Below are 72,089 nucleotides of genomic sequence, written 5' to 3' on the forward strand. Positions count from 1 at the left end.
TGCGTTCCTTACGCGGTTGGGTAATAATGGGAACCCTTGACAAATCGCCTTGAATAAAACTCTTCCAGCAATGCCCAACCTTGGTTTTACCATTTGCCACCTAGCCTCTTTTTCCCTTGGGTTTCCGGAGCCCGAGGGTCATCTTATTTTAAACCCCCCCGGGCCAGTGCTCCTCTGAGTGTTGGTCCAAACTAGAGCCCTGTGCAGCGCCCCCTCGGGGAAACTCGAGGTTTGGTTTTAGTTGTACGGATTGCTCATCTGAGTGTGCCCTGAGAACAAGATATGTGCAGCTCCTATCGGGATTTGTCGGCACATTCGGGCGGTGTTGCTGGATTTGTTTTAGCTTGTTGAAATTGTATTGTAGAACCAGGATACCGAGTCTGATTGGAATGTCTCGGGAGAAGGTATATCCTTCGTTGACTGTGAGAGCTTGTCATGGGCTAAGTTGGGACTCTCCTGCAGGGATTTGAACTTTCGAAAGTCGTGCCTGCGGTTATGGGCAGATGGGAATTTGTTAATGTCCGGTTATAGATAACTTGAACCTTAACTTAATTAAAATGAATCAACTTTGTGTGTAACCGTGATGGTCTCTTCTCGGCGGAGTCCGGCAAGTGAACACGGTGTTGTAGTAATGTTTGTCGCAGGATGTTCTATAGTTCTTCATTCGTGCTTTGCCTTCTCTTCTCGCTCTCTTTTGCGAATAGGTTAGCCACCATATATGCTAGTCGCTTGCTGCAGCTCCACTTATTTACCTTACCTTGCCTATAAGCTTAAATAGTCTTGATCGCGAGGGTGTGAGATTGCTGAGTCCCTGTGGCTCACAGATTACCTCCACACCAGATGCAGGGCCTGATGACTCTGTTCCAGATGATGCGCTTGAGCTCAAGTGGGAGTTCGACGAAGACTCACGCCGTTACTATGTGTCTTTCCCTGATGATCAGTAGTGGTGCCCAGTTGGGGCGATCGGGACCGTGTCGCATGTTGGGTTGATCTTTTATTTTGGTACCTTAGTCGGACCATGAGTGATTGGATGATGTAATGCTATTTATGTACTTTGTTTGACGTGGCGAGTGTAAGCCAACTATGTACCTTTCCCCTTATTATCTATTTACATGGGTTGTTGTGAAGACTACCTTACTTGCGACATTGCTTTTAATGCGGTTATGCCTCTAAGTCGTGCTCCGACACGTAGGAGATATAGCCGCATCAAGGGCGTTACACATCACTTGAGGGCAAGGCTTGGGCGGGCGCAAATGGAGATTGGGTTGTTTACATTGGGTCCAACTGCAAGTGGGAACTTGTGAATGTGTACACTCGTCACCGGGTTCCACTTCCAAAAATCTCAGCACACTGCCCAGAGGTTGAGCACACCGGTAATGTACGCATGTTCAAATATGATCATGGTGATTGTCGTCTACAGAAGATAGCAATTTTTCGAGTTCCCAACCGCTCTTGGAGTTACAAAAACTATAATGTTGTTGCTATCTTCGACAAGCTTGTTGCCGTCCTTGATGGTTTCACTCGATGGATATTGCCCAAAAATCAGTTTCTGTACACGGATGAGTACTGTGATGCAATTGAATACGAGGGCCTTGTGTTTGCTGCCACCACTCGTGGCACTGTTTTTGCATGGCATCCTCGTTGTTTCAGTACGTTTGTCTTCCACCATAATTATAATTGTTTCATCCACATGCATGCGGGTTAGCAAGTTTCCCTTTACTAATTAACCTTCTTGTGTTTCCAAGGTCCTATGAACATCCCACCACCTATACTTGAAGATTTTTATAACCAAGGGGGAGATGATGATGGTGATGATCACGAGCATGAGGACGAGCAGCGCCGATATACTCTGTGGTGCCTGGCAACTAATTCCGATGGATCACCTCTTCTTGTGTGTATACAGCCCACTGACGATGTTACTACTAAGGAAGCAGGTGTAGTCTCCCATGGTCGCACTCTCCGGACCTATTCCAACACCCGTTGCATGGTATTCGGGATGGATACTAGTGTGCTAGCACCAAATCCTTCTCACTGGCATAGAATTGATAGTCTTGGAGAAAACTCGCTCTTCCTTAGACAAAACTATCCGATGATGGTGAAAGGCGATCCACCTGCTGTTGACACATTTATGAGAAGCAACTGTGTCTATACCTCGGACATTTGGGTGGTTCCCTACCCTGGTACTAATATAGTAGGCCGCTTCAGCCTGGATGATCAGTCCTGCGTTGGTCTCTAGATCGGCAATGGATGGCCCGTCCCAGAGAATCACTTGTGGTTCAAAGCAAGCATTTCCAACGCCGCGGAATGGTTGAGTTGAAGTTCATTTCATGGCTTGTTATTTGTTGTGTGGTGAAAACTTTAGTATTTATAATGTATCCTCGTTGTCGATGTGGGTTGATGACCTGTTGTACTATGTAATAAAATGATATGCATGTGATAAACTTACTAAATTTATGAATGGATTTCGAGTCGCTTCTTTGAGTGACTGGTGCGACGCGGCAAAAAAAAAATTCCAAATACATAATTGTACGTGCATTGCAATAGGTTATCGGATGAGGCCAATCAACAATAGTAGTACACTATTTGTACTAGCTTCACATGCTTCGCGCGTCGGGCGGGTGTTTTTACTGTAGCCATATGTTAATGTGTTTGTTGTACGTAACCAGCACCTCGAATCCTCGATATACTAGTAGTATAGTATATAGTAGGAGTAGTAGGGTGGCATGGGCCAGAACAAGCATTCACGTCCAGGAGTACGGCACACGCCACCACCACGACATCCATCTAACACCATATTATTTCTTGGAGTCCATGCGAGAGCAATCTCTTCAACCTCGTCATTTCTCTAACTTCAGCCATCGCGCGGCGGGCTAGGTGGGGGTTTTCCGATAGTCGGTTTCTTAACTGCGGTCCCACTTGTAAGGCCAACTCCAACGCACGACCCCAAACGGACCTCCGTTTTGCATGAACTCCAACGATAATTTTGACTACTCTTGTAGTAAGTTGGATTAGTGCCTTCTCGATGCATTGATTGTTGATCAGCGGAGGCTCGATCTTGCGTGCTTCTTTCTTCTTCGAGTGTAAAGAAGTAGACGTTGCTTCCTCGCACTAGTCTCATGTCTAGCCTCTATTCTATACTAGATAAAAGTGATAGAACATCTACTAAATTGCGCTCTATCAATATATGGATGTACTCTTCTTCCCAATACAAAAACTTGCATCCATTCTACTCCCTTCGTTGCACAATACTACATGCCTTCTATTTGTCAAAATATATATGTATGTAGACATGTCTTCGTATATAGGCACATCCATTTTTGGACAAATGGAAGTCAAGTATTTTGGAACGGAGGGAGTACACAATAAAATTTTTAAGTTAGCACAACTAGTCCAATCCAAGAGCAGAACCGAAGATTTGGTCGGGTTCTTCCTCCTTTTGCCGACACGTGGGACATCCAGCATCCAGGTCGTGTCATGAAAGAAAATAGAGTGGTAGTTGAAGCCACGAGATGTGCATCTTGGGTTAAACTGTAAATAGAATCTTACTACTCTTGAGTAACTCCAAAAGCGGCCACCGAAGATCTTTATTGGATTTGTTTTTCATCACCAGCACGTCGAGGTGAAAGATGTGCAGGTTCAGTGGGTCCTCTTGCGTTTTCACTGACATGTGGGGCCGCATGTGAGCAAACAGACGATGGGCTCCGCGCGTCCGCTGGCTGGCTGAAAAGAGAGATAGAGGAGGGCTGAGCACGGACTGCAGGAAATTTGTTCTACGTACCTCGATATAGGCTCGATATAGTGGGGTGGCATGGGCCATAACTAGCATTCACGTCTAGCAGTACGGCACACGCCACCCACACGAGTCCCATCCGACACCAATTTTCTTAGAGTCCGTGCTACAGCCATCTCTTCTCCCTCCTGTCCTCTTTTCTCAGCCATCGCGCGGTGGGCGGGGTGGGGGTTTGCTGATAGTCGGTTTGCTCAACTGCGGTCCCACTTGTAAGTGAAAATGCAACACTGCACGCATTCCCGCTTGAGCGGCATACCGGACCAACCGTGTGGGGGTGCGACACGAACACGGCAGGCTTTTCCTTTTGAACTCGTAACTTATAAATTTTGGTTCTGCTCCATGGCGCGACCGATAGATAGAAAATAATGATTTTGCCTAGAGTAATGAGAAGTTTGCTTCTGGCGCCGTTCATGCATGGAGTACGTACGAAAATTATGAAGTTGATGCAAAAGGTAAGATAATTACTGTAGTATCATATACTACTACATGGATTTGACGGAAGGATAAAAATACATACGGATCCATCAACGTTCAACGACATCCTCACGCCCTAGTGCGCCGGGTCACCAACCGACGTGTGAGGAGCAGCGGTGTTGGCGGCGAGCTCAACGTGCTTCTGAACAGTGCCATCCAAGGTTTCCCTGCGCTCCAAGAAGGCCAGCGTCCTATCGTCCTCCTCTTGCATGTACTAGTCCTTGTGGACGATTTGCACGTAGACATGGGTGATTATGTCGATGGTGTCTTGTTGCGCCAGGCGCTGCGCAGCGAGCGCGACCTCAAGGTGGACATTCTCCGGCGCGACGGCGGGCAGTCGCAGGGCCACCAGTGCGTCGAAAAGGTTGTTACCATAGTGGCCGTTGAGGGTGGCGGGCATCGCAGAGCCTGGGCGCGTTGGCTGGAGGCTTACGTCAAAGTCGTCCGCAAGCTTCTTGACGACGGTGAACTTGTCGAGGAAACCGACGAGGACCTCGTCGAACAAGGATGCGAAGCTGTCGTCCAAGCGGCCCCTCGGCCTGGTGGCCTCAAGCTATACTACCTGCCGGGCTGCAGGCCGGCGCCGTGGACCATCTGGCATAGCCGGATGATGCTCGTGCTCATCGCCTCCATCGGTCTAGCGTAGCTTCTAGTCAACTGATCTTGCGATTCGAGTGATCACTCAGCCCTTGGTTAGCGTGCGTAGGTGCGTAGGATTTCGTACTACTCCTCGGCCCTCTACTGCACCTGCCTTTGGTTGTATGATAGGTGGGCCAGCCACCCCCTGAGGCCACGTGTCATTCACCTCCTGACCTGTCTCTCACACGCACCCTGCTAGTGTATATACTCCCTCCTTTCCGGTTTATAGGGCTTATCTCAAAAATTTAGTTTTTCCATTTCATAAGGCCTAATTTGGTTGTTTTCCATCACATGTTCAGATTCCAAGGTGCATTAAATCATTGCATGCAAGTACTAAGAGAAAATTGACCAATTCATGTAATTTATGCATGCATGCATTGCAATTAATGCATTGGTAAACATACTTTTTTGAGGAAAACAAGAGCATTAATTGGGTGCTTTTGCAAACTACAAAAAGTATTCAACCACTCACCATCTACCTTGGTTGGTGAGAATTTTGAATTGAGCCTTATAAAGCGGAAAGGAGGGAGTATAGTGGTTTTCTTTTTCTCTCCATATCAACCATTTTATATTGTGTACGTGTCATTCAAGAGTGAAATGATGGTTGCTTCTTCCGACTAACTTACTGTGTGATTTGACTGCTCCTTAGTGGCCCCTACACGTACTCCCCTACGTGTATGCAACAGTCACACGTACACATGGATGCAAAAACGCGTGCGACGCCCTAATGCATGCATGTCCGAGCACACGACGGAACACACACGGTGACGCTCAAGTGCTCAACCTACACGTGCATGCACACACATACTCAGTCAGGGTGAGCTAGTGACCGTATGAACATCAGAAAATATATATATTGAGCGCAATGAGCGTATTATGAAGTCCACTGACCGTATTTTTACAAATATACAGTGACAGACAGTGTATTTATCTCATTTGAAATTAAGTCATGTTAACCGGAGAGGAGGCAGCATGGACTAGCATTACTTTGTTGTGTCCCGTCAACTTGCCGAACAAGGAGAAGGTTGCAGGACGAGAGAAGCTTGCACGCGGTGGCTCGCAGGACAAGGAGAAACTTTTGACTAATGCAAGCTCTCCCTCACTCAGGCGGTGGACGTGCAATAGTTAATTCGGTGTCAGATTGCCAGAAGCATACTACACTATACTACTAGGAACCGGATGGAGGAGCGTCTGCACTCTTATTATAATTTTAAAATGTGATAAAGCAATCTTCAACACATTTGGTTCTCTTCGAGGGTTCTCGCATGTGATAATGGAAGTTGATTGCATGGAACACTCGCCACAATTATCGCTTAATTCTGGCTCATATCCTGTTACAAATAGTAGCGCTCGGTAATATTTCCTCTTTTTTTGTTATTCAGCATGTAAACAGGTCAGCAAACCTTGCGGCGCATCTTTGTGCGAACCGTGCTTGCTGCACTTTGAATGTGGCCGAGAGCTCGCTTGATGAAACACCTTGCTTCCTACTTCTTTTTTTGGCTTCCTAGTGACCAGTGTCTTGGCTGATCGTCCTAAGAATGCTTATATATGAATAAAGCTCTCTCATTTACCTGCAAAAAGATTAAGCCATATTAACTGGAAAGGAGGGAGTATGGATTAGCACTACTTTTTGGTGTGTCCCATCAACTCGCAGAATGAGGAGAAGCTTGCAGGACAAGGTGAAGCTCGCTTACGCCTTTTGACTAATGCAACCTACCCTCGCTGGACATGCATCAGTCCATTCGGTGTCAGATTGTCAGAGGCATACACTGTAGTACCCAACATGCAGAGTACCATCATTGTTCGACTTCACGAAGGGGCGAAGAGCCAAGCGCGGTACTAGTACGCGTACTTGGTTTTGCACCTTCATACTACTCCACCCTCCGTCACAGTTTACAGGGCGCGTTTTATTATGATGCATTTCTCTCAATGCATTTCCACCACCAGAGAGACTTTAGACGCGTTTGGTTTAATTCTCAATTAATTAGGGTGTGGTAACCGCAATCAAGTCCACAATTTTCTCTCCATGTACTGTACTACTACGGAGTGCATGCATGTGTGTACCCGGGGTGGAAGCACTGCATGCATGTGTGTACACATTATTCCCTCTAGTAATAGACGCTGTGCTATAACTACCAATGCTATTTTTCAGGCCGATCGCTAGTCGCCTTGCTCCCACAGATTTTTTTCTTTTTTTTCTGAAACGCGATGTATAAACAATGACGGATGGAGTAGTATGAGCGGATTCAAAGAAGAGCGTATTGATGGTTGCTTCTTCAGAGCAACTTATAGTGGGAAAGGTGGGGCTTATGATTTGATTGCTCATTACTCACTATTAATGCGGCGCAACGACCGGGCTGAGTCTCCCATGCAGTTGTGTACTACCCCCTCGGTTCTTAAATGTACTCCGGAGTATTTGTCTTTCTAAAATATGTTGAAATCTCTGTTAAGACGAATAGAATATTTAGGAACGGAGGGAGTCCGCATACGAAGCAAAATGAGTGAATCTACACTCTAAAATATGCATGTTTGAAATTTGTAAAAAGACAAATATTTAGGAACGAAGGAGTATAATTTCGTGCATGGCACATGGACCCGGATGATGAAGAGGCTTCTGGCAATGCTATCAAGCTTCCATCATTTGTTTACATAATTGACGTACTATACAAATAATTTTCCAGTGACATGAAATTGTACAATGGTGTGAGCTTTTAGCTTTTGTTTCGCGTCCATCGATGCTCTTTCGGAAACAATAAAAAACTAACTTCCTTGCTAATGCATGTCAATTATTAGCAGATCAAAGCTAATAATTACATCACAACTGAAGACAAAGTTGTGAGAAGGTGTTAAATTAAAATTCATCCATGCTTTCATTGGCAGCAGCGTCCCCCCAGCTCTGTCTAAATCAACAAGGCATGTTGGGAAAAAAGTAGCTATCTGGAGCATGCAACATTCCGGTCATTTTGTGCAGTAACACTAAAATAGAGCTGAGCGTCCCTGTTCCAAAGATATCAAGTGTGATTACAATAATAGAAGACTGCTGATGAAACAATAAACACACACATAGAAGCCGGTCACCTTTGCGGTCTCTCTTAAGACTAACTAGTTGGAGAAGATTAGGCTCGGAGTTGGATGAGGAGGATAGAGCAAAACCAATCTCCCTTTGTGCAGTCACATTGAAATGTAGAGACGTTACCCGTGTGACATTTTAGTACAACTGCACAAAACAGTCTTAAGAAAAAAGTGATTTGTGCAGTTCACCAAAAGGTCGCAATAGCAACGAGGTGAAATGGATAGCCCTGTTTGCAAAAAAGAGGTAGAAAGGAAACAATTACTGGCCAATAACAGTTGATGACACATGCGACGACAAAAAAGAAGCGTATTCCTTGTCCTAAGGGAAGATAAGAACACGGTTGTGTTTGTCTAAAACGGTGTGAGGACGAGAATGCAATATGGAAAGTACGCCGGACGAGCTACGTTTTGGGCAAAGAACTATGGAAGATCCACATGCAGCGACGTGGGAAAACGGGCAGTGGAGCAAGGCCGGAGGGGATACCTGGAGGTCGTCGGGATGTAACTAGGTGAGCGGCGGCGGGCGGAATCTGCGAGCAGGTGGCGTAGGCCCTGCCGCGCCGGAGCTTGGTCAGAGAGAACGACGTGTACCGCAGATCGGGACGTGCTGCCTCGACACCGTCGAACGGAGAAACGATGCACTTCCTTCCTTTCCCCCGGCGGACGGGATGCCGCCGAATCAGTGACCAACGGTGAGAGAGAGAGAGAGGCCACCGCACTCCCTTTCCCCTGGCGGACGGGATGCGGCCGGATCAGTGACCAACGGTGAGAGAGAGAGGCCACCGCACTCCCTTTCCCCGGCGGACGGGATGCGGCCGGATCAGTGACCAATGGTGAGAGAGAGAGAGGCCACCGGAGCCTTGTGTGAGATACTCTGAAGAGCGGACTACCTTTTCCTCCATAAAAATCATTTTATATTCTATGTATGTGCCATTGAGCACTATAACTTTATTTAAAAATAACGCGGCAACACGTCAAGTCAAACTTTGTTTCGTGCACGCGTGGTACACGACCTCCCTAGGTAAACAACCGCTACAGGCGTTCAAATTAGCACGTGGGCTGCCATTTCGTAAAGAAATGAGCTCCACCGTGTACCCGCGCGGGTGTGGCTGGGCACGAAGCGTGAGTACGTGCACGGTGCACCTATTCTCTTCTTGTATACGTACACCACCTACGTGGGGTTGTGTGAGAGAGATACAAACCTAGAGAGATATAGTGTGTGGGTTCTTGAGAGTTTTTTTGGGGGGGGGGGGTCAATCAAAAAATTTAACATATGCAATGTGTGTGAAATAGAGTCCTGGATATAACATATATATAGAGGGGGCGATCCACGAGAAGAGAGTGGAGGTATCATCGGCTTGAGGTGTCTATAGAATCGAAGAGAGGGATGATGTGTGTGTGTGCGCGCGCGCGATCGATAAAGAGTGCCATCGAATTTGTGTGTGCCCACGTCAAAGATATAGAGTGGCTGGCCTACTGGAATGTGAGATGGGACATGTGCAGTTTGTCTCTGTGGCATGGATACCTACCTGCAGCGCTCGACTATCGGTGTGTGGTGGGGGAAGAGGGAGGCCCAATTAACTATAGAGGTACAATGGCTGGTATATGTGTGGAGGAGGAGAGAGGCCTACCTCATGTATTAAGGAGATCGATCTGCCTCATGTATTAAGGGAGATCGATCGGCATCCATGCATATGTGCAGGAGATGAATAAGGTTGGGAGAGAGACAGAGCTAGAGTGTTGGAGGGGGTGGTAGTGGAGTTGCTTCTAACAAATGGTGGGATAGGCTTGCTAGACAAACGGAGGGCACGCCCGCAATATCAATAAGAGAGGAGATGGCTGCTTGTTGTCTGTGCACGTGCGTGTGAGAGACGGGTCAGGAGGCATGCACGAATGATGAGGGGGACGATGTGGCTGTGGTAAGCAGACGTAACTACATAGGAAGATCAATCGCCCTTTGTAAGAGAAAGGAGAGACATAACTTGTGAGGTACGTCGATCGATGGGGGGGTAGTTAAAGTCGATCTAGGTATATGTTGGGAGATCGATCGATATACATGCATGTGTGTGTTAGAAGCAAATGAGGCACGAGGAGAAGGATAGAGAGAGAGGGATGCATGTAGGAGGTGGTACGAGAGGCATACTATATCGAGGGGGAGGAGTGTGCGAGTACGAGAACGATGAAAAGAGTGGTGGGAGTGAGGCATGGACGGTGACAAGAGAAGAGGGGAAGCTTGTGTTTGTGCTAGGCACACCTGGCTAGAGAGGCATATCAATCGATGTGTGCCGTAAAGAAGGAGTTGGGGGCCTACACACACCGTGGGTGAACGACCTAAAGTGAAAACACGAATTTGCGCGATGGAGCTAGAGAATGCTGAGGGAGGGTGAGAGGGATGCGGGCGTGTGCATGCACAAGAGAAAGTTAGCGCTAGCTACAAAGATAAGAGGGTTGTGTGGGTGTAAAAGATGAATAGAGATCATATATACTTCATTATAAAAAGCGAATTCGGATATTTGAAGAATTTATCATAGTGTTTAAAACCGACGGATGTGTGAATATATATATAATGGTGATAAACATGGTGTGGTTATGAACATGGTATACTACATTTAATATATTTTATCTCTACTCTTATAAAAAAATGGAGTTGTTGATGATGGTGTGCCTGCCATCCTGCATTATAGGCCGTCTGATTTATATCTGGCGGATAGCAAGGAAACTTTGATGGTTGAAGTTGGCAACAATCATGATTGTAGATTCTTATTGAAATAGAGAAACAAATTCAAATTTAGTTCGAATTGCAGCGGTAGTATAGACATTTGGAATGCACTAAAATGTTGGTATGAGTAGGTTACATGCATTATATAGCAAGCGAAAAAATTTAATCGGACATAACATGGATTCATACTCCCTCCATCCATCTACATAGGGCGTAATGAGATTTTTAAGACCGCCTTTGACTATTGACAAGATTAATAGTACATGACATGCACAATGTGAAAATTATATCATTGAAAGAACCTTTCACAGACGAATTTAACGGTGTGCTTTGTGTAAGTTGCATGTCATATATCATTGCTCTAATATTTGGTCAAAGTTAGCATCGAAAAACGCATTAGGCCCTATATAGATGGAAGGAGGGGGTAGCTTTGAATAGCATTTGTATAGTAAAGCGGGGCAAGACTCTCTCTTTGTGTGGTGTGAATAGTTTTATTTTTTTGTTTTGTTTTTGGTTGAGGGAAGTGCGCATTGATTTGGTACGTACAAGTACAACATTACGACACGTTAGGCATGTCCCTGAAATTCAACCCGCGTCTTGTTATATCCCTAAAATTCAGATATCGTGCTCCCAAAACTGGCGCCTTCACAACCCGCGCCTTGCTATCCCGAAATTACAACGCGCGCGAAAACTCCCTCTAGCTGCCAAATCCCGACACGCGAAATCCCCCTTCTAACCCTGAGCCGAAAGCGCCGCTAGTTCAAATCGGTGGGGGGTACTTTTGTAACACACCCTACATTTTGGACAAGCGTGTTCCTAAGTCATGCTTCACCTCCTCCCATCACCCCCTTCTCGCCATTCGAAATCCCAGGCCGCCATAACCTCTCCACTCCAGCCGCGAAACCCCACCCTCCTCCGTCCGCCACGTCACCACTGCCCAGCCGGAGCCTCTTCCCCGATGAAGTTGTCCACCGCAACAGCTCGACGTCCCTCGTCCACCTCCCCGGATGAGGATCCGTCGTCCATCTCGTCGTCCCGCCGGTTCAGCCTCCCCGTCCTCCACCTCCAAGGAGCTGCTCCGACGATCGCCTCGTCTATCGCGGCTGCTCCATCCCCACAGCGCCGCCTTAACCTGCTCCACCGAAACCGCAGCATCCTCACCGACTCCTTAGACGAAGTCGAGGCCTACTCGGCGCCACCAAAGAGGTTGTACACTCATCGCATCGCACCTTCTCCTTAACTCGACCTCCCAGCGCCGACGATGCTCCATCCCGCACCCCCATGGAGCGGCTACCTTCAAGCCGGTGCCACGGGCGACATCTCCACGGCGGCTCTCCCCCAGTGCGAGGCCCCTTTGGTGGCGGCGTCCATACCAGGCGGATCTGCTGTTGCTGCTCCGGCTCTCGCTCGATCGCTCGCTCGCGCAGCTGCTGCTGCTGCTCTCCCCCTCGCTCGTGCTGCTGCTCTGCTCTGATTAAGCCACACTTCAGTCGACTGAATCGACTTTTGGGTCTGTCGATTTTCAGGGGTTGGGGGCTCGCCGGAGTTAAGGAAGAACCACCTGCAGCGGGGACGGGGGCTCACCGGAGAGGTACCCCACTATCTATCTTAGGGTTCAGGGTGGGGGTGGGGGCCTAGAGGGCTGGCCGGGGCGGCAATGGCGAGTTGTTTCGGGGCGGCGAGGCGGCACTGGGGCCGGCGGTTTGGCCAGTGGTGGCTGGTGGCTCAGGGGGTGCAGGTTGAAGATGAACTGCAGGCCCTCCCTAAACTACATGTCAAGTGCCTCTCTGCTACCATTGCGTTCAGTTTCGACAGTAGCATTCAGATTTCACAGTAAATTTCAGTTTTGACAGTTAAGTTCAGAGTCAACAGTTTTTACCTCATCTGTTGTAGTCAGGTGGTTTTTGGTGATGTTAATTTTACATCCATTTTACATCATCTATTGGAAATGCTATTAGAATCCCACTTGAGATTGACGATGTCTGGCTTATGCTGCTTCAGCCTTGACGTCTTATGGCTCACCGGAGCTGCTCCAACGACAGAACGATCCATCACAACAGAGCAGTGCCCTGGATGCCGTCTACAGATTCCTCAGATCTTCCTCCACACCTTCGACAGCCACCTCTGCCTCAACTGCTTCAGTGGCCAACCCAATGATGCTGAGGTCGACACGGCTACGGCAAAGAGGTTGTACACTTGTTGCATCACTTATTACTATACATTCACGTCGATCCATTAGGGCTATTTTGGTTCAACAAAAAAACATCGATCCACTAGTTGTTACCATCACTCTAAATTTCTGCATGCTCTCCTTACATAATATCACCATATTTTTTTCGTATGCATGTCAGATATTGTACACAGTCATGCTGAACATGTAGAGAAAAAGAGAAGAGTTTTGCGCGGCAATACAATGTCATGCAGACATCGCTCCATGGTGGGTTCAATGGAAAACCCTCCCCACCCCTCTCCAGATTGTAATCCAGAGGAAGATATCTGTTCTGAGGCGGATTCGGATGCCGTTGACCACTCCTATTTACCCCCCAAGGTGTTTGCTCTACCTTGGCATGATGATGTTAGTCATATCATGCATATGTTGCCTTGCAGTGCCTACTTTTGACATCATATATGTCATCTGCTTAGTTTAGACATGTTCTGTAATGCCACCTATTTAGTTTCTATATCATATATGGGAATTATGCAGTCTCATGTCTTTTAGCCAGCCATAATATATGTGAAATGTGCAATGCCATCCTGTTTAACCAGGCATCATATATTTGAATGATATATTGCCCATCCTTTTCTTCATTACATTTCCATTTGTCAACAATGTTTGTACATTAAACTACTCTTCCTATGAATCAGCCATTTGTGTGGGAGATGGAAAAATCTGGAGTGAAAACAGGGCCTCTAGAGCAGACAGTGCTACCTGTCGAAGCAGATCTCTTGTTGGGTCCCGATAGCTCCTCAGAGATGGATTCAAAGACAGATGACCAGTCCTATTCCCCCACTGAGGTGTATGCTCTAACTTGGCACGGTTATACTGCTCATATCATCCATACGGTGTCTTGCATCGCATAGTTTCGACATCATATACACAATATTCAACACCATGTTCTTAGTTCAGACATCATATCGAATGCCCTCTGTTTAGCATATAAATCATATATGTGAATTAAATGATGCGATCATGATTACTTAGATAACATGTAGGTCAATTATGTCAGGCGATCCTGTTTAGTTATTCATCATATCTTTGAATTATGTTATGCTATGTTATCCAGTTTAGATAGACATCATATATGTGAAATTATGTCATGCTATCTGTTTTAGTTAAACAATATATATGTCAACTATTTCATGCCCTCTTTTTTCCACACTATCTATTGCACCTGTCTCTCATACAATGTCTGTACATTCAACTATGTTTCCTATTTATCAGCCATTTGAATTGGAGCGGGTGATGCCAGTATCTAGCGGACTAAAAACACGGTCTTCAAATAAAACAGTGCTACCCCTTGGTGGAGATAGCACCCCGGTTGTACATGCACAAGAACCAGCCCTACCACACATAACCCAAACTCTCGCAGATTGTACCCCTACTACGATGGACAGAGAACCAGCTTCACCCAATCTAACCCCAACCCCAGCCGATAGTAACCCAGTTCCTGTTGACACAACACCATCTCCACCACAGAGCTTCCCAAACAAGAGCAGTTAGTAAGGCAGCTCTAGTGCCCAAAGGGCCAGTACTATCACGGCGAACCCCAACTCCACCAGTTAGTACGCCTATTCCTGTGGTGGAAGCACAACTAGCTAGTCGTAGTTTAGCATCTATCGCATTTGATGTTGTTAAATCGTATGTGCGTATCTTCCCATCTTGGAAATATTATACCGAAGATGAAGGAAAATGCCAGTTGCAGGTGTTTGTCTAGGAGTTATGTGTAAGTAATGTTATTCATGGCAATTACTTTGCTTTGTCCCATACATCCTACCTCCATGATGGTTATAATACAGCAAATTTTCCCATTTTTCTCTATAGAGAAGGACCGATTTGGAAACTCGGGATGAGGTAACCTGTGCTAATACCTCTGCTATCTTCAAGAATGCTTGGTGGCAGTATCGGAATTACCTGAAGAAAATGTACTTCACCGGCAAAGAAACTCATCAAATTCCCTTATGTTCTCCTGAGACACATTTACTGGACGATGACTGGGAACACCTTGTTCTGTACTGGTCCCGGACCAAGAATGTGGTAAGGTCTATGAGCTCATTTTCTATTTTTAAGTATTATATTCTTGCGTCTTACTGTACTCTGTTCATGTAGAACAAGTGCCTAAACCTGAAGAACAACTGTTCTAATTTAAGATTCCATTGCTACCATAGGACATAGATATATGTTTGTGTGATGCTTTTATTATGTACTAGTACTTGGCAATAGAAGACTTGGTAGTTTAATCCTGTCCACCTTACTAATGAACTGGTTCACCGAAATGAGTTTCATATACTAGTACATGCTAAACTTGTTATGTGTCTGCTTGTTTCTTCTTTTAGAATGCTGACAGAATATTGGGGAAGAGTGCCTTATTAAGCAATGGTAAAGGAAGTAATGCAGATAAGGTTCAGGATAGTGACACATCCTGTCTTGGTTTAGTGTAGGAGTTACTAGCCACTACCGCTTGCACAAGCTATTCAAACTCACTGTCTAAATCAGTTCGGTTTGTTGAGTCTCAACTACAAGCTGAAAGACATCGATCAGCTGTGCTACGACAAGAAGCGGAAGGACTGCGGAAGTCCATGGAGAATTCAGATGCATACTTTCTAGTGCTACAGCAAGCGTTGGAGGATTTTAGCGCCAAAAAGGACAAAGCTAATCAGCTTGTAAGCTTATTGCCAGCATGGTGGATACCCAGGATAATGTTTCTTGAGCTCTTCTGAAGTTGTTTCAGTTATGCTCTTGTTTTGCTGCCGCGTTTATTTGCACTGGTGGCCAATTTTGACGGCCAGTGTATATGATATGCTGCTTTGTTCCCTATATTTGCACTGGTGGCGAACTTTGATGCCCAGTGGATGTAATATGTGTAATAGCCGTGATAGCCTAGCATTAGTTGCTTGCTTATTTATTTCCTTGTTGTCTTGTTTATTTGTTTGCTTGTCGTCATTGCAGTTCTTTTTCCGCGGTTAACTAGTGGCTGCAATAACCTATTTTTTAAAACTAGGCCACAATAACCATGGGCTAATATTTACTGTAGTGACACTGGGCCTCCTACGGGCCGTAGAAATAGTGGGCCTTTTACGGGCCGTAGAAACGGTAGGCCTTCTACGGGCCGTAGAAACAATGGGCCTTCTACGGGCCATATCATCAATGGGCCTTATACGGGCCGTATGATCGGTTGGCCAAACATGGGCCAATAACAGGCCGCATTATGGCCGTAAACGGTCTAGAGTTGGAATCGTCCGTTCATGGGCTGACCGTAACGGGCCATCGTTAATAGGCCGTATTTGATGATGCTATGAAAACGGCCCAACGATTAACGGACCACAAACGGGCCGACTATAACCACGGGCTGAATTTGACCCACAAGCAGAAAATGACAGTAACGGGCCGTAAGTAAACGAATGCTGGAAATGAGCCCAAGAATAAATGGGCTCTGAGAAGGCCGAAAGATAACATGGGCTGGAAACGGCCCAACGGAATAACAAGCCGTTAATGGGTATAAAATGATACACTGTTCATTACAGGACAGTTTCACCACGGGCTGTTAATGGGTGTAAAGTGATACACTGTTCATTACGGGCCAGTTTCACCACGGGCCGTTAATAGGCCAAGAGTTACATAGGGCCTCATATGGGCCGAAAGACGTAATGGGCCATACATGGGCTAGAAGTGAAAACGGGCTGGAATCATATTGGATGGCCTAGATGACGCTACTGGGCCTAATTCGGATAGGGCGTAACGGGCCTTGGGTTAGCGGGTTGTAAATGGTCTATATGCGAACAGGCCGTTAACAGGCTTTCCATGGGCCGGCCCGCCAGCTTTTGACCAAGTCAAACGGGCCGGCCTTTTCACAGGAATGGGCCTCTGTTGGGCCGTGCCACGTGTCGACGTATCATAGGTGCCTATCTGACCAACTGACGAGCTGACACGTGTTTCGTCCGGCCAATAAGAATTTTACACGTGGAAATTTCCCATTGGTCGGGGCTGTTAACGGGTTATCGGATCCAAAACCCGACCCGATAGCTTAACGATGTTCCGTTATGGTGGATGCCACATGTCAGTCACCCTTGACGAAAGCACTTCTGTGACGCGCGATTTATCGTCATGGAAGTGGACACTTCCGTGATGATAATTTTGGTAATGTCATGGAACACTTCTATGACAGCACAGGTATGACTATCTTGGTTCTGTCATAAATTTTTCATGGATGTACATGCATGACAAAAAAAGCGACCTACTGTGACAAACACGTATCATCATGGAAGTGTATTTTTTTGTAGTGGTAGGAGGTCCATTTTGTCCGTTTTGCGGTACGCCACACCCCTCCCGATCAACAGGACCCCCATTTCGACCGTAGGAGGTCCGTTTCCTCCGTTCTGCGGTACGCCAGACCCCTCCCGACCAACAGGACCCCGTTCCGAACATAGGAGGTCCGTTTCCTCCATTGTGTGGTACGCCAAGCCTCGTTTCCATCGCCTATTCTGTCCAAGCCCTCCCGATGAACATGACCACGCATTCCGTTCCGACCCAGCCGGTTGGCTCCCACGCGTTCCATTGCCTCCCGATGAACACGACGCATTCCGTTGCCTCCCCATGAACACGACGCATTCTGTTGCCTCCCCATGAACACGACGACGACGTTGTTTCTCCGTTCCGACCCAGCCATGTACACGAGCCCTGGCCGTACGTATGCGCAAGTAGGCATTCGAGACCCCGCCCGTATGTACACATACGTGGCCGTATTTTTCTTTCTTGCACCCTGGCCGCTGTACGTACGTGTACATGCTACATGTGCGCCTCTACTACGACCCGTACGCACCTCTACTACGACACGTGCGCACCTCTACATCCACCAGTATATATGTACGTACACGTTCGCGACCAGAATGACAACGCTACGTACGCTTCGACTAGGTGGGTCCCGACTGTCAGGCACTTCCTTGCCTGCTAAGATGTAGCTGGTGGGTCCCAGAAGTCAGGGGTGCGAATCGTTTTTTTTTTCCCGGACGCACTTCCTTGCGTGCGAAGATGTAGCTGGTGGGTCCCAGCAGTCAGGGGCAAACGTTTTTTTTGTGAAATACGGTGGCCCGTCCGATGGGTCCCCGCTGTCAGGTGGAGGAATAATTATTTTTCACGTAATAAGGAGGCACTTCCTTGCCGCGGTTGTGGACCCAGCTGTCAGCCTCTCCACATACAGTCCACGTCCGATCGAAGTCGTTCCTTGACCACGTTGACCACGCCGCGCCGAGAGCACCAGGGCGGTGGACGATGGCGAGGGCTAGGAAGGGGACAACGTGGAGCCAGGGAAGACGCGGCAATGGATGCCCACGCGTAGAGGAGTACGAGGGTTCACTGGTTCGCTGCGGTGTGAGGCTGTCGTCGCCGCAGAATAGCACGGGGTGTTGGTCGTTGACCATGTTGACCAGGACGCGCCGAGAGCACCAGGGCGGTGGACGACGGCGAGGCCTAGGAAGGGAATGACACGGAGGCAAGGAAGACTCGGTAGTTGTTTCCCATGCGGAGGGGAGTACGATTGTACAAGGGTTTACTGGTTCATCTGCCGTCGCCGGAGAATAACAGTAGGTGTGGGTGAGTAGAGGGATGGCTAGGCCAGCGATGGGAGTACAGTGGGGCGGTGAGGCCTGCGCGGCAGCACAGCCGGTCGCGGGGAGGAGGGAGCAGGAAGTCCCGCCGGTGCTTGTTTGAGCGGCTGGAGCAGGAAGAGTAGAGATTAAAGAAGCATGACGTCCGTTCGATGGACATCCAACAGTCACTGCTTGTGCGTCAACCTTTTTTAGGAAAGCCTCAAATCTATGGAAAACAGCATACAACCCATCTGCCATTATTTCTAATAATTTACAGCCCATTTGCTAATTCTTAAGGTTTTTTTGGAGCCCATATTCTTTTTGTTAGCATTACAGCCCATATTGTGGCCACGGTTAAAAAATTATACGAAATTTTGCATATTTTGGTGCAGTCCGAACTGTTTTTAATCCCGAAATTTCGACTCGCATTCAAACTGATTTTAAAAATAAATGTATATCAATATAAAATCCAACAAATTCTCCACGCATAAAAATTAATGTAATTTAAAATCTCGAAATGAAAAAAAGATATTTTAAACTAATTGCCGGTTTGATGTGTTTTAAAAATGTACAACCCATTTCTCATTACTGATGGGCCATTTTCTCGGCCAGCCGAATGAAAGCTCTCCTTGTCTTGAAAGATTTGCAGCCCAACAGGCCTGACAAAGCGACTCACTTGGCAAATCACAAAAAAATTGGGCTGTGGCCATGGACCCAGCTGTCAGCCTCTCCACGTACAGTACTCTTCCGATGGAAGTCGTTCCTTGACCACATTGACCACGCCGCGCGGAGAGCACCATGGCGGTGGACGACGGCGAGGCCTAGGAAGGGGACGACGCGGAGCCGGGGAAGACGCGGCAGTGGAAGCCCGCGCGGAGAGGAGTACGAGGGTTCACTAGTTCGGCTGCGGTGTGAGGCTGTCGTCGCCGCAGGGCCTGGCCAGCGGTGGGAATAGTAGGGGGCGGTGAGGCCTCCGCGGCAGCATAGCCAGCCACGAGAGGCAGGAGCATGCGGCACGACCAGCGCTGCTTTGGGCGGCTGGAGCAAGAAGACCAGAGACTGAAGAAGCACTACGACCGTTGGATGGACATCGTACGGTCACTGGAGCTAGAATCGTTCATATTGACTAAGTTGACAAAGCCCTTCATCCCCGTCAACTTAATAGGCCCACAAGTCAGCCTCCCACCAAGGTGGGTCCCAGCTAGCCGGGGGAGTATTCATTTTTTTGTGCGTAATAAGGAGGCACTTCTGGTGGGTCCGAGCTGACAGCTAGGGGAACGTTTTTTCGCGAAATACGGTGGCCCGTCAGGTGGGTCCCAGCAGTCAGGGGGCAAATGTTTTTTCGCAAAATACGGTGGCCCGTCCAGTGGGTCCCTGCTGTTAGTTGGAGGAATCATTATTTTCCGCGTAATAAGGAGGCACTTACTTGCTACGGCCGTGGACCCAGCTGAGACTCTCCACCTATAGTATACTTCCAATGGAAGTCGTTCCTTGACCATGTTCACCTCGCCGCGTTCCGTTGCATGCATGCGTCCATGGGCATGGTGTGTCCCCACTGTAAACCTCTCACGTACAGTCATCTTCCGATGACTCTCGGTGTTGACCACGTTGACCACACCGTGCCGAGCGCACCCAGACTGGAACGACCCGGAGATGGGGAAGACGGGGCAGTGGAGCCGCAGATGGAGAGGAGTGGGAAACTTCATTGGTTCGGGTACACGGCAGCACAGCCGCGGCGCCGCCCACGAGAGACAGGAGCAAGAACAGAGGTTGAAGAAGGAGCACGGCTGTTGGATTGACATCCAACGGTCCAGCTGCTAGAATCATTTGTTGATGAAGTTGAAAAAGCCATGCGTACACGTCCTCTTAGTAGGCCCACAAGTCAGTCACCAAATCTGACGGGTCCCAGCTGTCAACGGGATGAATAATTTTTTTCGTAAAACAAGGAGGCACTTCCTTCCGTGCGAAGATACAGCCGGTGGGTCCCAGCTGTCAGGTGGAGGAAACATTTTTTCAGCTTAATAAGGAGGAACTTTCCATGTGTGCGACCATGGACCTCGTGGGTCCCAGCCGTCAGGCTCTCCAGGTACAGTCCTCTTCTGATGACTCTCGTTTGTTGACCACGCCGCACCGAACGTAGCGAGGCGGTGGACGACGGCGAGGCCCCGGACGGGAACGACTAGGAGATGGGAAAACGCGATGGTGGAGTCGTAGATTGAGAGGAGTAGAAGGGTTATAACTGGTTCTGTTGCGGCATGGGGCTGTAGTCTGTGGAGAATAACAGGAGGTGTTGAGGGGTGGAGGGATAGCCTGGCCGGCGGTGGGGTAGCGCTTCGCAGCGATGCGTGCTAAGCAGAGCCGCTAGCCACCAGAGGCCAGACTAGGAGGTCCCGGCGACGCTGGAGGAAGAAGACGAGAGATTGAAGGTGCATGCCGGCCATTGGATATGAATCCAATGGCTATGGATGACATAATCATTTGTTGACCAAGTTGACAACGCCTGGCGTAGGCTTCGACCTATTGGCCCACATGTCAGCCTGCAAAAATGTGGCATATATTTAACCCGTGTTTTCTAGAATGAACAGTCCATTTGCTGGGCTGGGTGAACAAATAATTTCGCATCAATCAGGCCCATTTATATTTTCTAAGAAATCCCAGCCCATTTGCACTTCCTTAAAATACACGTATTAGGTGGGCTCGTTATATATATAATGTTATGTTAGAAGGAGCAATTAATATCAAAGAATAAAGCGAAGAGGCACATTATATATATATATAATTAAGAAATTAGCGAGTTATTGCTCAAAATAAAAATGAGCGCGTTATTATTAAATTGGTCCTTCAAATCTTCGCAAGCTTTTGTACGCAATCACCAGGATTTTCCTTGCCTGTGAGTCAAAAACAACCAGGATTGTCCTTGCCAGCTTCCGTTAAACATTTACTTTTATAAGTTAATAACACGTGGGATGTTTTTATAATGTATATATAAGTCTCTATAAAATATACGATAATAGTAATAATATAAATCTTTCCCTAATAATAAAGCACGGATTGACTCTTTGGATTCACCGTCACAATACGCTTCTTTCCGTGAATTTACGCTTTCAGTTTTTTCTGTTAGTTTTGATTGACAGTCCGTCCAATTGCTGCGAGGCGGTACTAAAAACTTTGTCCATCCAATTGGTCCATGTCCACATTCTCTTATTGGGCCTGCACACATGTTTCGGCATGCATGCACGCTTCTGTATCTGTACCTTACCTGATTTTCACACATGTACTCGGAGTAATCCCACCTCGATTGCTTACATGAAAGTCTACCAGTTTATATACCTAGGAAAATTGCATATCAACAACAAGCCTCTTGAATCAACAAACACATAATGAGAACGAAGGGAAATTGTACAACAAAACGGCAGTCCAGCGCGAAGCTATTCAATCCGGTGCTCGCCAGGGTGAGGAAGCGGAGGTGCAGCGCGCAGATGCCTGCGACGCAGCCTGTTCCACACGCTGGCCACCTCTACACCATGCACGACATGGACACGAGCGCAGCGGCAGGGTGGCTTGAGGCTCGTGGTGGACCGGATCCAGCGAGGGGAAGGTCGGATCCGTCGGCTTGGAGAGGGAGGTGTGGAGGAGCACGCGGGACAGAGAGCGGAGGAGGATGGAGGCGGAATGCCGAGGTCGGGCTGTGGACTCGAAGTGGAGGAGCCACGGAGAGGCCCGGGAGCCACCACGGCAGCCACGAGAGCGAGATGGGTCTGGCCCTGCTCGGCGGTCGTCAGCCGACTTCGTGTTTCTCTGTTGATGATCCCTGACCACCTACTGCCCGGGGTCGGCTACATGCTATTATCTCAGTTTGCTTGGTAGTTTCATTCTTGCTTAAGATTAGACCTACCTGTGTAGATGCATATGGACATTGGAGGTGCAGTGTTGGCACTGACGACTTGGATAAAAATATTTTTGTATGCACTCTGAGTGGGTCAGTCTATATACACTTAAATTTTCACATTCAGTTTCCTTCAGTTAGACGATAGCAAGGAGATAATGCACTCCTTTTTTCTGAAAAAATATCATAAGGGACATCTTTTTGAAGAATGATGAGCCATGTTGGCCGTAGTTGGAGTGAAAGAATTACAACTTTTTTGTGCCAAATAATCAAATATAGCATTGGTTCAGAAAAAAACAGAAACCATGAGAAATGTTGTTGTTGGATGTCAGTGCGCATCATATATCCTCTTGGCCATGCCGGTCATAACAGCAACAACTTTCTTCAGGCTGGTGATGCTCATATTGTCAATCATTCTCACTATGGTGCCTGAGACAAAAACTCCTAAGGCAGTTTGGTAATTTATGATGTTATTACACCAGAGCACATGTAATGACAGACCCGGTAAAGAAGAATAGAACGTAAGTGTGTGCCATATTTTTTTCCCGTTGCAACGCACAGGCCCTTTTACTAGTATATATAATGTGGTTAGAAGGGAAAACATAAATTGGACACAGCATTACTTTTATAAGAGACCTGCGTTTTATACACCATAGTAGGCATACTAACAAGTTCACACACAAATACAACAGAACAGGTAAACATTCATATCAAACTTAGGTTCACAGGACACATTCATATTCATAGCCAACATTCACTATCAACAACTCAAAAGATTCATATATACAAAAGCTCAGCATATCTATGCATCCAAATGATTGATAGATCACACGACAATATTCATACATAATTCACAAAAGGATTCAGATATACACATGTTCAGTACATTTATGCATCCAAATGATTGAGATCACAACCAATATGATCCATGAACGAACTTTAATTACCTAGGGTACAGACTGGTAAATGGTGTTCAGTCGGAGGTACTTCTTGCTAAAATTAGTTCTTGTACGAGTAAACTTTCGAGTACATAAGAGGCAGCACAGACAATCTGAACTTTGCTTGTAGGTTTATCATCAAATAGTGGCCTCGTGCCGAGGGAGGTTTGAGCCACTTGGCCACTACTTTCATCCAACTAGTTTACTGGCTCATCTTGGTCCTGTATCTCGCCAAAATTCTACATTGCAGACGAGAAAGGAGGTGGTTGAGAAATTGAACCACCCAAATTTTTTGTGCAGTTCAACTGAAATGGAGCATCTTTGGCGTGCAGACTGATTAAGTGCCAAATGAATATACGTGTCAACCAACTTGTCTAGAATCTTTAGACTCCATGCCATATAGTTCGCTACCATATGTGCCGATAAACCAAAAGGCACAAGTTGGGACCAAAGACTGGACTGCGTTTTTCTGGGCTATGCACCAAGCAATATTTTTGGCGTTCACTCTCCTAATACTTGGAGTTTGACAATTGGTTGACGTCGGTTGATACTCGAATGAATATAGGCACTTCTTGTCAACATTGATGCTTGTTTGAGTGAACTTTGGAGTACATAGCAGCAGCATAAGTACATGTCCATCTGATCATTTTGTGCAGTTCTACTGAAATCACCCGATGTAATGATTTGCCTGCGAGTTCAGGATCCAAATTACTCCTTTATGAAATTCGCAAACAGTAGCACAATACCAAATTACCAATACATATGACAGGCACAATAATCAGGATAAAGACCAGTACCAACCTGTGTGAGGTAGCATATCAATTACTATTTCCTTTGACTGGAATCCGAGATAAGCCAAGTGACTGACAGCAAAGGAAGAAAGCAAGCAGAGATTAGCAACTGACAGGAAAGGATGGAAGCTGTCAAGGCAATGAAGCACCCAAAGTTTTTGTGCAGTTCCACCAAAATCGAGCGTCCCTGTTGGCACATATATTGAGAGAGTGAGATTACTGTAATAGTGGGACTAGTTGATGAAACATACACTAACAAATAGAAGCACCCTCATTATCTTAATGGGTAAAGTTAGCAACATAGTAGTCTTGCTTAAAGAGAGGTATTAGTTTATTTAATCAGTGCCAATTAGCTCAACTCAACACTCAAAGCATTGCCATTTATCATAGGTTGCAAAACTTTAACGTGCAAAGATAGAGGAGTTTCTCATGGCAGTAGCACGATACAAATAGAGATGACATCAAACTAATATGGATGAAGGCCTTAGGCCCGTACCAACCTGAGAAAAAAAGCTTATTCATGTAGTCCCATAAGAGATGATAAAGCACTTGTCGGATTTCGGGTTCCGGTAGACCCTTGAGGTTCGAACACTGGGGTGCACGCGGAGATTTCGCCTCCTACCTACCTGCACCCCTCCGCCTCGCTAAGATCTAAGCTATGGAAAGAACAACACAAGAGACACAGGGTTTAAACTGGTTCGGGCCACCGTTGTGGTGTAATACCCTACTCCAGTGTGTGGTGTGGTGGATTGCCTCTTGGGCTGATGATGATGAACAATACAAGGGAGAACAGCCTCGCGAGGGTCTATTCTTGGCTGGGGGGATGAACTGCTGGGAGGAGTTCAGTCACCCTTCTCTCTCTCTCTCTCTCGGATCTTGATCCCCTTCTCTAAACCCTTCGCTAAAAAACCTCTCTTCAAAACCTCCTTCCCCCTCTGTGGGTGGCTGGTCCTATTTATAGAGGCCCTAGTCCTCTTCCCAAATATCGAGCAGGAAGGGAGCCAACAATGGCGGGCTAATTTGAAAGGGGACAGCTAGTACCAGCTATCCTGACAAAAGTAGTCTTCGCCTGCACAAAGCTCTGGTGGTGACGCCATCTTGGGCTCCACGATGACCTCCTTCTTGCAGTCCTCCTAGTCTTGGTCTTGTTGCACCGAAATGGCAACCTTTGCCTAATGCCTCGGTACTCCGTGGCTGCGCTTGCCCCCCTTTGCACCAAAGAGGAAAGGAGGACACTGCGCGGGCTGGCACCCGCCTGGCGCCCTGAGTCGTCATGGCTTGCGTCACGGGCACCTCGTGAGGTACCCCGCCTTGATCTCTCCGCCTCCTCGCGAGCCAGCCTGATGAGGCCGTGCCTGAGGAAGCTCCACGTCGTCCGCCCCGCGAGGCTTGGCCCCTCACGAGGGTCTTGGGTCTGCGTTGGTAAAGATGGGCCGTGCTGGGCCCCCCTTTGAGCCACGCCGCAGGCCGCAGGCAGGCAAGTCTAGGGACCCCCGTTCCCAGAACGCCGACAGTAGCCCCCGGGCCCAAGGCGCGCCTGGGCTTGGCCCTGCAGGGAGGCGGAAGGGCAAGAGCGAAGCGCCGCAGGCCCTAACAGCCTGCGGCCTTGGGCGCCGCGTGGCGGTTGATTGGACGTGGGCGCCTCCACTTCCCCATGGCACCTCGGCAACTGCGCGGACTGGACAAGTCCCTGCATGCAAAGTGGGTCATGATTACCTGTGATCGTGGAGGTCGGCGGTTGGCCTTCGTCGGCTATAAGTACGGAACAGCGTGCGCCCTTCCAGTTCATCCCTCCTTGTTTCTCCTTCTTCCTGATCCTTGCTCCGTCTTGCTGCGATGGCTCCGATCCGCCGGTTCTCGACGGCGGAGAAGGGAAAGGCTCCCCATGAGGAACCAGACCCGCTCCCACCAAAGAAACGGCTCATCCTCCATGGCCCGGACGAGGGGGCCCATCAGGTGGTGTCGAGGCCTTGGTGCGAGCAGGCACCACCAGGGTTCCCGCTTCCCTTCTACGCCCAGATCGAGGGCCCTGAAGGAGCTGATGCTGATCGCCACGGGCGGCGCCGCCGTCGACGCCGACGAGTCACGAAGGTGTGGGTCGTCCCCCCTGGTGTCCACACCGAGGGCTCCTCCCGAGAGTTCGTGCTCCATGTCGCCACACCTCCTCAGTCTTGGATTCGCCTTCCTCCCTTCTTCACCTCCGTCATCCCGCAGGGAGAACTCCTGGAGCTTTGGCTGCAGCACGCCGGCTGCCGCACCCTCGCGACCGAGGCAGAGATCGCGGTCATTGCCCCGGGTGAGGTCTTCATGACTCGGGGCTGCAGCGAAATCGCCCGGGTTTGCAGGACAAGAGGCGCCCTCGCGATCCACTTGGAGTACGATGGTGCTTCGGTGATGTTCTTCAAGGTCTTCGATGCGAACGGGCGCCGGCTGGAGTGCTGCCCCGGGAGAGGTGGCCAGGACCCTGCTGCGGCGACGACTGGGCCCGCCAACTGCTCCCTTGACGGCTCCTCAGGCGGCGGAGGTTGCAGCGACTCCGGCGAGCTCTTCACGACTCCGGAGACGAGCAACGACAGCTACGAGCCCCCGAGCCGGCGCCGCTCCTGGAGCAGGGCGGGCTCGTCAGGCCGCCGTCGACTCTGATCTGGATGGGGTTGGCGCTGGTGCTTGACGGCCCACTATTGATGATGGCTTCTTTTGCAGGGGCGTGCGTAGTTAGTGTCCCCTTAGGATCTGTTCCCTGCGAGGAATCAAAGATGCATCCCGTGGGGGCTTGTAAGGTGCCTGTGATCCTGTTTTGTTAATATAACCCTTGTCGTAGAATTGTGCGAGTTGCTCATTCTGTCTTAGCTCAGTCCTCCCTTTTGAACCTCACGAGGGCTTGGTGCTCTGTGCCGATAGGTCCCAGTCCCAAGGCAGCTTCAGCCGTAGCTGGTATGCCAGGTCGCGATGCCGTGGTCAAGGCCAGGAGGTGAGCGACCCGGAGTCCGGTAAGAGCCCCTGAGTCGCGATGCTCAGGAGGTCCCCTTTGGCGCTCAAGCAGCCGTCGTTCGGTGAGAAAGGAGAGCAGCGTCGCTAACACGGGATTGCATTAGGTGCGGGGATGATGCCACGGTAACTGGCGCTTCCAGGTGGTGACTTATCTCGAGAATCAGGGGCCGCTCTCTGGTGTGTCGCTGGGTCCGTGCATCGGCAGGCGCGAGGTTGCTCGGCGAGGTCCTCGTGTGCCCCTCCCCTCTCGCCCTTGCTCCCCTTTCTGCTCTACGTTCTCGGGTCCTGGCCCTCGAGCGAGTCTGAGCCGTCGCTGGTATGCCAGGTCGCGATGCCGTGGACAAGGCCAGAGGGTGAGGGCTGGAGAGCCAGTAGGAGCCCTGAGTCGCGATGCTCAGGCGCCCCCCTTTAACGTGCAAGCGGTTCGCGCGGACGAGAGTGAAGGGAACACCGCAAGGGCCTCGCCTAACGCAGCTCCTTCAGGAGGTCCTGTAGATCCATCATAGAGAAAACGAGGGGATTGCCATGACCATTGACAGTCAGCCGTTGGTTGCTTCCGAGGGGTAACGAGGCACTGAAGGCTTGACGAGGTGGCGCTATGCAGGGCTGCCGCGGCCAGAGCTCAGCCATTCAGGTTTGGCAGCGTTGCAGGGATGGACCCATGCGCAAGCGTCGTGCTGTTTGGGAGCAGTTCCGTCAGTTGAGCAGGCAACTAGGTCAAGCACATTAGCCGCGGAGGAGTGGATTCATTTAAATAGATGCTGGGAAGGCGGACATCACTGGGTCTGGCCCGAGCGACTTGGGGATGATGCAGCCCGAGGGGCGCCCCCAACAAGGTAAGCTAACAGCATGAAATGACATGGATACATGCCGCAGGGACGGACCCACGCGGCCTGGGAATAATGCAGCCCTGGGGTGCTCCCAGCTGGAAGTGAAACTTGAAAGATGTCACCTGATGACGTCGAGGACAAAGGGGTGTTGGTGTAGCAAACTCGGTGGGCTGCGGAAGCCGATCCTCACGAGCCCCCAGGCCCAGGGGCCTCGGGAGGCTCCGGAGGCGCTGGCGGCTCCTCGCGGACCATCTCCATCTCCGCCAGGGCTGCGGAACGCCTGGCCTCTTGTGCCTCCATGGTGCCCCTCATGAGGTGCTGGTGCGTGGCAACCGCGTTCGGCAAGCCGTAAGGCATGCAAACGTAGCTGTGGGGTGGACCTCCGCAGCGCCCCACTCACGAGGGCCAGAGGCGCTCCACAGAGGCGACTCGGTTGAGCCCTGGTATGTCGATGCAGACGCGCAGCTCACCATCCTCGCCTGGATGGGGAGCCAATGCTGGTAGGCGGCGGCCGCCTTTCATGACTCTTGACTCCTGTAGCTCCTGAATGGCCTTGCTAACGAACTCCTGAGGGTCTGGCTTTCCTTGCCTTGCTCCTTCTTGAGGGAAACGTGCTTTGAAACACGCCTCCATGTGGTGCCCAAGCGCCTCCCTCGTGACCCTAGCTAGGTCGGTGGCCCTCCAGGGGAGAGCCCCCGAGCCCTGCCTGAGGAGGGCGCCAGGCACACTTTCCTATGCGATGGAAGGAGGTTCCCCCTGGACAGGCACGGGCCCAGAGGGGCTGGGCCGGACGATGTCTTCTTCTTCTTGGGGGCGGTCTCGGGAAGCCTCCTGCTTCCGCGATCCGGGTCTTCCAGTGATGCGGCCTGAAAGGCTCGTTCCAGGGAACACACCGCGTCCTTCTCTTCACAGGGCACCGTGATGACTCCGCCACTTCCTGGCATCTTGAGGACGTTGTAGCCGTGGTGAGTTACGACCATGAACTTGGCCAGCACTGGGTACCCAAGGATGGCGTTGTACGGTAGGCGAATGTGAGCGACATCGAAGTCGATGAGCTCGGTGCGGTAGTTGTCGCATGCCCCGAAGGTGACAGGGAGGCGGACCTGCCCAATCGGGACCGTGGAGCCGTCGGTGATTCTGGAGAATGGCTTGGTTGGCTGAAGTTGGCTGTAGGGCACTTGGAGATTGTTGAATGTTTCCACGGACAGGACGTTGAGCCCTGCCCTGCCATCGATGAGGGTCTTGGTGACCACCACGTTGCTGATGATTGGGGAACAAAGCATCGGGAGGACTCCGGCCATAGCCGCACACTTGAGCTGATCTGCTGAGCTGAACGTGATGGCGCACGCCGACCACCTGAGAGGGCGCGTGGCTTCGAGCCTGGGGAGGACTGCATTCACTTCGCGGGTGAACTGCTTGAAGATGCATTGAGAGGCTGGGGCTTGAGCCCCGCCCAGGATGTAGGCGATCGCGCGCGGCTCCTGGAAGCCCCTAGCCCCCTCGTCCTGGTGGCGGTCCTCGTTTCTCCTTGGCTGCGGCGGCAGCGGAGGGAGGCCTGCGTTGCCTCGCGGGCGATCCTCGCGAGGCTGATCCCTCCAGTCTCCCTCGCGAGGCGGGTCTTGCCGGTGATCCTCACGAGGTTGATCGCGCCACCCCTGGCGCGGGCCACGGTCTTCCCAGTGTCCTGCGTTCCTTCCTCCTCCTCGTCCGTAGCCCCGGTCACTGCGGTCGGGGCGACGACCGATCCTTCCTTCTCGCACGGCTCGGAGTTCTTGACATTCGTTGGTGTTGTGGGTGTGGAGGTCGTGGTACACACAGTACCGGCTGCCCTTGGAAGGTTCGGGCTGATCTCTGCCCCGCTTGGTGTCTGGTTCTGCCGCGAGCACGGCAGCCCCCTTGCGCTTCACATCCTTGGCCTTGGGCTTCTTCTCTTCCGGGTCTGCGGCAGGCAGCTCGAGGAGGGAGAGATGCCCTTCCTCAGCCCTGGCGCACTTGTTTTCCAAGTTGAACAGCTCCAAGGAAGTGCATAGGTCTTCATGCATCGCCAGCTCCTCCTTCATCTTGACATCGCGCACGCTGTCGGAGAAGGCTGAGATGATGGCCTCCTCAGTCACCTTGGGAATCTTGAGGTGTGCGTTGTTGAAGCGCTGGATGTACTTCTGCAGGGTCTCCCTGGGTTGTTGCTTGATGCGGCGCATGTCGCTCACGGCGGGTGGCCGGTCGCGAGTACCTTGGAAGTTGGCAATGAAGCGGGTGCGCATCTCGTCCCAGGAGGAGATCATGCCTGGAGCCAGGTTCAGGAGCCAGGTGCGGGCCCCGTCCTTGAGCGCCATGGGAAACCAGTTCGCCATGACCTTCTCGTCTCCGTTGGCAGCTTCGATGCCCAGCTCGTAGAGCTGGAGGAACTCCGCAGGGTCGGCCGTGCCGTCGTAGCGAGCAGGCAAGTCTGGCTTGAACTTGCCGGGCCATGCGACGCTGCGTAGCTTGGTGGTGAAGGTGCGACAGCCTGCTGTGGCCACGGGATGCCTTGGGTGACGGAGAGCTTGGTCTTGCACGTCCCCACGCGCTGCAGCTGAGAGTAGCGCGGGGTCTTGATGCGCAGGAGCAGGAGGATGGTCGCGACGTGCTGGAGCAGGGAGCGCCCGGGCAGCTTCTTGCGGGCGAGGGACTTCTAGGCAGCTCTGCTCTTGCCGCGCTGGCACCTGACGGAGCGGGTTCCGCCCAGGGACCACACACCTTGGAGCCATGGCGCCTTCCTGAGGAGGAGGCGGCCGGGGCGCCGCCGGAGCTTCTTCTCCCGCGCGAGGCAGGGTGCGGTGCAGCGGAGCGAGCGGCGCAGGAGAGCCCCTGCGGCGCGGACAAGCTCGGCGACGCGGTCGAGCCATTCTTCGTAGACGTCGTCGACGGGACAGTAGCGTAGGAGCTCGTTTGGCGCGATGAGCGCAGCTCGAGCCTCCATGGGTGCGCGGAGCGTGCGGGACGAAGAACCAGCCAGGGTGAGCGAGGGAGTCGCGGTGCGGCCGTCTTGCCGCACGGACGGATGCTGAGACGATGCTTGCTGCTTGTCCCCCGCCGAGCCGGTGGCGGCGTTGATGGCAGGTGACGGGGAATGGCGAGGACGCCCACCGACAGGGGCCGTCTGGGCGACGCGAGAAGCGAGGGTGGCCCGGCGCTCTGCGCGGGCTCGACGAGCGTCAGACATGGATGCGATGGTCGGAGGAGAACAGGGTGGTGGAAGACGAATTCCGGCGCACCCCTACCTGGCGCTCCAAATGTCGGATTTCGGGTTCCGGTAGACCCTTGAGGTTCAAACACTGGGGTGCGCGCAGAGATTTTGCCTCCTACCTACCTGCACTCCTCTGCCTCGCTAAGATCTAAGCTATGGAAAGAACAACACAAGAGACACAGGGTTTATACTGGTTCGGGCCACCATTGTGGTGTAATACCCTACTCCAGTGTGTGGTGTGGTGGATTGCCTCTTGGGCTGATGATGATGAACAATACAAGGGAGAACAGCCTCGCGAGGGTCTGTTCTTGGCTGGGAGGATGAACTGCTGGGAGGAGTTCAGTCACCCTTCTCTCTCTCTCTCTCTCGGATCTCGATCCCCTTCTCTAAACCCTTCGCTAAAAAACCTCTCTTCAAAACCTCCTTCCCCCTCTGTGGGTGGCTGGTCCTATTTATAGAGGCCCTGGTCCTCTTCCCAAATATCGAGCGGGAAGGGAGCCAACAATGGCGGGCTAATTTGAAAGGAGACAGCTAGTACCAGCTATCCTGACAAAAGTAGTCTTCGCCTGCACAAAGCTCTGGTGGTGACGCCGTCTTGGGCTCCACGATGACCTCCGTCTTGCAGTCCTCCTGGTCTTGGTCTTGTTGCACCGAAATGGCAACCTTTGCCTGATGCCTCGGTACTCCGCGGCTGCGCTTGCCCCCCTTTGCACCAAAGAGGAAAGGAGGACACTACGCGGGCTGGCACCCGCCTGGCGCCCTGAGTCGTCATGGCTTGCGTCACGGGCACCTCGTGAGGTACCCCGCCTTGATCTCTCCGCCTCCTTGCGAGCCAGCCTGATGAGGCCGTGTCTGAGGAAGCTCTGCGTCGTCCGCCCCGCGAGGCTTGGCCCCTCGCGAGGGTCTTGGGTCTGCGTTGGTGAAGATGGGCCGTGTTGGGCCCCCCTTTGAGCCAAGCCGCAGGCCGCAGGCAGGCAAGTCTGGGGACCCCCGTTCCCAGAACGCCGACAACACTCACTGGAATCACACAATAGTATATATTTTTGTGCACTTCAAATGTATGGTTGAAATCACTCTTGTTTACTAGTGCTGAGATTATATCGAAAGATTATCAAGAACTTCCAGCAGAGTTAAAGCACTGGCTAGGATATAGTTCATTGTATTGTCTTGTGTAGTTCCACTAAAATGTATGATTGGCACAACATGATCCCTGTTTGCACAAGTAGGAACAAGGTGAAATCTTCATTAGCTTAGTGAGAAAGGATAGGAAGACATTAGCATATTACTCAAATAGTAGCATCAAATTCATGATGGACAATACGCAAAACATTGCCTCATTGAACCAATGGCAATAAATTGACATGCAAAACAATAGCACTATTATGTCATGACACTAATAATATTCCCTCCCTGCTCCACCACATGATTCACCTCCATAGACAAACATACACACGTACATGATTCAGCATAGGGTCCTACTAAAGATTTGTTTAACTCCAACAGGAAAATTAGGCAGTAATAAATTAGTGGTACTTAAGTACTCCTAATTAATTAAGTGAGACAGCAGAAGTGGAAGGGCTCCCTGGAGGATCGTCTCACATGTAAGGTAGTCATTACCGGAGCCCTTGAATGGCCTCTACTGAGGCCTCTGGCTTCAGCAAGATCGCCTTGGCACTGTTTATTCTTCTTCTTCTTCCTCTTCATGCTCTGTTTCTCTTTCTCCTCACCAGTTGGTGAAACCGAGTACATGATTGGCCTTCTAATTTAGAATTGGTTTTGTTAGTGAGGGAGTACAAGTGTGCTAGTAAAAAATAGCATTATTTTCTCATGGCAGTCGGAAAATAGAGATGAACACATGCATTAAATATCATTCTTACCTAAAGGAAGGTTATGGCGCAAATATGGATGATGAGGATTGGACCACAGATCTCCCTTTGTGCAATTCCACCAAAATGAACCAACTTTTCCATTCTGACATTCTAGTTAAACAGCACAAAAGTCACTTCTTTTAAGAAGAGTTTTGTGCAGTGCACCAAAAGGTCACAACAGCAACCAGGTGAATTGGATATCCCTGTTTGTACAAAAAGGCACAGAGGAAACAGTCAGAGTCTCAAACAATTACAGGCAAAAACATTTGGCTAAACTTTTCATGGCTTATAACAGTGGCATGGCTTCATTTTTACCAAGGACATTAGATTAAGAACAGTGGATGCACCAGCAGTCCAGCACCATGTACGTAAAAAGGGGCATAAAGTGGTGATTCATAGTTTGTTGCCCCGAGAAACAAACATCCAAGAAACATATCTAGGTTGGTCCCATTTTTGTTCTTTCTGGGCACCTACTCCTATGTGTGGATAGCAAATCTAGTCCTGGTCATACCATTGTGTACAGCGTTACCCCTATATTTCCCTTTTCGACCAAAAGACCGGTTGGATGACCAGTCTGTACTACTTTCACCCCCTTTCCTTCCTGTTTGTACCAAGTTCGATGTACAAACTAAATCCCCCCACCCCCACTTTATTTCTTGTTTGAACCAAGTACTCCCTCCATCTGGAATTACTTGTCATCAAAATGGATGTGTCTAGAACTAAAATACATCTAGGTACATCCATTCCAGTGACAAGTATTTTCGGACGGAGGGAGTACAAGATTCGACTCCATGAAGTAGCTTTACCTCTAACAATAGAAGAAAAAAATATGTGACATTGGACCATCCGATCGAGAGGGGCTGAGAGGTAGAAAATGATGCACATGCAGCGACGTAGCGAGCTGGGGAAGTAGAGCTAAGGCGGTTTCGAATGAAGATATACCTGAAGGTCGTCGGGATGTGGATAGATGGGCGACGGGAGGCCGGATCCGCCCACAGGCAACGACGAAGGGATCGGAGGACCTCCCGCGCCGGTGCTCGGCCAGAGATAATGGTGCGATCGGCAGTGGGTCTCCTCCCTCGCTGTCGACGACGGCCTAAACGCTGCCCCTCCTCCCCTTCACCGGCGGAGGGGGATACGTCTGGATCTGTAACCAGCGGTGAGGATAGAAAGCCAGTGTTTTTTGAAGGGAGAAAGATAGTGTTACTACCCCTATCTTGTTTAGATCTGGAGAGGATGAGAGTGTGTGAATAGAGCAACCCTAGCAAGCAAGCGCGGAGGCTCCGGCCTATATATACGTAGTGGAGTAGTTTTCCTTTTTCGCTCCATCAAAACAATCATTTAAAATTGTGTACTACTACATGCCAGGTCGCGGGTTTTTTTAGTTGTTGATTGTTTTTTGAGATAGCTGCCCGCTTGTTCCAGGTGGTGTTATGGTGTGCCAGGTCGCACTTTGTATCATTCAAGTCTGGTACTACAAGTCCCTCCATTAAATGAACAGCCACCCCCTCGTAAAAATTGTGAACAAGCCCACGGCTAAAATTAGCGGAAACGTGGGTTGCCCCAACATGCATTATTATTTATATTTTCTACTCCCTCCGTTCCTAAATATAAATCTTTTTATTAGCCACACATAGGACAAGAATTGTTTTATTAGCAGTGAACCCCACATGTCATAGACACAAAAATTGTTGCAAGATTCCCTTAGGCAAGCCAAAGTGTGTCTAACAATTTGAGAAATTCAGGTTAGGCAAGTGTGGCAAGTGTGGGAAAAATAATGTGGCAACATAAGACAAACATAGTCACAATCCAAACAGCCCTGTAATTTTTTGTGACATGCATGAAAATTTGGTTAGTTAAATCTATAGTCAAAATTTGGCAAGGTGCATCAAATCAACACATGCAAGTATCAAAAGGAAAGTCACGGCATGCATGCATGCATTGCACTCCCTTCGTTTCCAAATATAAGTCTTTTCAGAGATTGCAACAAGTGACTACATATGAAGCAGAATATTTCTACTCCTACATACGAAGTAGCCCATTTGAAATGTGTAAAAAGACTTATATCGAGTGCAGTGCTTTGATGTGTCGCGTCAACTCGTACAAGACCGAGAAATTTGATTACTACAATGCCCTCTCCCTCGCGGACTGAGCTCCGGTGCCTTAACTGCACCTGCCTTTGGCTGCATGACAGGAGGGCCAACCACCTGTTGGGCCCACCTGTCATAGATGCAAAGGCAGGAGCAGTCAATAGAAGCTTTCGCTACATGCTATCCCTCCCGCATGAGGTGGATGGACATGCAACAGTGGATTCGATACTGTAGAAGTAGGAGTAACATCATTGTTCGTCTTCTCGAAGAGGCGAAGAGCAAAGCGCAACCCGAAAGTGGCCGTTGTGAACGCTCGCGTGGTGCGGTTCCTTGGAGTACTAGCCAGGCTCTTGCATGAGACAAAATTGCTATTGTTTAACAATTAAACTCCATTATCCATTGGTTGATACTCATTCTGCATAGGTCCACGCGCTTAGCACCGTTTCCTCCTGGGGTCACCAATGTTTATTTGCTAATTAATAGCATTGCATGCAATGAACTAGCCATTGCAAGTCATTAAAAGCATGCACACCTCTCATCTCTTATTGGTTGATATGTCAAGAAACAAGAAACAAGGTAGAAGTTAATGCACCGCGCCTAAGTGTTTTGGGACTATTTGGTTTTCGTAAGATGACTTACACACCTAGACGGAGGGAGTAGTATAGCCCTGTAAACCGGAAAGGAGTATTTGCCTTTCTAGAGAATTCAACAAGTGACTAGACTACGCCGTGTGCAGTACTCCCTCCCTTCCGATTTATAGGGCTCAAATCTCAAATCTCATGAACCAAGGCATTTTGCGATTGGAGGAATGTATCTCGTACTTTACAAAACTACCCTAATTAAACTCATGCATTAATTACGTAGTTCTCTCATTTTCCTCTCCGCCTTGGTCACGGTGCACAATATTGAGCACTCCTATATAACTAGCCGCTCTATCTACATGCGGGACATTTCAAAGCATCCGGGCCCGCGTGCCATCCACCAAATCACAGCGAGGTGCTACAGTCGAGACTCACCTGTCACCCCGGTGTGGCCGGCATGACCCGTCATATCACAAAACCCACACCTTTACCAGCAGTGGTAAGGTGGCCTCCATGTTGGACTGGACGAAGCAACCATCATTTCACTGGAACGCTCGTTCAAGCCCTTTCTTCCCTTTCTTGAAGAAAACCTCACTCCAGGCTACTCACTTCTGCCATTTTTCTTCTGTACCGACGAAGGAAAGGTGGGCGAATCAGTTATGTTGCTATATTTTCATTCCAAGAATCTTCCTTTTGCGAAGCACCGACCGATTCTCACATCCTATTCTTTTCCCGTTTTCATTGCAATTGTGGTTTCCTTTCGACCGCTTTTTGTTTGTCAGTTCATTGATGGATCCTGGAGCACTAGGCAAAGAGTTGCCGGCGGACAACCCACTAGAGACAGCGATTTCCAGGAAGCGAGCACCGACCAACGAGTTGACCATGTTGGCGGGCCAACCCATGGAGATGAAGAACTCCAAGAAACAAGCACTGGCCAAAGAGTTGAGGACGTTGGCGGACGAACTCCTCAAAGGAAGTTGGAAGAACAGCAAGGGCCCCACCGTGCCTACCCCAGGAACTCTGATTGCCACCTATGTGAGGATCAAGACCGAGTTTGAGGAGATAGTCACCGTTGAGAAGCAGTATTCCCCTGGCAAGGTGATGGCCCCCATCGAGGACAAGGAGATGGCCCTCGGAGGGATGAGATCCCCCGGTGAGCTGCACAAGGTAAAAAATAATGGCTTATTACCATAGTTGTGGTTTTTGATTATTTGCAATGTGCTTGCTAATATGTTAGGGTTGTGCAGGTGTCGGTGGACGTCCTTGATGATTCCAATGTCGTCGCCCGTCCTGTTGGCATCACCCCGGAGATCAATTTTGATGCCGCTGTCCATCCTGTGGACATCGCCCCAGAGATTGATTTCGATGTCGCGGTCAGTCCTGTGGACATCGCCCCAGAAATCGCTGTCCGTGCTGTGGCCATTGTCCGAGAGATCGATGACAAGAAATAGTTGGTCGCGCTAATCCTTCAGGGTAGCTTGCATTGCCTTGTATTTAGTTACCAGAACGATGCGTGTTATCAAACCATCTTAGGGCTAGTGCACTATCTTGTGTGGGCGGATCTTACTACTTTTGTTTGATAGTGAATCATGCGATGAATCATGTGAACCATCTCCGAGTTATGGAAACAGATGTATCCTCACCAGCTTTTGATGTAATATATGGCACGCTTAGATGTAAGTTTGAACTGTTTATCATATCAGCAGGGCTTGTTTGATGATTCTTGGTGTTAGTAGGCTAGCTACTGTGCGAGCTATAGTACTTGCAAAACACTCACCGAAGAGAAACGTTGGGGCTGATGAGCTCGTGGTACGCTTATACTTATCCCTCATCGATCGACCAATAGCCCTAGCTCCTAAAATTGTAGGCTTAGCGATCGATCAGACAATAGTCGACATACATTTAAGCCTCATTTGGTTCATAGGGTAGGAAAATCGTAGCAAAAGTACAGAGAACGTGCAACACAAAATCATAGCGGTGCAGAGACGTACTCCCTCCGTTCCAAAATAGATGACCTAGGCGGGCTAGTTTGGCCTAGTGGGTTTCAGTGATATGACGTGGTACAGTGTCGTCCAGTCTTTGCGTGTGGTAGCAGTATTGTGGGTACAGTAAGTTTTCTTGAAGAAGCAGAATTCAACGAAGTCATGATGGTTCCTTCGTCCGAACTTACAGTGGGAAAGGTTGGGCCTGCGATACGACCGGGGTAGACCAGGATAATTTTGTGCATGGCAGGTGGACCAGGATGGTCGACGTCCCACATGTCGGCAAATGAAAATATTCTTTCCGATATAGAGGATGAGCAACGAGTATTCATTGTTTATTTTTTATGAAAGCTATTGTCTCCACTGTTACGACAGAGGAGTGTGAAACACGGCATCCCAGTGAACTTGGCATGTGCACCACTCCCTCCTTCCTCATGTAATGCCCAGGTTACAGCTTTTTCTCACTTTCTCTCTATCTATTTCCTCTTAAATGTTTTTACCTTTCTTTTTTTAAGACACAATTATTTTTATGCCTTTTTTAGAATTATTTTTTTATACCTAGGAGCACGTTGAGGGAGTCCTGGATTAGGGGGTGTCCGGATAGCCGGACTATACCTTCGGCCGGACTCCTGGACTATGAAGATACAAGATTGAAGACTTCGTCCCGTGTCCGGAAGGGACTTTCCTTGGCGTGGAAGGCAAGCTTGGCGATACGGATATGTAGATATCCTACCATTGCAACCGACTCTATGTAACCCTAGCCCTCTCTTGTGTCTATATAAACCGGAGGGTTTTAGTCCATAGAAATAACAATCATACCATAGGCTAGCTTCTAGGGTTTAGCCTCTCTGATCTCGTGGTAGATCTACTCTTGTACTACCCATATCATCAATATCAATCAAGCAGGACGTAGGGTTTTACCTCCATCAAGAGGGACCGAACCTGGGTAAAACATCGTGTCCCCTGCCTCCTGTTACCATCCGGCCTAGACGCACAGTTCGGGACCCCCTACCCGAGATCCGCCGGTTTTGACATCGACATTGGTGCTTTCATTGAGAGTTCCTCTGTGTCGTCACTTTTAGGCCCGATGGCTTCTCCGATCATCAACAGCAACGCGATCCAGGGTGAGACTTTTCTCCCTGGACAGATCTTCGTATCCGGCGGCTTTGCACTGCGGGCCAATTCGCTTGGTCATATGGAGCAGATCGAAAGCTACGCCCCTGGTCATCAGGTCAGATTTGGAACTTTGAACTACACGGCCGACATCCGCAGAGACTTGATCTTCGACGGATTCGAGCCACAGCCGAGCGCGCCGCACTGTCACGATGGGCATGATCTAGCTCTGCCGCCGAACAGTGCCCTGGAGGCTGCATCTGTGTCTGCTCCGACCCCTAGCTCAGAGCCGATCACACCAATCGAGGATGGGTGGTTAGACACCGCCTCGGGGGCTGCAATCTCTACGGCTATCAAGCCGAACACCAGCCTTGTCCTCTGCGAAGCCCGTGACTCCAAGGTGCCGGACTCCTTTCCGGACTCCAAGCCCTTGAAGGAAATATGCCCTAGAGGCAATAATAAAGTTATTATTTATTTCCTTATTTCATGATAAATGTTTATTATTCATGCTATAATTGTATTAACCGGAAACATAATACATGTGTGAATACATAGACAAACAGAGTGTCACTAGTATGCCTCTACTTGACTAGCTTGTTAATCAAAGATGGTTATGTTTCCTAACCATGGACAAAGAGTTGTTATTTGATTAACGGGATCACGTCATTAGGTGAATGATATGATTGACATGACCCATTCCATTAGCTTAGCACCCGATCGTTTAGTATGTTGCTATTGCTTTCTTCATGACTTATATATGTTCCTATGACTACGAGATTATGCAACTCCCGTTTGCCGGAGGAACACTTTGTGTGCTACCAAACGTCACAATGTAACTGGGTGATTATAAAGGTGCTCTACAGGTGTCTCCAAAGGTACATGTTGGGTTGGCGTATTTCGAGATTAGGATTTGTCACTTCGATTGTCGGAGAGGTATCTCTCGGCCCTCTCGGTAATGCACATCACATAAGCCTTGCAAGCATTGCAACTAATGAGTTAGTTGCGAGATGATGTATTACGGAACGAGTAAAGAGACTTGCCGGTAACGAGATTGAACTAGGTATTGAGATACCGACGATCGAATCTCGGGCAAGTAACATACCAATGACAAAGGGAACAACGTATGTTGTTATGCGGTCTGGCCGATAAAGATCTTCGTAGAATATGTGGGAGCCAATATGAGCATCCAGGTTCCGCTATTGGTTATTGACCGGAGACGTGTCTCGGTCATGTCTACATTGTTCTCGAACCCGTAGGGTCCGCACGCTTAAGGTTTCGATGACAGTTATATTATGAGTTTATGAGTTTTGATGTACCAAAGGAGTTCGGAGTCCCGGATGAGATCAGGGACATGACGAGGAGTCTCGAAATGGTCGAGACGTAAAGATCGATATATTGGACGACTATATTCGGACATCGGAAAGGTTCCGAGTGGTTCGGGTATTTTTCGGAGTACCGGGGAGTTACGGGAATACGGGAGAAGAAGTATATGGGCCTTATTGGGCTTTAGGGGAGAGGGAGAGGCAGGCCGCGCGCCCCCCAAGGCCTAGTCCGAATTGGACTAGGGGGAGGGGCTGCGCCCCCTCCTTCCTTCTCTTCCCTCTTCCCCTTCCTTGTCTCCTACTCCTAATACTTGGAAGGACTCCTAGTTGGACTAGGAAAGGGGGAATCCTACTCCCGGTGGGAGTAGAACTCCCCTAGGGCGCGCCATAGAGAGGGCCGGCCCTCCCCTCCTCCACTCCTTTATATACGGGGGCAGGGGGCACCCCATAGACACACAAGTTGATCTTCGTGATCGTTCTCTTAGCCGTGTGCGGTGCCCCCTTCCACCATAATCCTCGATAATATTGTAGCAGTGCTTGGGCGAAGCCCTGTGATGGTAGAACATCAAGATCGTCACCACGCCGTCGTGCTGACGGAACTCTTCCCTGACACTTTGCTGGATCGGAGTCCGGGGATCGTCATCGAGCTGAACGTGTGCTAGAACTCGGAGGTGCCGTAGTTTCGGTGCTTGGATCGGTCGGATCGTGAAGACGTACGACTACATCAACCGCGTTGATATAACGCTTCAGCTTTCGGTCTACAAGGGTACGTGGACAACACTCTCCCCTCTCGTTGCTATGCATCACCATGATCTTGCGTGTGCGTAGGAAATTTTTGAAATTACTATGTTCCCCAACAGTGGCATCCGAGCCTAGGTTTTTATGGTTTGATGTTATATGCACGAGTAGAACACAAGTGAGTTGTGGGCGATATAAGTCATACTGCTTACCAGCATGTCATACTTTGGTTCGGCGATATTGTTGGATGAAGCGGCCCGGACCGACATTACGTGTACGCTTACGCGAGACTGGTTTTATTGCCGTGCTATGCACACATGTGACTAGCGGGTGTCAGTTTCTCCAACTTTAGTTGAACCGAGTGTGGCTACGCCCGGTCCTTGCGAAGGTTAAAACAGCACCAACTTGACAAACTATCGTTGTGGTTTTGATGCGTAGGTAAGATTGGTTCTTGCTTAAGCCCGTAGCAGCCACGTAAAACTTGCAACAAACAAAGTAGAGGACGTCTAACTTGTTTTTGCAGGGCATGTTGTGATGTGATATGGTCAAGACGTGATGAGATATAAGTTGTTGTATGAGATGATCATGTTTTGTGGAAGTTATCGGCAACTGGCAAACGCCTTACGGTCGTCTCTCTATTGCATAAGATGCAAGCGCCAAACAATTGCTTTACTTTATCGCTATGCGATAGCAATAGTTGGCGAGACGTCCACGTGACAACGCATTGATATAGATCAAGATCATGGAGATCATGGTGTCATGTCGGTGACGATAGAGATCATGACGGTACTTTGGAGATGGAGATCAAAGGCACAAGATGATCATGGCCATATCATGTCACATATTTTGATTACATGTGATGTTTATCTTGTATACATCTTATTTTGCTTATTTCGACGGTAGCTTTATAAGATGATCTCTCACTAAATTTTAAGATAAAAGTGTTCTCCCTGAGTATGCACCGTTGCCAAAGTTCGTTGTGCCCAGACACCACGTGATGATCGGGTGTGATAAGCTCTACGTCCATCTACAACGGGTGCAAGACAGTTTTGCACACGCGGAATACTCAGGTTAAATTTGACGAGCCTAGCATATGCAGATATGGCCTCGGAACACTGGAGACCGAAAGGTCGAGCGTGAATCATATAGTAGATATGATCAACATAGTGATGTTCACCATTGAAAACTACTCCATCTCACGTGATGATCGGACATGGTTTAGTTGATTTGGATCACGTGATCACTTAGATGATTAGAGGGATGTCTATCTAAGTGGGAGTTCTTAAGTAATATGATTAATTGAACTTAAATTTATCATGAACTTAGTCCTGGTAGTATTAGCATATCTATGTTGTAGATCAATAGCTCGCGTTGTTGCTTCCCTATGTTTGTTTTGATATGTTCCTAGAGAAAAACTATGTTGAAAGATGTTAGTAGCAATGATGCGGATTGGATCCGTGATATGAGGTTTATCCTCATTGCTGCACAGAAAAATTATGTCCTTGATGCACCGCTGGGTGACAGACCTATTGCAGGAGAAGATGCAGACGTTATGAACATTTGGCTAGCTCAATATGATGACTACTTGATAGTTTAGTGCACCATGCTTAATGGCTTAGAATCGGGACTTCAAAGATGTTTTGAACGTCATGGACCATATGAGATGTTCCAGGAGTTGAAGTCAATATTTCAAGCAAATACCCGAGTTGAGAGATATGAAGTCTCCAACAAGTTCTATAGCTACAAGATGGAGGAGAATCGCTCAAGCAGTGAGCATGTACTCAGATTGTCTGGGTACTACAATCGCTTGAATCAAGTGGGAGTTAATCTTCCAGATAAGATAGTGATTGACAGAATTCTCTAGTCATCATCACCAAGTTAGTAGAACTTCGTGATGAACTATAGTATGCATGTCAGGACCCCGACTCAATGCCACATCGATCTAGCATGTAACACCTCATATCACTTTGCGGCCTCACGCACGGTATTCCCACGGGTGTCGCCTTACCTTTGCCCGGGACCGTTTGCGCCTTTTGGCACACGTATATGACAATGTCGCTAGCATCCATATGATAAGGAGCCCGGGCTGACATGGCTAGTCGTAAACCCAAAGTGGCACAGACTTACAGGGACAGGCATCCATGACCCAGCATCGAACGTGTCGGTCATCAGCGAGTGAATCCAGGCTGTAGCACTGGGCTAGCAGGACTCCGGTGAACCGGGCTGTAGCGGGCTAACAGGACTCCGGTATTCATCGCGTGACATTTCCCCGAAGGGACAGACACAGGAACGAAGAAGGACACATGCCGGCCAGCCTAAGTGTTCCGGAGCAGTAGCAAGCTACCATGGCTCAGTGAAACACTAGGAGACATTTCCCGGTAAGAGAGGCTACTAAAGATAAACAACTAGATGGTCAGATCCCACACATACCAAGCATTTCAATAACATACACACAATATGCTCGATATGTGCAATACAACATGGCATCACAAAATGACTCTACGACTCAAGTAGTTTATTCAATAGGCTCCGAGGAGCGAGACATTACAAACATGGGTCTTATGACCCAACAATCAGAGCATACAAGTCAAAGCACAAGCGGAAGCTATCATGTCTGAGTACAGACATCTATAAATGAAAAAGGCTGAGAAGCCTGACTATCTATCAGATCCTGCCGAGGGCACAAGATCGTAGCTGAGGTATCAAGCTAAACGTCGAAGTCCAAGCGGAACTACTAGTGAGACTGAAGTCTCTCTGCAAAACATAAAATAGGCAAACGTGAGTACAAATGTACCCAGCAAGACTTACATCAGAACTAACTACATATGCATCATTTTCAACAAGGGGATGGTGGGGTTTAACTGCAGCAAGCCAGCTTTGACTCGGTGGCTATCCTAAACTACGACTGCGAGTAACTCTTTTGAGGTGGCGCACACGAGTCCACATATTCACCATATCAATACACCACTATGGATCCGCTCCCGTCTCCCTACGAGAACGCCATCCATAGCACTCACGCTTATCTTGCGTATTTTAGAGTATCCACTTTCACTTGTCTATGAACTGATATAAGCAACCCAGAGGTCCTTTTCCGTGGACACGGCTATTCGAATAGATTAGGTTAACCCTGCAGGGGTGTACTTCTTCACACACGCTCTCACCACTTACCGCCGTTTACACGACATGTACTCGGCAACCTTCAAGCGGAAGCCCAACGTGGGTGTCGGCCACGGCCTGCCTAAACACTCAAGTCTCTAGTACAGGTTTATCGCCTATTCGGGTTCCATCCATGAGGAGATCCGGCCGGAGTTTCGCTCACAGCCCCAAACGATGTGTACAGGGTTCCGTGACACCAAACGGGTGCCCGGTTTACCCGGCCACGTGCCTACCGCATCACAGCCCACCCCTACGGTCAGCGCTGTCCACGGCCTCCAGCATACTACAAACACCAGAAACTACTTGCAACTCCTGGACAGAGGACAAGGGTGATTAAGAAGCCGAGAGGGTCCATTGGTTTCGGGCCCAATGCGTGGTAGTAGCTGAATCATGGATCACAAACACAGAACTCAGTTCCTGAGGACGGCTGCAATGAGACAACCCACCATGTACTCCTACATGGCCTCTCACCGCTACCTTTACCAAATCGTGTTCACACACTTAGCTCACACACAGTAGGACATGTTCACACACCTCTGATTCATCCCCGATGAATCAGACCTGACTCAACTCTAAGCAGTAGCAGGCATGACAAACAAACATGAATGAGTAGGCACAACAGGGCTCAAACAACTCCTACTCATGCTAGTGGGTTTCATCTATTTACTGTGGAATGACAGGTCATGCAAAGGATAAAGGGGTTCAGCTACCGCAGCAAGTAACAGATGAATCGATGTTGTCCTAATGCAGTAAAAGAGAGCAGGAGCGAGAGAGTGGGATTTTATCGGAATGAACAAGGGGGTTTTGCTTGCCTGGCACTTCTGAAGATAACATTGAGTCTTCATCAGTGTCAATGATCACATCATCGGTATCACGTCTATCGAGAGGGGACAATACCGGCAACACAGAAGGAAACACAATCAATGCAATGCACAATATGATGCATGATCATGACATGGCAATATGAATGAGTTTTGGGCTAATGCACCTAAAACCAGATTAAATGAAGTTGGTTTGAATACAAGATTCAAATTCAAACTCCATATGTGATTATTTAAATGCCCTTCACTTCATTTGCCCTAAACAGTAGTGATAAGTTGTTCTAACATGCATGAAAATGGTACAGATGGATTCCTTGAATTTTTCTGATAATTTTTCATATATAAATTATTTAATTTGGAGTTACGGTTAATTTTCTATGAATTTTGGAAGTTTTAGGCATTTTTCTGGAATTTCAGAATTAAATTAAATCCAGAAAGCATTACTGCGTCAGCATGACGTTGGCATGACGTCAGCAAGTCAACAGGGGCTGGCTCGGGTCAATCCTGACGTGTGGGGTCCACACGTCAGTGACACAGGGGCTAATCCCGCGTTGACCCGGGCTTTGACCCACTACGGGGCCCACTGTCAGTGGCTGTGGGGGGGGGTGTTTAAGCGTCATTAGTGCTAATTAGGCGTGCCATGTCGGCAGTCGCCGGAGTGTCGCCGGCGACGACCAAAACTGCGGCGGGAGCTCGCCGGAGTGGCGCTGCGAGGGGTTTTGGGCCAAGCCAAGGGCACCAGAGGGTTGCCCTTGCTTGCGCGCATCCAAAGGAGGCATGCGGGAGGCGCGGGGTGGCCGGAGCTCGCCGGAGTGGGGGCCGCGGCGGCTGCCGGAGCTCGGGTTTGGGCGGAGCGAGGTTACGGGGCGCTAGGGGGCTGGCTGAGGGGCTATGCGGACTCCTGGGGCAGCTAGGAGCACGCTAGGCTCGTCGGACTGGCCGCAGCAGCACGTCAGTGCCATGCCCGGCGTCCATGGCGGACGGCGGCGCTCGGGAATGTGGCCGGGGTGCTACGGCACGGGAACGAACAAAATGGAGGAGGGAAAACGGAGTGGAGCTCACAGGGGTTGCGACGGTGGCCTCGGGGAGCTCGGGGAGGCACCGGAGCCGACGAATTTGACGAAGATGGCCGGCGGGTCCGAGGTAGAAGACGACGTCGATGGCGGCGATGCGGCACGTCCGGGGCCTCGTGGCTCGTTGAGGAGGTAGACGGAGGACCCGCGGAGCTTCCTGGGGCGTCGGTGAGGCTAGGGGTGGCCGGTGGCCATGGGTACGGCGACGATGGCGGCGAGCTCCGCTCGGTGGTGTGCGCGAGAGGGAAACAGAGGAGGGAATGGGGTCCAGGGGGGAGAGAGGGGAGGAGCAGGGGGCGAGGGCGTCTCCGTGGCGTCGCGAGGGAGTCGGGGAGGCTGCCACGGCGAAGCAGGAGGTGGCCGGCGCTCTTCGGGCGTGCGCCACGCCTCGCTTCTGCCTACTGGCAGAGGAAGAAGAGGACAAGGGGGGGGAAGGAGGTGGGCTGGGCCACGCAGGTGGGCTGCACAGGGGAGGCTGGGCCAGCACAGGTGAGCGCCAGGTACTTCTTCTCTTTTCTTTTTATTTACTGTTTTCTATTTTTGTTCTGTTTGTTTTGAATTTGGTTTTGAAACCAATTCAATCTATTTTGCTTCTGACAATATTTTTAGGAGCTAAAAGAATTAAAACAATGCTCCACAAAAATATTTCAGAATTATTGGACCTATATTTATTTAATAGTAGATATAAATCCAATTCAAATAATTATTGATTTAATTCAAATGCCCAAATTAAATGTTTCTGAGACACCAAAAATATTGGTTTGGATTTTACCTCTTGCCAATATTTCCAGAGGATAACAAGAACATTTTCTTGGACACATTTGAGAAGATTTAATTGTTGGTTATTTTTAGAGGTTTCTGAGGCTTTGAAAATTCCTCAATTCAAATTTCATTTGAATTTAAACATGATGCAGCAAGAGGTCTAGCCTAGTGCATTACCAGAAGCTAGGGATGTGACAACTCACCCCCACTAAACAAGAATCTCGTCTCGAGATTCAGGCGTAGGGTAGGCTGAAAGGGAAACGCAAACTAGTATAATCTTCACGATCCCGGTTGCACTTCAAATGAACGTTGATTTGAACACCATCTCTGTCTTGTCGTCTTGCTCTGAGAAATCCTGTCAACATGACAGGGGGGGGAAGAAGGAGACTCTAGAAGGGTCGATCTCCTCGAAGATCGAACAACTCAAGATTAACTTACGGAATGAGACATAGAACCATCTTTCGGTTTGAGACACGAGATACACATCAATAGGGGTGGAAGAAACGGATGACGAAGGTTCACTAGGTAGACAACAATTTCATACCTAAGAAGGTGGTAAACGATTGTCAACGTAGCGAGGAGTTGAGTTGCCATGATACCATAACGATACACCTTAGGGAAGGTGACTCGTAGAGATATCCCCTTAAGTGGCAAAAAGAATTACTTTTGATTCAGAGATCATTGAAACTCTTTAAACCAGCCTAAGGCAATTCTCGAGCGATCGTTTGGAGGGGGTCAGTAGAATGGCATACTCGGACTTGGATGATGTGGATTACCTTGTTGAAGACAACGTAATGGATGAATTTGCTTATCACCGGAAATGGAAGAGACCCATGGTAGAATGGCACATTGGCGGTGCAAGCTAGGAACAAAATGCAAATGCTAGGAATGATTCTGGTAACTGGGGAAGAACCCAACAATAGAGAGTGAATTCACTGTTTGAAAAGGTCATAGCATTGACGAGGGAACTGAGAGCATCCCAATTAGTGTCAATGATAACACCTAGCGCTTGTGCGTGCTCTCAAGAACTTGAGCATTTCCACAATCATCAAGGTTTTACCAACATTCGTGTCAAGGATCCTGGCAACACAACATACTACCATGACGGCTAATGATGGATGATGCAGATGCAAAGGAAGATAACACCTTCTTAGATTTCACCTTAGCGAGGCCAAGGAAACAAAATCTGGATGATCGACCGAGAGACATTTAGCACTCCGCTTCTAATGTTCTCCTTGATGTACTAGCGTATCCCATTCCTTGAAATGGTCTGGTATCTAGAACATCAGGTAAAGGTCGTACTTCGGAAACACTAAAATCATAAGGCATAGCTAGGGGGTAAATCCTACAAGTCCTTATGGGGAGGTGGCCAACTTCCTCAAACAAGATACTACAATAATAGGTCTTCCGGCTGGGTGTGTTGGCCACGACATCCACTTTACCGGTTATCGAGGGACCAATATTATAGTTCTTGGGAAATGTTCCAAACCATCATATCTGCCTGAGATTCAGATCTGGTTGGTGTCAGGATATTCCAGACTCATCGAGTCTAGGAAGAAAAATGAAAGTTTGCAACACAAATCGACGAGATGACGTTGCGAGATTCTCAGGAAATGAACTATGATAGCAAGCTCCAAAACATGAGCTGGTTCTGCTACAACCTGTGAACACGATGTCCAAGACAAGCATGACCACAAAGTAGTCTTATAATAAAACACTACCGAGTTCAGGAGGGGGAACCATCAACGAGGGTATCGAAGTCCTTACATAAGTCCGGATTAGCTCTTATGAAGGAACTCCTTCTCCTTGAACAAATCAACCAGTGGCTTGGTGTGCTAGGGATACATATAGATTGAAGGTTGCAAGTCTTCAAACCACAGCATTCTTCGCACGTGTGCATGACTGATTTGGAATGATTCCAAAGAAAGCAACATTGACTTTCTCGAATCCACGGCGGCAACTTGCATCAGATGCACATGAATTAAAGGAAGTCACTACCTTCATCCAAACATATGCTTCATGAGCTAGCATGAACAATGCTTTCAAAAATTTCCAACACTAGCTTAATGCTCGACAAAATCATGGAGGAGATAAGGATGTTGTCAATGGGCTCAACAACAATTCATCCGGGTTTCCTTTTAAAAGGAATTCCATAGTTAAGTGAACACGGTGATAGCATTGGTCAGACCAAAGATGTAATGGTGTATGCTCGAGGGATCAACCACGAATAAGACAACATTACGAGCATCGTTGGTACTGAGTTGATTTGACGATGGCCCACACTCAAATCAAAGGATTGATAAGACAATAGGTCCAACAACTGATCACAGGGACCAATCGATGAAGATATCATCTTTCTTCAACACACACTACACAAGAATATCCCTTTGGAACGAGCTAAATCAGGCAAGTGTTTATCTTCCAACCCTCCAAGTTGTTGTCTAGCTTAACCAACTAGCTCAGGGATATCTATCACAGATTCTTGGAGAAAGGGTGGTTCACAAGAAACCAACTTGATCACGAGCTCAACATAGCGGTCAGGTGACAACCTGGTAATACTTCCGAGAAGATCTTCGGAAATCACGAACCACCGATATGTTACTAAGCTCGAGAACAATCTCGCTTTTCAGGGCAAGACGATATGATCAATAGAGCAAGGATTTGACAAATCCTAACTCATCAATCAAAGAGTGCACCAGGAAATAAGGACTAGGTGGCACGATCAATCTTAGAATGGTGATTCAATAACCATCATACTAAGAATAAAATTATTATCCTTTAACTACCAAGCAACGAGGTTGCTAGGAGTATTGATTTCACACATCACAATTCATTTGTCGGCATTCCGGTGACAATAACACAGGAACCGAGGAATGAACAATGATGGCAAGAAGTATCACTGTACCAAGAGTTCATAGGATGGTGTGCAATTCCTATAACAATCCCGATATAAGATGGTAATACTCCAAGGTAGAACAGAGCAAAAGCAAGATTAGCAATTTGATCTGCGGAGTACGACTTCTTTGACCCAATCCTGGATATGGAAGAGGTACTGGAGTTTGTTTCTCCTATTCATTCTGAAATAGAATGGCTTGGCGGACCACAAGGGTAATAGGCATCAACGAACGAATGCACGCATACTCTTGACTATCAATTGATAGACGAGGGTCAGAAGACAACTAAAGAGGGACAACTCAAAGGAACATACGATTTTCTGAGTTGTGGATGCATGGTTTAGCATGTCGAACGAATTCCACATATTTCTTTCGGATAACCCATGCAGAAAGGTAGAACTGGCAGAGTCACAATGTAGAATCGAGAACCCATCGAGAGCACTCTGATTGTGATCTTTCGATCAGCGAGGAACATCTGCCATAAGCGGTTCATAGTATTTGAAAGAAGGAAATACCACGGACCTCGAGGACTATCGCAAAGTTACTAATATCCTGAAGGAACTAGCAAACACTATCAACATGAAGTAAGTAGAGTGAATCTCGGGTTCAAGAACCCAGGAACAGAATACCTACTACTAATAACATCACGGGATGCTTTCGAGAATGACGGCCAGAATCATCACACTGGGAACACCAATCATGGCTAAATTACTAGATGATCCCCTGAGACACCTAGGTCATAATAATTATTCCAACATAAAGGTCGAGGCAGTAGAATACCTCAACTCGACAATTAGTGTGATTGAGCTGGCATAAAGGAGCATCGAAACCAGAGGGAAAGGATTTTGCAAATGCATCAGACTATTTAGAAATCTGGAATGACTCGGACAGCATAACGGCTATAAATGCTCAGAAAAGATTTGAGACATTCACAAAATGGTGGCATAACCACTCAGAAGCACGATATCAAGGTTTCGAGATCAACAATTAACATACGGAAGTAGTAGAAACTGAACTCAAGCTTAAATCCAACAATCTTATAAGTCTACGGATTAGTAACACGTGATCCTGATAGAAAGAAGAGAAAGCCTAGTTCTTAATCCCCGTAGAAGAGAAGATGATGACTCAGATCAGAAGGCCATGAGGTATAAGGAGTAAAAAGAGCCTTACGTTCCATCCCACAATCAATTCCCTTATATAACTAAAGAATTTCTAGACTCAACTTCGACCAGTTTGGCTTGGTAATCCTACAGGCAGTCAAGCTCTGATACCAACGCTGTCAGGACCCCGACTCAATGCCACATCGATCTAGCATGTAACACCTCATATCACTTTGCGGCCTCACGCACGGTATTCCCACGGGTGTCGCCTTACCTTTGCCCGGGACCGTTTGCGCCTTTTGGCACACGTATATGACAGTGTCGCTAGCATCCATATGATAAGGAGCCCGGGCTGACATGGCTAGTCGTAAACCCAAAGTGGCACAGACTTACAGGGACAGGCATCCATGACCCAGCATCGAACGTGTCGGTCATCAGCGAGTGAATCCAGGCTGTAGCACTGGGCTAGCAGGACTCCGGTGAACCGGGCTGTAGCGGGCTAACAGGACTCCGGTATTCATCGCGTGACATTTCCCCGAAGGGACAGACACAGGAACGAAGAAGGACACATGCCGGCCAGCCTAAGTGTTCCGGAGCAGTAGCAAGCTACCATGGCTCAGTGGAAACACTAGGAGACATTTCCCGGTAAGAGAGGCTACTAAAGATAAACAACTAGATGGTCAGATCCCACACATACCAAGCATTTCAATAACATACACACAATATGCTCGATATGTGCAATACAACATGGCATCACAAAATGACTCTACGACTCAAGTAGTTTATTCAATAGGCTCCGAGGAGCGAGATATTACAAACATGGGTCTCATGACCCAACAATCAGAGCATACAAGTCAAAGCACAAGCGGAAGCTATCATGTCTGAGTACAGACATCTATAAATGAAAAAGGCTGAGAAGCCTGACTATCTATCAGATCCTGCCGAGGGCACAAGATCGTAGCTGAGGTATCAAGCTAAACGTCGAAGTCCAGCGGAACTACTAGTGAGACTGAAGTCTCTCTGCAAAACATAAAATAGGCAAACGTGAGTACAAATGTACCCAGCAAGACTTACATCAGAACTAACTACATATGCATCATTATCAACAAGGGGATGGTGGGGTTTAACTGCAGCAAGCCAGCTTTGACTCGGTGGCTATCCTAAACTACGACTGCAAGTAACTCTTTTGAGGTGGCGCACACGAGTCCACATATTCACCATATCAATACACCACTATGGATCCGCTCCCGTCTCCCTACGAGAACGCCATCCATAGCACTCACGCTTATCTTGCGTATTTTAGAGTATCCACTTTCACTTGTCTATGAACTGATATAAGCAACCCAGAAGTCCTTTTCCGTGGACACGGCTATTCGAATAGATTAGGTTAACCCTGCAGGGGTGTACTTCTTCACACACGCTCTCACCACTTACCGCCGTTTACACGACATGTACTCGGCAACCTTCAAGCGGAAGCCCAACGTGGGTGTCGGCCACGGCCTGCCTAAACACTCAAGTCTCTAGTCCAGGTTTATCGCCTATTCGGGTTCCATCCATGAGGAGATCCGGCCGGAGTTTCGCTCACAGCCCCAAACGATGTGTACAGGGTTCCGTGACACCAAACGGGTGCCCGGTTTACCCGGCCACGTGCCTACCGCATCACAGCCCACCCCTACGGTCAGCGCTGTCCACGGCCTCCAGCATACTACAAACACCAGAAACTACTTGCAACTCCTGGACAGAGGACAAGGGTGATTAAGAAGCCGAGAGGGTCCATTGGTTTCGGGCCCAATGCGTGGTAGTAGCTGAATCATGGATCACAAACACAGAACTCAGTTCCTGAGGACGGCTGCAATGAGACAACCCACCATGTACTCCTACATGGCCTCTCACCGCTACCTTTACCAAATCGTGTTCACACACTTAGCTCACACACAGTAGGACATGTTCACACACCTCTGATTCATCCCCGATGAATCAGACCTGACTCAACTCTAAGCAGTAGCAGGCATGACAAACAAACATGAATGAGTAGGCACAACAGGGCTCAAACAACTCCTACTCATGCTAGTGGGTTTCATCTATTTACTGTGGCAATGACAGGTCATGCAAAGGATAAAGGGGTTCAGCTACCGCAGCAAGTAACAGATGAATCGATGTTGTCCTAATGCAGTAAAAGAGAGCAGGAGCGAGAGAGTGGGATTGTATCGGAATGAACAAGGGGGTTTTGCTTGCCTGGCACTTCTGAAGATAACATTGAGTCTTCATCAGTGTCAACGATCACATCATCGGTATCACGTCTATCGAGAGGGGACAATACCGGCAACACAGAAGGAAACACAATCAATGCAATGCACAATATGATGCATGATCATGACATGGCAATATGAATGTGTTTTGGGCTAATGCACCTAAAACCAGATTAAATGAAGTTGGTTTGAATACAAGATTCAAATTCAAACTCCATATGTGATTATTTAAATGCCCTTCACTTCATTTGCCCTAAACAGTAGTGATAAGTTGTTCTAACATGCATGAAAATGGTACAGATGGATTCCTTGAATTTTTCTGATAATTTTTCATATATAAATTATTTAATTTGGAGTTACGGTTAATTTTCTATGAATTTTGGAAGTTTTAGGCATTTTTCTGGAATTTCAGAATTAAATTAAATCCAGAAAGCATTACTGCGTCAGCATGACGTTGGCATGACGTCAGCAAGTCAACAGGGGCCGGCTCGGGTCAATCCTGACGTGTGGGGTCCACACGTCAGTGACACAGGGGCTAATCCCGCGTTGACCCGGGCTTTGACCCACTACGGGGCCCACTGTCAGTGGCTGTGGGGGGGTGTTTAAGCGTCATTAGTGCTAATTAGGCGTGCCACGTCGGCAGTCGCCGGAGTGTCGCCGGCGACGACCAAAACTGCGGCGGGAGCTCGCCGGAGTGGCGCTGTGAGGGGTTTTGGGCCAAGCCAAGGGCACCAGAGGGTTGCCCTTGCTTGCGCGCATCCAAAGGAGGCATGCGGGAGGCGCGGGGTGGCCGGAGCTCGCCGGAGTGGGGGCCGCGGCGGCTGCCGGAGCTCGGGTTTGGGCGGAGCGAGGTTACGGGGCGCTAGGGGGCTGGCTGAGGGGCTATGCGGACTCCTGGGGCAGCTAGGAGCACGCTAGGCTCGTCGGACTGGCCGCAGCAGCACGTCAGTGCCATGCCCGGCGTCCATGGCGGACGGCGGCGCTCGGGAATGTGGCCGGGGTGCTACGGCACGGGAACGAACAAAATGGAGGAGGGAAAACGGAGTGGAGCTCACAGGGGTTGCGACGGTGGCCTCGGGGAGCTCGGGGAGGCACCGGAGCCGACGAATTTGACGAAGATGGCCGGCGGGTCCGAGGTAGAAGACGACGTCGATGGCGGCGATGCGGCACGTCCGGGGCCTCGTGGCTCGTTGAGGAGGTAGAGGGAGGACCCGCGGAGCTTCCTGGGGCGTCGGTGAGGCTAGGGGTGGCCGGTGGCCATGGGTACGGCGACGATGGCGGCGAGCTCCGCTCGGTGGTGTGCGCGAGAGGGAAACAGAGGAGGGAATGGGGTCCAGGGGGGAGAGAGGGGAGGTGCAGGGGGCGAGGGCGTCTCCGTGGCGTCGCGAGGGAGTCGGGGAGGCTGCCACGGCGAAGCAGGAGGTGGCCGGCGCTCTTCGGGCGCGCGCCACGCCTCGCCTCTGCCTACTGGCAGAGGAAGAAGAGGACAAGGGGGGGGGAGGAGGTGGGCTGGGCCACGCAGGTGGGCTGCACAGGGGAGGCTGGGCCAGCACAGGTGAGCGCCAGGTACTTCTTCTCTTTTCTTTTTATTTACTGTTTTCTATTTTTGTTCTGTTTGTTTTGAATTTGGTTTTGAAACCAATTCAATCTATTTTGCTTCTGACAATATTTTTAGGAGCTAAAAGAATTAAAACAATGCTCCACAAAAATATTTCAGAATTATTGGACCTATATTTATTTAATAGTAGATATAAATCCAATTCAAATAATTATTGATTTAATTCAAATGCCCAAATTAAATGTTTCTGAGACACCAAAAATATTGGTTTGGATTTTACCTCTTGCCAATATTTCCAGAGGATAACAGGAACATTTTCTTGGACACATTTGAGAAGATTTAATTGTTGGTTATTTTTAGAGGTTTCTGAGGCTTTGAAAATTCCTCAATTCAAATTTCATTTGAATTTAAACATGATGCAGCAAGAGGTCTAGCCTAGTGCATTACCAGAAGCTAGGGATGTGACAATGCAAGGGATAACGGAAACGATTCCCAAGCTCTTCGTGATGCTAAAATCGATGAAGGTAGAAATCAAGAAAAACATCAAGTGTTGATGGTAGACAAGACCACTAGTTTCAAGAAAAGGGCAAAAGGAAGAAGGGGAAATTCAAGAAGAATGCCAAGCAAGTTGCTGCTCAAGTGAAGAAACCCAAGTCTGGTCCTAAGCCTGAGACAAAGTGCTTCTACTGCAAAGGGATTGGTCACTGGAAGCGGAACTACCCCAAGTATTTGGTGGATAAGAAAGGATGGCAAAGTAAACAAAGGTATATTTGATATACATGTTATTGATGTGTACTTTACTAGTGTTCATAGCAACCCCTCAGTATTTGGTACTAGTTCAGTTGCTAAGATTAGTAACTCGAAACGGGAGTTGCAGAATAAACAGAGACTAGTTAAGGGTGAAGTGACGATGTGTATTGAAAGTAGTTCCAAGATTGATATGATCATCATCGCACACTCCCTATACTTTCGGGATTAATGTTGAACCTAAATAAGTGTTATTTGGTGTTTGCGTTGAGCATAAATATGATTTGATCATGTTTATTGCAATACGGTTATTCATTTAAGTTAGACAACAATTGTTGTTCTGTTTACATGAATAAAACCTTCTATGGTCATACACACCAACGAAAATGGTTTGTTGGATCTCGATTGTAATGATACACATATTCATAATATTGAAGCCAAAAGATGCAAAGTTAATAATGATAGTGCAACTTGTTTGTGGCACTTCCGTTTAGGTCATATTGGTGTAAAGCGCATGAAGAAACTCCATGCTGATGGGATTTTGGAATCACTTGATTATGAATCACTTGATGCTTGCGAACCATGTCTCTTGGGCAAGATGACTAAAACGCCGTTCTCCAGAACAATGGAGCAAGCAACAGATTTGTTGGAAATCATACATACTGATGTATGTGGTCCGATGAATATCAAGGCTTGCAGCGGGTATCATTATTTTCTGACCTTCACAGATGATTTGAGCAGATATGGGTATATCTACTTGATGAAACATAAGTCTGAAACATTTGAAAAGTTCAAAGAATTTCAGAGTGAAGTGGAAAATCATCGTGACAAGAAAATAAGGTTTCTACGATCTGATCATGGAGACAAATATTTGAGTTACAAGTTTGGTCTTCAATTAAAACAATGTGGAATAGTTTCACAAATTCGTGCCACCTGGAACACCACAGCATAATGGTGTGTCCGAACGTCATAGCCGTACTTTATTAGATATAGTGAAAATCTATGATGTTTCTTACCGATTTACCACTATCGTTTTTGAGGTTATGCATTAAAGACAGCTGCATTCACGTTAAAAAGGGGCACCATCTAAGTCCGTTGAGACGACACAATCTGAACTGTGGTTTGGCAAGAAACCAAAGTTGTCGTTTCTTAAAGTTTGGGGTTGTGATGCTTATATGAAAAGGTTTCATCCTGATAAGCACAAACCCAAATCGGATAAATATGTCTTCATAGGATACCCAAAGGAGTCTGTTGGGTACACCTTCTATCACAGATCTGAAGGCAAGACATTCATTGCTGAGAATGGATACTTTCTAGAGAAGGAGTTTCTCTCGAAAGAAGTGAGTGGGAGGAAAGTAGAAAACTTGATAAGGTAATTGTACCATCTCCCTTATTGGAAAGTAGTTCATCACAGAAATCTGTTCTTGTGACTACTACACCAATTAGTGAGGAAGCTAATGATGATGATCATGCAACTTCAGATCAAGTTACTACCGAATCTCGTAGGTAAACCAGAGTGAGATCCGCACCAGAGTGGTACGGTAATCCTGTTCTGGAAGTCATGTTACTAGACCATGACGAACTTGTGAACTATGAGGAAGAGATGATGAACCCAGAATCCGCAAAATGGCTTGAGGCCATGAAATCTGAGATGGGATCCATGTATGAGAACAAAGTGTAGACTTTGGTTGACTTGCCCGATGATCGGCAAGCCATAGAAAATAAATGGATCTTCAAGAGGAACACGGACGCTGATAGTAGTGTTACTATCTACAAAGCTAGAATTGTCGCAAAAAAAATTCGACAAGTTTAAAGGTGTTGACTACGATGAGAGTTTCTCACTCGTATCTATGCTTAAGTCTGTCCGAATCATGTTAGCAATTGCCGCATTTTATGAAATCTGGCAAATGGATAAACTGAAGGAAATATGCCCTAGAGGCAATAATAAAGTTATTATTTATTTCCTTATTTCATGATAAATGTTTATTATTCATGCTAGAATTGTATTAACTGGAAACATAATACATGTGTGAATACATAGACAAACAGAGTGTCACTAGTATGCCTCTACTTGACTAGCTCGTTAATCAAAGATGGTTATGTTTCCTAACCATAGACAAAGGAGTTGTTATTTGATTAACGGGATCACATCATTAGTTGAATGATCTGATTGACATGACCCATTCCATTAGCTTAGCACCCGATTGTTTAGTATGTTGCTATTGCTTTCTTCATGACTTATACATGTTCCTATGACTATGAGATTATGCAACTCCCGTTTGCCGGAGGAACACTTTGGGTGCTACCAAACGTCACAACGTAACTGGGTGATTATAAAGGAGCATTACAGGTGTCTCCAAAGGTAGATGTTGGGTTGGCGTATTTCGAGATTAGGATTTGTCACTCCGATTGTCGGAGAGGTATCTCTGGGCCCTCTCGGTAATGCACATCACTTAAGCCTTGCAAGAATTGCAACTAATGAGTTAGTTGCGGGATGATGTATTACGGAACGAGTAAAGAGACTTGCCGGTAATGAGATTGAACTAGGTATTGGATACCGATGATCGATTCTCGGGCAAGTAACATACCGATGACAAAGGGAACGACGTATGTTGTTATGCGGTCTGACCGATAAAGATCTTCGTAGAATATGTAGGAGCCAATATGGGCATCCAGGTCCCGCTATTGGTTATTGACCGGAGACGTGTCTCGGTCATGTCTACATTGTTCTCGAACCATAGGGTCCGCACGCTTAACGTTACGATGACAGTTATTATGAGTTTATGCATTTTGATGTACTGAAGGTTGTTCGGAGTCCCGGATGTGATCACGGACATGACGAGGAGTCTCGAAATGGTCGAGACATAAAGATTGATATATTGGAAGCCTATGTTTGGATATCGGAAGTGTTCCGGGTGAAATTGGGATTTTACCGGAGTACCGGGAGGTTACCGGAACCCCCCGGGAACCATATGGGTCTTAGTGGGCTTTAGTGGAAAGGTGAAAGGGGCAGCCCAAGGTGGGCTGCGCGCCTCCCCCCTCCCCTAGTCCTATTAGGACAAGGAGAGGTGGCCGGCCCCCCTTCTCTCTCCCCCCACTTGAGGATTCCTATTCCAACTAGGATTGGGGGGGAGTCCTACTCCCGGTAGGAGTAGGATTCCTCATGCGCCTCCATTGGGCTGGCCGCACCCCTCCCCCTTGGCTCCTTTATATACGGAGGCAGGGGGCACCTCTAGACACACAATTGATCCCCGTGATCGTTCCATAGCCATGTGCGGTGCCCCCTGCCACCATATTCCACCTCGATCATATTGTAGCGGTGCTTAGGCGAAGCCCTGCGACGGTAGAACATCAAGATCGTCATCACGCCGTCGTGCTGACATAACTCTTCCCGAACGCTTTGCTGGATCAGAGACCGGGGATCGTCATCGAGCTGTACGTGTGCTAAGAACTCAGAGGTGCCGGAGTAACGGTGCTTGGATCGGTCGGATCGGGAAGACGTACGACTACTTCCTCTACGTTGCGTCAATGCTTCCATGGTCGGTCTGCGTGGGTACGTAGATCACACTCTCCCCCTCTCGTTGCTATGCATCACCATGATCTTGCGTGTGCGTAGGAAATTTTTTGAAATTACTACGTTCCCCAACAGTGGCATCCGAGCCTAGGTTTTATGGTTTGATGTTATATGCACGAGTAGAACACAAGTGAGTTGTGGGCGATATAAGTCATACTGCCTACCAGCATGTCATACTTTGGTTCGGCAGTATTGTTGGATGAAGCGGCCCGGACCGACATTACGCGTACGCTTACGCGAGACCGGTTCTCCCGACGTGCTTTGCACATAGGTGGCTTGCGGGTGACTGTTTCTCCAACTTTAGTTGAACTGAGTGTGGCTACGCCCGGTCCTTGCGAAGGTTAAAACGGAGTCTATTTGACAAACTATCGTTGTGGTTTTGATGCGTAGGTAAGATTGGTTCTTTCTTAAGCCCGAAGCAGCCACGTAAAACTTGCAACAACAAAGTAGAGGACGTCTAACTTGTTTTTGCAGGGCATGTTGTGATGTGATATGGTCAAAATGTGATGAGATATAAGTTGTTGTATGAGATGATCATGTTTTGTTGAAGTTATCGGCAACTGGCAAAAGCCTTATGGTGTCTCTTTATTGCATAAGATGCAAGCGCCAAATAATTGCTTTACGTTATCGCTATGCGATAGCAATAGTTGCAAGAGCAATAGTTGGCGAGACGACCATGTGACGACATATTGATATAGATCAAGATGATGGAGATCATGGTGTCATGCTAGTGACGATGGAAATCATGACGATGCTTTGGAGATGGAGATCAAAGGCACAAGATGATGATGGCCATATCATGTCACATATTTTGATTGCATGTGATGTTTATCTTTTATGCATCTTATCTTTCTTTGATTGACGGTAGCATTATAAGATGATCTCTCACTAAATTATCAAGAAGTGTTCTCCCTGAGTATGCACCGTTGACAAAGTTCGTCGTGCCCAGACACCACGTGATGATCGGGTGTGATAAGCTCTACGTCCATCTACAATGGGTGCAAGCCAGTTTTTGCACACGCAGAATACTCGGGTTATACTTGACGAGCCTAGCATATGCAGATATGGCCTCGGAACACGGAGACCGAAAGGTCGAGCGTGGATCATATAGTAGATATGATCAACATAATGATGTTCACCATTGAAGACTAATCCATCTCACGTGATGATCGGACATGGTTTAGTTGATTTGGATCACGTAATCACTTAGAAGATTAGAGGGATGTCTATCTAAGTGGGAGTTCTTAAGTAATATGATTAAATTGAACTTTAATTTATCATGAACTTAGTCCTGGTAGTATTAGCATATCTATGTTGTAGATCAATAGCTCGCGTTGTTGCTTTCGTATGTTTATTTTGATATGTTCCTAGAGAAAATTGTGTTGAAAGATGTTAGTAGCAATGATACGGATTGGATCCGTGATCTGAGGTTTATCCTCATTGCTGCACAGAAGAATTATGTCCTTGATGCACCGCTAGGTGACAGACCTATTGCAGGAGCAGATGCTGACGTTATGAACGTTTGGCTAGCTCAATATGATGACTACTTGATAGTTTAAGTGCACCATGCTTAACGGCTTAGAATCGGGACTTCAAAGACGTTTTGAACGTCATGGACCATATGAGATGTTCCAGGAGTTGAAGTTAATATTTCAAGCAAATACCCGAGTTGAGAGATATGAAGTCTCCAACAAGTTCTATAGCTAAAAGATGGAGGAGAATCGCTCAACTAGTGAGCATGTGCTCAGATTGTCTGGGTACTACAATCGCTTGAATCAAGTGGGAGTTAATCTTCCAGATAAGATAGTGATTGACAGAATTCTCTAAGTCACCATCACCAAGTTAGTAGAACTTCGTGATGAACTATAATATGCAAGGGATAACGGAAACAACTCCCAAGCTCTTCGTGATGCTGAAATCAACGAAGGTAGAAATCAAGAAAAACATCAAGTGTTGATGGTTGACAAGACCACTAGTTTCAAGAAAAGGGCAAAGGGAAGAAGGGTAACTTCAAGAAGAACAACAAGCAAGTTGCTGCTCAAGTGAAGAAACCCAAGTCTGATCCTAAGCCTGAGACTAAGTGCTTCTACTGCAAAGGAACTGGTCAATGGAAGCGGAACTACCCCAAGTGATTGGCGGATAGGAAGGATGGCAAAGTGAACATAAGTATATTTGATATACATGTTATTGATGTGTACTTTACTAGTGTTTATAGCAACCCCTCAGTATTGATACTAGATCAGTTGCTAAGAGTAGTAACTCGAAACGGGAGTTGCAGAATGAACAGAGACTAGTTAAGGGTGAAGTGACGATGTGTGTTGGAAGTGGTTCCAAGATTGATATGATCACCATCGCACACTCCCTATACTTTCGAGATTAGTGTTGAACCTAAATAAGTGTTATTTGGTGTTTGCGTTGAGCATGAATATGATTTGATCATGTTTATTGTAATACGGTTATTCATTTAAGTAAAAGAATAAATTGTTGTTCTGTTTACATGAATAAAACCTTATATGGTTACACACCCAATGAAAATAGTTCATTGGATCTCGATCTTAGTGATACACATATTCATAATATTGAAACCAAAAGATGCGAAGTTAATAATGATAGTGCAACTTATTTGTGGCACTGCCGTTGAAGTCATATTGGTGTAAAGCGCATGAAGAAACTCCATGCTGATGGGATTTTGGAATCACTTGATTATGAATCACTTGATACTTGTGAACCATGCCTCATGGGCAAGATGACTAAGACTCTGTTCTTCGGAACAATGGAGCGAGCAACAGATTTGTTGGAAATCATACATACTGATGTATGTGGTCCGATGAATATTGAGGCTCGTGACAAGTATCATTATTTTTTGATCTTCACAGATGATTTGAGCAGATATGAGTATATCTACTTGATGAAACATAAGTCTGAAACATTTGAAAAGTTCAAAGAATTTCAGAGTGAAGTGAAAAATCATCGTGACAAGAAAGTAAGGTTTCTACGATATGATCGCAGAAGTAAAATATTTGAGTTACGAGTTTGGCCTTCAATTAAAACAATGTGAAATAGTTTCACTACTCACGCCACCTGGAACACCATAGTTTAATGGTGTGTCCGAATGTCATAGCCGTACTTTATTAGATATAGTGCAAATCTATGATGTTTCTTACCAATTTACCAATATCGTTTTGGGTCATGCATTAGAGACAGCTGCATTCACATTAAAAAGGGCACCATCTAAGTCCGTTGAGACGACATAATCTGAACTATTGTTTGGCAAGAAACCAAAGTTGTCGTTTCTTAAAGTTTGGGGTTGTGATGCTTATATGAAAAAGTTTCATCCTAATAAGCTCAAACCCAAATCGGAGAAATATGTCTTCATAGGATACCCAAAGGAGACTGTTGGGTACACCTTCTATCACAAATCCGAAGGCAAGACTTTTGTTGCTAAATTCAGAGTTTTTCTAGAGAAGGAGTTTCTCTCGGAAGAAGTGAGTGGGAGGAAAGTAGAAAACTTGATAAGGTAATTGTACCTTCTCCCTTATTGGAAAATAGTTCATCACAGAAATTTGTTCCTGTGACTACTACACCAATTAGTGAGGAAGCTAATTATGATGATCATGTAACTTCAGATCAAGTTACTACCGAATCTCGTAGGTAAAACAGAGTGAGACCCGCACCAAAGTGGTACAGTAATCCTGTTCTGGAGGTCATGTTACTTGACCATGACGAACCAACGAACTATGAGGAAGCGATGATGAGCCCAAATTCCGAGAAATGGCTTGAGGCCATGAAATCTGAGATAGGATCCATGTATGAGAACAAAGTATGGACTTTGGTTGACTTGCCCGATGTTCGGCAAGCCATTGAGATTAAATGGATCTTCAAAGAGGAAGACGGACGCTGATAGTAGTGTTATTATCTACAAAGCTAGAATTGTCGCAAAAGGTTTTCGACAAGTTCAAAGTGTTAGACTACAATGAGAGTTTCTCACTCGTATCTATGCTTAAGTCTGTCCGAATCATGTTAGCAATTGCCGCGTTTTATGAAATCTGGCAAATGGATAAACAAAACTGCATTCCTTAATGGATTTATTAAAGAAGAGTTGTATATGATGCAACCAGAAGGTTTTGTCAATCCTAAAGGTGCTAACAAAATATGCAAGCCCCAGCGATTCATCTATGGACCGGTGCAAGCATCTCGGAGTTGGAATACACGCTTTGATAAGTTGATCAAAGCATATAGTTTTATACAGACTTGCGGTGAAGCCTGTATTTACAAGAAAGTGAGTGGGAGCACTACAGCATTTCTGATAAGTATATGTGAATGACATATTGTTGATCGGAAATAATGTAGAATTATTCTGCAAAGCATAAAGGAGTATTTGAAAGGAGTTTTTCAAAGAAAGACCTCGATGAAGCTACTTACATATTGAGCATCAAGATCTATAGAGATAGATCAAAACGCTTGATAAGTTTTTTTCAATGAGTACATACTTTGACAAGATTTTGAAGTAGTTCAAAATGGAACAGTCAAAGAAAGAGTTCTTGCCTGTGTTACAAGGTGTGAAATTGAGTAAGACTCAAAACACGACCACGACAGAAGATAGAAAGAGAATGAAAGCCATTCCATATGCCTTGGCCATAGGTTCTATAAAGTATGGCATGCTGTGTACCAGATCTATTGTATACCCTACACTAATTTTGGCAAGGGAGTACAATAGTGATCTAGGAGTAGATCACTGGACAGCGGTCAAAATTATCCTTAGTGGAATAAGGATATGTTTCTCAATTATGGACGTGACAAAAAGGGTTCGTCGTAAAGGGTTACGTCGATGCAAATTTTGACACTGATCTAAATGACTCTAAGTCTCAATCTGGATACATATTGAAAGTGGGAGCAATTAGCTAAGAGTAGCTCCGTGCAGAGCATTGTTGACATAGAAATTTGCAAAATACATACGGATCTGAATATGGCAGACCCGTTGACTAAACTTCTCTCACAAGCAAAACATGATCACACCTTAGTACTCTTTGGGTGTTAATCACATAAGCGATGTGAACTAGATTACTGAATATACTAAACCCTTTGGGTGTTGGTCACATGGCGATGTGAACTATGGGTGTTAATCACATGATGATGTGAACTATTGATGTTAATCACATGGTGATGTGATCTAGATTATTGACTCTAGTGCAAGTGGGAGACTGAAGGAAATATGCCCTAGAGGCAATAATAAAGTTATTATTTATTTCCTTATTTCATGATAAATGTTTATTATTCATGCTATAATTGTATTAACCGGAAACATAATACATGTGTGAATACATAGACAAACAGAGTGTCACTAGCATGCCTCTACTTGACTAGCTCGTTAATCAAAGATGGTTATGTTTCCTAACCATGGACAAAGAGTTGTTATTTGATTAACGGGATCACATCATTAGGTGAATGATCTGATTGACATGACCCATTCCATTAGCTTAGCACCCGATCGTTTAGTATGTTGCTATTGCTTTCTTCATGACTTATACATGTTCCTATGACTATGAGATTATGCAACTCCCGTTTGTCGGAGGAACACTTTGTGTGCTACCAAATGTCACAACGTAACTGGGTGATTATAAAGGTGCTCTACAGGTGTCTCCAAAGATACATGTTGGGTTGGCGTATTTCGAGATTAGGATTTGTCACTTTGATTGTCGAAGAGGTATCTCTGGGCCCTCTCGGTAATGCACATCACATAAGCCTTGCAAGCATTGCAACTAATGAGTTAGTTGCGAGATGACGTATTACAGAACGAGTAAAGAGACTTGCCGGTAACGAGATTGAACTAGGTATTGAGATACCGACGATCGAATCTCGGGCAAGTAACATACCGATGACAAAGGGAACAACGTATGTTGTTATGCGGTCTGACCGATAAAGATCTTCGTAGAATATGTGGGAGCCAATATGAGCATCCAGGTTCCGCTATTGGTTATTGACCGGAGACGTGTCTCGGTCATGTCTACATTGTTCTCGAACCCGTAGGGTCCGCACGCTTAAGGTTTCGATGGCAGTTATATTATGAGTTTATGAGTTTTGATGTACCGAAGGAGTTCGGAGTCTTGGATGATATCGGGGACATGACGAGGAGTCTTGAAATGGTTGAGACGTAAAGATTGATATATTGGACGACTATATTCGGACATCGGAAAGGTTCCGAGTGGTTCGGGTATTTTTTCGGAGTACCGGGGAGTTACGGAAATACGGGGGGAAGAAGTATATGGGCCTTATTGGGCTTTAGGGGAGAGGGAGAGGCAGGCCGCACGCCCCCCCAAGGCCTAGTCCGAATTGGACTAGGGGGAGGGGCTGCGCCCCCTCCTTCCTTCTCTTCCCTCTTCCCCTTCCTTGTCTCCTACTCCTAATACTTGGAAGGACTCCTAGTTGGACTAGGAAAGGGGGAATCCTACTCCCGGTGGGAGTAGAACTCCCCTAGGGCGCGCCATAGAGAGGGCCGGCCCTCCCCTCCTCCACTCCTTTATATACGGGGGCAGGGGGCACCCCATAGACACACAATTTGATCTTCGTGATCGTTCTCTTAGCCGTGTGTGGTGCCCCCTTCCACCATAATCCTCGATAATATTGTAGCGGTGCTTAGGCGAAGCCCTGCGATGGTAGAACATCAAGATCGTTGCCACGCCGTCGTGCTGACAGAACTCTTCCCCGACACTTTGCTGGATCGGAGTCCGGGGATCGTCATCGAGCTGAACGTGTGCTAGAACTCGGAGGTGCCGTAGTTTCGGTGCTTGGATCGGTCGGATCGTGAAGACGTACGACTACATCAACCGCATTGATATAACGCTTCCGCTTTCGGTCTACGAGGGTACGTGGACAACACTCTCCCCTCTCGTTGCTATGCATCACCATGATCTTGCGTGTGCATAGGAAATTTTTGAAATTACTACGTTCCCCAACAGCCCTCCGCGCCCCTACCGATCGAATCCGATTGGGCGCCGATCATGGAGTTCAGCATCGCAGACATCTTTCAACACTCGCCCTTCGGCGACATTCTGAATTCATGCAGGTCTCTCTCTTTGTCAGAAGAACCCTGGCCGGACTATGACCGGCAGGATTGAGATGTGGACGACGAAGAAATTTGATGCCCACCCACCACCCACTTTGTAGCCACTGTCAATAATTTAAACGGCGTGCTTGACTTCGACTCCGAAGACATCGACGGTATGGACGTCGATGTAGGAGATGAACATGAACCAACGCCTATAAGGCACTGGACAGCCACCTCATCTCATGATGTATACATGGTGGACACACCCAAAGGAAGCGACAACGAGGAACACAGGGATGCAACGAGGGATCGTTCACTCGAAAAACAATCAAAGCGGCGACGTAAGCGCCGCTCCAAGCCCCGCCTCGACAGAGACAGCAGCCATACAGACCCAGCCATAGAGCAGGACGAGCCGGCGGACGACGAACATGCCTTCGAGAAAGCGTCCAAACAGGGCAACTTGGATAAACAAACCGAACACCCCATCCCCGGCGAAAACAACAGTCCGGACGACCTTACACCGGATAAACTCATGGAGCAGAAGAACCTCCACAAAAGGCTCGTCGCCACTGCGCATAGCCTGAAAAAGCAGAAGCGGAAGCTCAAAACTGCGGAAGATGCACTCAGAATCAAATGGAGCAAAATACGCAACACCGCAGACAAATATGGCGGCAGTCGCCGCACAAAAAGCTATCCAAAGCGAAAGCTACTACCTGAATTTGATGAGGAGGCCTTAGAGCCCCCGTAGTGAAAAAATAGGAAAGCCATCCGGTTGGATGGACGACCGCATGGCCAGCATGGAGCGGCAAGCGGCGCTGCACACAAGCCGGCACCCGATCCACCAAAGGATCCGCATCAAAAAGACGGCCCAGCCAGATCTATATACGGGCCAAGAAAGTAAGCTCTAGTAAGCAATGCAACACAACAAATATCCGAACATCACGGCACACCCAAATACAGGGGTGCCGCACACCCCCTATGTTCCACCGATGAGGTGCTGGACCATGAATTTCCAGCGGGATTCAAGCCCGTAAACATAGAGGCGTACGACGGAACAACAGACCCTGGGGTCTGGATCGAGGATTATATCCTCCACATACACATGGCCAGAGGAGATGACCTCCACACCATAAAATACTTACCCCTCAAGCTTAAAGGGCCAGCCCGGCATTGGCTCAAAAGCCTTCCCGAAAACACCATTGGAAGTTGGGAAGAGCTTGAGGATGCTTTCCGGGCAAATTTTCAAGGGACCTATGTCCGCCCTCCGGATGCAGACGATCTCAGTCACATAACTCAACAGCCCGGAGAGTCAGCCCAGAAATTCTGGAACAGATTTCTTACTAAAAAGAATCAGATAGTCGACTGTCCGGACGCCGAAGCCCTAGCAGCTTTTAAGCATAACGTTCGAGACGAATGGCTTGCCAGACACCTCGGCCAAGAAAAGCCAAGAACAATGGCCGCATTAACAAGCCTCATGACCCGCTTTTGCGCAGGAGAGGACAGCTGGTTGGCCAGATGTAGCACCAGCAACCCAAGTACATCCGAAGTTAGGGATGGAAACGGAAAACCCCGACGCAACAAGGACCAGCGCCAGAATAAGGGAAGTAGCCCAAAGAGCACGGCGGTCAACACCGGATTCAAAAGCTCGCGGTAGAATTAGAGAAAGCCACCCCTCAAGGATAACAGGGACGAGCTATCCAACTTAAACAAAATCTTGGACAAGATATGTCAAATACACAGTACTCCCGGGAAGCCTGCGAACCATACCCAGAGAGATTGTTGGGTTTTCAAGCAAGCCGGCAAACTCAAAGCCGAACACAAGGGGCTCGACACACCAAGTGAGGAGGACGACGAAACCCACAAGCAGAGCACCAGGAAACAAAAGGATTTCCCACAAGAAGTCAAAACAGTAAACTTACTTCACGTGACGAACAGAACGGCACCACCAGAGATATGCACCATACGGCCTATCCCAAAGGAGTCTCACCAATGGTTGTTAAAACCGATCACCTTTGACCATCAGGATTACTCTAGAAGTATCCAGAACGCAGGCTGGACTACCTTGGTATTAGATCCAATAATCAGCGGACTCCATTTTACAAATGTCCTGATGGATGGCGGCAGTGGTCTAAACCTGTTATACCAGGACACAATCCGCAACATGGGGATAGACCCAACAAAAATTCACCATAGCAAAACCTCCTTTCAAGGGGTAACGCCAGGCTCGAATGCCCGTTGCATGGGTTCTCTCCGGCTAGAAGTTATGTTCGGCTCCCCCAATAACTTCCGTCGCGAATAGCTAACTTTCCACATCGCCCCATTCTCAAGTAGCTATCAAGCACTGCTGGGACATGAAGCTTTCGCCCGCTTTAACGCAATACCGCATTATGCATCTCTTACGCTTAAGATGCCCGGTCCACCAGGCATCATCTCATTAAAGGGAAAACATTGAGTGTTCCTCCCACGCGGAAAACAGTGCGGCTGCCTTGACAGCCCCACAATAAAGCGGCTTCACCAGCCAAAGCATCTAACAGGTCGTCAAGACCACAGACATGGCTAGACGAGTCCGGCTTAAACATACAATTGATAAAGGCTTAATAGCCGTATACCCCTGTACTAGGGGCTCTGCGCATATAAAACAAGAGACAATAAAGCTCAATTTTACCCATTTCGATTTATACTTAGTTTATTTAGTATAACTCATGTTCGGCACGACCTTTCTTTAACTAAGTTCCTCTCTGTTGACACACGAACACATCACGTGTACCCTCGACGCCGGGGGTGATGCACCGCAGCTCACGTCAAAGGAGACCCGACCGACAGCGCGATACGCAAGACAGTCAGCGGGCGATTTTGCAGACCCGAAACCCCGCGCATCCGGGAGGGACCCCGTCAGGGATTGCGGCGGCTATGGGCTGCCTAGGTCGATTCGCTCGCCCCTAGAGCCTCGGGATTCGTAGCTCTCAAACACGAAGAACGGCGAAGAACGAGATAGAAAAAACGGTGGAGAAATAAAACGTAGATGAAAAAGTAGTATATTGATTTGTTTGATTGTGTGTTGTTCAATCGGCCATCACCCCCAACATATATAAGAGGCGGCTGGACTTCCCGTACAAGCAAAGAATTTATCTAGGCTTTCCTTACAAGAAAATTACATCAATTCACGTCCAAAACCCTAGTCAAATTTGGACTGGTTTATCCGAACTTTCCAAAACTGTTCGGTTTAAACTGGCTGCACCTTGCGGGTCTTTTTGCGGTGGTAAACGATCTCGGATGAAAACAAGACCAAAAGCAATCTTGACTGTTTCGACAAGACGAACAACTTTCATGTTGAAGGTTTTTTTATCAGAGATCATCTTGAGGGTCAAATCGGTCTCGCAACATAGGCTATTTCCTCGCGCTACCCGTCAGACATGTGTCTGGTGGGGGGCGCCACATCTCGCCTCGTGACAGGGACGCACTCCGGTTGCTCTAAATTTTGCATACGAACTCGGATTTGAATGATTTTTATATCAAAATCGGTCATTTCGACGAGACAAAGACAACCCATGTAGATCATTTTTTCATTTGAGGTTGTCTTGGGGGCTTAATCGGCTAAAATGTACTTTGAATATAAGATCTTGGTACTTTGAGCATAGTTTCGGCCTTCGAGATGAAATCGGACGGTGATGACCCAAATTTCAAAGATGTTCATATCAATAATACGGAACTCTTTCATGTAGATCACTTCTCCATTTGAGTCCATCTAGATAATCATTTGAGCCCATCTTCAGCTTCTGGTCGGATTGGCCTTGACAGTTTCCACCCCAGCAAGCTTTTTCCCGGCAAGCTTTTTAGCCCCGGCAAGGTCTTCGCCCGGCAAGCTCTTCCCCCGGCAAGGTCTTCGCCCAGCAAGCTTTTCCTCCGGCAAGCTTTCCTCCCCGGCAAGGTCTTTCCCTCGGCAAGATTTCACACCGGCAAGCTTCTCCGCTGGCAAGCTTTCCACGCCGGCAAGCTTCTCCGCCGGCAAGGTTTTACCCCGGCAAGGTTTCATTCAGCCAGCAAAGGCCGAATACTTTCTCACTCAGGGCCAGCCCGCGAAGTGTTGCCTCTAACTTTTGCATATGAATCCGGATTCGTGACCATGCCAAAATCTGGTGTCAACACATGCCCCCCTGTTTTTCGGCAAAGCTTGTGTGCCGAAAAATAACTTGTATTGTGTTTCTGCTAAGGACGATGTCAACACTCCATCGGTCATTTTCCTCAGGACGATAATCAGGTATCGGCCATGTTTGTGCTAAGGGTGATAGTCATATATCGGCCACTGCCCACTTAGGCTTCTTGCCACACACTTGGGTGGTATTTCTTCAAGTACTTGCCATTGAGAGCTCGAGGTAACAGTGCCCCTTGTACGGATTCCACCAAATAAGAGTTTCTGGGAACTATTCTTCCCAACTTGGAGACCACTTCCCGAATTTTCTGTCTCTTGAACCAATCGGGAGAATTACTTTCCAGACGAGATCGCCAACTTGAAAATTCTTCAACTTAACCTTCTTATTGTAAGCCCTTGCTACCCTCAACTTGTCCCTCTCTATGGCCTTCAAAGCAGCCAAACGTTTATCGGCAACCTCATCAATATTGTCCATCATCAAGTTATAAAAGTCTACTGCCGATAAATCATTTTGTTTGGCTATTCTCAAAGCATTCAAATTCACTTCCACCGGTAAAACAACCTCTTGACCGTATACTAGCTCATATGGAGTCACCTTCGTAGCACCATGTCTTGAGATCCTATGTGCCCACAAAGCTTCAGACAACAACTCATGCCATCTCCTTGGATTATCCTCAATCTTCTTCTTGATGAGCTTGATTAAAATTTTATTGCTAGACTCAGCTTGTCCATTGGCTTGGGCATAATATGGAGAGGAATTGAGTAACTTTATGTTATAAGATTCGGCAAATTCTCTAACTTGGTGTGACATGAAAGAGGAGCCTTGATCTGTAGTCAATGTTTGAGGAATGCCGAATCTATGAATAATGTGCTCGGTTATGAATTTAATCACCTCCGTATGTGTCATGTTCTTGAGAGGTACTGCTTCAGACCATTTAGTGAAATAATCGGTTGCCACCAATACGAACCGATGCCCCTTTGAGGAAGACGGATGAATTTGTCCAATAAAGTCTAAACCCCATCCTCTGAAAGGCCACGGCTTGATAATGGGATGTAACATAGCAGCAGGAGCCAACTGAATATCACCAAATTTTTGACAAGCTTCACACCCTTTGTAATATCTGAAGCAATCATTAATCATAGTCGGCCAATAAAATCCAGCACGTCGTAGCAACCATTTCATCTTGGGAGCCGATTGATGAGTGCCACAAATACCTTCATGGACCTCCCCCATAGCAACTCTCGCTTGGTCCTCGTCCAAGCACTTTAGAAGAACATCATTAACCGTTCGGCGATAGACCGTCATCTCTCACTGTATACTTGAAAGCCATACGCCGAACAGACCTGTCCACCCTTTCACTCGGATTGCACAAGTAATCAACAATGGGCTTCCTCCAGTCGGTATTGTCACCTGCACTAGATGTTTTGTTAAGGGCCGAATCAGTGGGTTCTGGTTCGGCCTCTCCTGAATTGGCAAGACAAGACATCGGTCTTTGAGAAATATGAAACATGCCATGATCAACATGATAGCCAGATGCTTGCTGTGCCAACTCATTTGCTCTCCAATTGTCATGCCTAGATATATGAGTAATGCTAAAACAATCCAATGTAGAAATTATATCTAGACATTTATCAAGATAAACATTAAGTGATTCGTCCAAACACTGAAATACTTTGGATACTTGTTGCACTACTAGTAACGAATCACTGTAAGCCTCAATATGTGTAACACCTATAGCAAGTAACATCTCTAGGCCGAATAACAATGCTTCATATTCGGCTTGATTGTTTGTGCAAAAATATTCTAGGCGGCACGAGGCTTCAAAAACAGCACCATGAGGAGATATATAAACAATACCAACACCTTAGCCATTGCTACAAACTGAACCATCAAAGTATAATCTCCATGGTACTACCGAAACAAGGTTCATATCAATATCATGCTTGTCATTAATCCGATGTTCAACAATGAAATTAGCAACAATTTGGCCTTTCATGGATTTTAGAGATTCATATGCCAAATCATATTCAATCAAAGCATAAGCCCACTTGCCAATTCTACCACTAAGAATTGGCCTATGCAACATGTATTTAATGACATCGGTCT

Source organism: Triticum aestivum, chromosome 3A (assembly GCF_018294505.1).
Source record: "Triticum aestivum cultivar Chinese Spring chromosome 3A, IWGSC CS RefSeq v2.1, whole genome shotgun sequence".
In the NCBI taxonomy this organism is placed as follows: Eukaryota; Viridiplantae; Streptophyta; class Magnoliopsida; order Poales; family Poaceae; genus Triticum; species Triticum aestivum.